The sequence below is a fragment of the Phoenix dactylifera genome, chromosome 14, assembly GCF_051530095.1.
Source record: "Phoenix dactylifera cultivar Ajwa chromosome 14, Ajwa_hap1_PhDact_Kaust_v1.1, whole genome shotgun sequence".
Taxonomy (NCBI): Eukaryota; Viridiplantae; Streptophyta; class Magnoliopsida; order Arecales; family Arecaceae; genus Phoenix; species Phoenix dactylifera.
In genome coordinates, this window is record NC_143203.1 from 2116418 (window position 1) to 2188506 (window position 72089).

A 72089-nucleotide genomic window follows, 5' to 3' on the forward strand; every position below is an offset into this window, starting at 1 on the left:
GTAACCTAAAACTTGGGATTAAAGCTCCCACTTTTCGCATCATCGCATGGATCAGAGTCGCAAACAAAACCATATAAGGTGCGATGAAAACGCCCAGATCATTTAATATAAAACTAAAAGGAGAAAAAGATCAAGAAAATGGATGAAGATTGAAGAACAAAAGGGTAAAGAAGCCTCCGATGCTGGCGGCGAGGAAAAGCGGCAGCCAGTAGGATGCGACGGAAGAAGCTTTTCTTGGCTGCAGCCGGTAGGTGGAGGGGAGGAAGAGGCCCGCGGTCGGCGGTGCTCCTTGTAAGTTGTAACCCCGGCGGCCGGCATGGCGGCACTTTGAAGGAGGAAGATGTTGTCTTGAGGTGAGAGAAATTGGGGGAGATTTTTGGAAATCACGTACTTGGTGGGAGATCCGAGGGGCTAGAAGGTGATATCGAGAGGACAGAGGCAGGGGAGGGCAAGAAATCGAACAAGAGGCGCTCAAATCCTCCCTCCTCAATCCCTCTCTTTTTTATTTTATTCAACCCTCCCTCCTCTCCGACTGCTCCCCTCCTCCCTCGTCCTCTTCCGCTGTCGCCGCTGCCGCCTCCTCCTCCTCCTCAGTCGCCCCTCTCCTCTTCTTCGCCATCTTCTCTGTCCTCTTCTACGCCTCCTCCTCCCTCCGCCGGTGCCACAAATGCTGCCGCGGCCGTTCCTCCTCCTACTCCGACGAGGATGAGGACGACGCAAGCTCCTCCTCTTCTTCTCCTCCTCCTCCTCCTCGCCCCCGCCGATCTCCCTCGTCCTCCTCCGCCACCGCCTTCTTCTCTCTTCTGAAATCGGACCGCATTTGGTCCATGGACCCCGTCGCCCGCGATGCTCGATGGCGCTCCCTCTACGGCCTCTCCTACCCTCTCTTCATGAACCTCCTTAACGAGCTCCAGCCCCTTCCCCTCCCCCTCCCTCTCCTCATCGACCACGCCCTCGACCTTGCCCTCTCCTGCCTCTCCCGCGGCCTCTCCTCCCTTGCCCTCAAAGGCTCAAGCTCTAGATCTTCGAGGAGGAATGAGGTTGGAGAAATCCTAATCTTAATCGCCAATAAGGAAAGGGCCCAACTCGACCCATATATTAGATAGGTTAAACGAATTAAACGGGTCATATATCTAAAATATGTATCTAGCCCAATTAATAAACAAGTTAAATGGGTTAACCTATTTACGATCCGAACCTGTTTAGGTCAAACCCAAATCTGTTTATGGTGGGTCGAACACGGATCGGGTCATATTTTGCCACCCCTTACTCTCCCACCGAAGCCAGAAGCCAGAGGAGAAAGAAAGAAAGAAACACTGTGTCACGACCCCCATTCTGCGGGCAGCTGCGACGGTCCTAGGGTGCGGGTAGGCATAAGACTACTAGCCACCACGTAGAACCCTACTTACTTATCATAATCATCAATAAATTTCTGAAAATTTTGGCATGATATATACACAAAATGATCACTTTTTCTATTTTTATATTTACCTGTCAGGATATATCAATACATACAACAACTCTACCTGTTACATAATAAATCTAGACAATATATATCAATACATCATCACAGGCATATAACTGATCTGTATAAAAATCTGGTTTCCATTCCATCCATGGTCAAACCCATATCCACAACAGGATCTCTGTCTATAACTGCACACTGTATACAACTGAGGGGTTTATAATACACCAAAATATAAACCTCAATTCTACATTATACTATGGAGCGACATAGCTAGCAGGCAACCTCTAATCCTGCTCTTCTTTATACATCACCTGGCCTGCAATAAAAACATCAAACTGGAAGTGAGTATATAAATACTCAGTGAGTGGTGGAGAGTACTATGCACATGAGACAGAACATAAATCATGGCTCGAGGTGAAATCTCAAGAGCATATGAATAGTGATCAATAACAAGATGTACATGAACTCAACATATGAAATATGGAGTAAATTATCACAATATCACTGTAGTCATAGTCAACTCATCTGGAGCATATATAGAATAATCAAATAAGCCTGTATGATAACATGAATATGCTCAACAGGTCATAATACTGAAATATATAAATCAGATGTCAATAGGCTGAATCATCAACATGACAACTATTGGGAGGTGGGTTTTACGCCCCAGGCGAACCACAACAACTCCCTACTGTCACATGCATATGCAGAAATATGACACCACATAATAATACAAATGCTGGCCAGTATCCAGAACAGAAATTCATAGAAAACTGTGAGACTCATCTCACATCTGAATACTAAATGGCACCTCACTGGAATTCTACATCCGCAGAAAGCCTACTGCACCTCGCGGAAATTCTACATCCGCGAAAAGCCTACTGCACCTCGCGGAAACTTACTATGCCCCGCGGAAAGCAAATATATGTCGTAGGACTGGCCGATCCTACGCTTAGGGCATATCCCCCCTAGAAAGGGACTGGGCTGCGTCCACCCAGGGGACAACTATGTGCACATAGGCCGATGTCTAACCCCATCGACTATAAGTGTCCCGTAAATACTGCCAAGCCATGCATAAATGATATAATGCATCCTCCCAATACTCAACTATAAAGGAGTATAATCAAGACTACCACTCACTCGACCACGACCCAATCATAAACTAACATCAGGGTTGGGAGCGAGGAGTCAAGGAAGTGCAATGCAACTCAATATACCACTGAAAAGACTCTACAAGTCTTTGAAATAGAGAAAATGAAATCAAGTTACAAAAGAAGTCATTTCACAACTCGGAACCAATTTGACTACTCTTTTCTCCCTTGTAATTCCTCTCAATGTTCCCTCAATTGCATGTACAAAATAATCAAGCATGGAGAAACAAGATTATAGAGGAATCTACTACAATATCAATCAATATGCTCAAGTGAAATCAATTCACACTTGGCGACATTCATGAAAATGAATTAAGAAGGCTCATGATGCAAAGTACATAACTCCCACTCACCTGCCAATCCGGCATGGTCCTGATACACCTCCAAAATCTATAGTAGACAGTGGGGGACTTCTTCCTCTTGTTCCCTAGCTTCTTGCCCAACTGTGACATGCATTAATTATTGGAAATTGTATCCTAAATGTCAATCGTCAGCATGTTGATGATTGAATTTTGTAAATGAATTGACAAATCAATAAAGTATTTATTGGCATTATTCATCATTTTACATCTTCAAATGAACTCTTATATGATGAAGTCCTTAGGATTTATTAATGATAAAGGAGGATTTATTTTTGAGTCCTTAAATCAGTTCGCGACCAAATGATATATTGTTACAAGGACGACAGCATTATCGAGATTAGGTCGTTGTGTGACATATACGTTGGTTGTCCTCTTAACCAAGGAGTGTGAAGACACTGGTATGTCATACAGGTGAAGTGTAGAAGTACATTTTACTGAACGTGACTAATTCTAGAATATTCTACTATCGAGAGATGTTCCGAGTGGATATGGGTATAAGTTTGGCCCTCTGATCAGAGACCGTAACATGTGACTAGCAAGCAACTCACTATACTTTGGTACCGGACTACTTGAATTTCTAATTCAGTGACAGAAGGTCACTGGGTGCAGTCAAGTACTTGCGTAGTCAGTTGTGAGTCAAGATGGAATTGACCCCTCCTGAAAACAGGAGATAATGTCTTGTGATTAATTTAGCAAAACCTTGGCCAGGGTAATCTCAGTGAGGAGTCATGGGATATCTAAAGTTAATCACATAATAGATGTACTAATTATAGGGTTGACAGTGAGCTCTATGTCATCCTGGCATTAGGAGTCAAAGGGATGAATTATACAGTAACCATAGTCCAGGGTTGCAGAATATTTGCTTCGCATATATTCGGCCTATCCGGACATCGGGTACCATTGCTAGATGGTTACATCGATTAGTGTAGGAAGTCGTTCCTATACTACCGGCTTAGGTTCGAACCTATGAGGTCACACGCATAGAAGTTTCCTGATTGATCAAGAAAGTTGATAAATGATTAAGAATCATTCAGGGATAATTTGGTCAATTTGATTGGCAAATTATCTTATAAAATAATTAAAGTAATTATTGGAGGATTAATTAGTAATTAAATTACTAATAAACTCAATTTGATTGAGTAATTGAGCTAAGGATGAGCCAAATTAAATTGGATTCAACTTTGGGCTCAATCAGAGTTTTGACCTGATTGGATTAGGTCAGAACCAAAAGGACTTAAGCTGATCAAATTAATTTTAAATTAATTTGTGCTTAATTGGAGATTGACCTAATTGGATTAGGTCCAACACAAAGTAATTAATTTAATTTGATTGAGTTTGGATGAGCCAAAAATTGAATTGGATTCAATTTGAGCTCAATCAGGATCTGACCTGATTAGATTGGGTTCAACCAAATTGCTTTGTTTTAATCCGGTTTGACCAAATTTGATTAGGTGCAACCCAAGAGGATTAGGCTCAGATGATGTGGCAATTAGTGGTGACATGGAATTGGATTTCATGAATTTTAAATAAACCAAAGTTATTGCATGGCGCATGGACCCATTGCTTGACACATAACGACATTGTTTATTGTTTGAATTTGAATTCAAACATTAAGCAATATATTAAATGATTTCATACATCAAATAACTTCCCAAGCTGGCGTGTGAACCTCTGAATCATTTAAATTCGAAGTTCAAATGAAATATATGTGACAAGAGGAAGAAACATTCTGCCGCATGGATTTCAAATTCCTCCCTTCTTGTGCATGTGTTTAAAATTTGAATTTAAATCAGATTTGGTTGAGATCTGATTTGGGTTGTTCCTATTCCATTGTATGCGCCAACTAAAGGAGGTTTTTTGAAGATAATTTTCGAATTTTGAATGAAAATTCGGAGGCCATTAAAAGGGGTCAAGCATGGGCGCCGGCAACATCATCCATTGCAGCCTTCTTCCTCACACGCCTCCTCCTCCTCTTCTTCTCCATTTTAGATAGGGTTTTCAGGGTGAATATCTAGAAGATTCAAGATCATATCTGAGTCCTCTACTTTCCTTACAAACCTTATCTCCATCTGCTTCAAGATGATTGATCAAGAGTTGATTGAATCCCAGCAAGCAGATTTCAGCTTTCAAGTGTTCTGCAGCTGCTAGCACTATTGCGGAAGAAGATCCTTCAAGGCTTCGCGTGTACTTCTCGTAGAGGCCACTCGTGTGCGTGGCTGCGAAGTCAAGAATTAGATCCATAACTTTCATCCATCATAAAAGGTATTAATCTAGTATTAATCATTTATTATGGTGTCAAGATCTAGGTTCGATTTTTCGAGGTTTTATCCGCTTTTGGGGCACCTCACGGAGATATCTCCAGAATCCATTCGATGGATATTCGGAGATTAATTAGATTAGAGTTCTTAAGTTTCAGATCTGATAGTTAATCATGCATAAAAGTTTTAACATAATTGTTTAAACGATTTCGGCATAATCCTATGTGTTCTTAATATGTTGATTTCTAGATTTGATCTTGTAAGCATGCATAAATTAAATTGTATGATTCATTTTTCTGCTGAATTTTTGAAACTTAAAAAGAACTACGTATGGCTTGATCTCCCTTGTGAAGGGGTACGTAGGTAACCCGATCAGGTTCAGCTATGGTTTTCAAAAAAAAAAAAATTCAGCATGCTAAACACCGAAGAACCTAGGATGCACTCTCAGTAGTATCAGAGCCAGGTTCATGCTTAAACTTTTATGTTTTAATTCTTGCAATTAAATCTGAAATCATTAACATGTTTAGATTAGATCTAAAGTACTTTTTATGATTGATTTAATTGCTGATTATGCATGATTAAATAGATCTAAAATTTTGGATGCATATGATGCATATTTGTGTTAGGATTAGTAACATGAATAAATCTAAAATCATAATATTGTTTAGATTAGATCTAAATAAAGTTTATGATTCATATGATCTCTGATTTTAATGAACAAATCAGATCTGAAAATAAAAATAAAAAAAAAACAAATACATAAGATGTATGTTGTTTGTATTAATTCATGTTGTTATGTATATGTGAAGCATGAACATAAAACATAATGACTTAAACATGAATTAAATCTGATTACATGTAATTAATTACAAAAACTCAGATCTGAAAATGTGTTTTAAGAACTGAAAGATTGAAATTAATATGTAATTAAAAAGAAATATGCAATGATCAAAACTTTCATAAGTCTAAACTTAATTAAGAATTAAGTGTTATGAAATAGAATTGTAACTCAATTAATTGACATTGCATAATTCTTTGGGCATATGGGTTAGCTTGAATCAAGTTTCTAGGATTAGGTTAGACCTAAGGTTAGAATCATACATGGACTAATAGAATTAATTGATCAAATCTAATTAAGTAGTAACTAGATTAGGTCAAGAAAATTCTAGGTCAATTTACAATAGTTGTAGATGGATCAAGTCCATGTCTTTGATTAGACCAAGATGGAACTTGATTTAGGCTCAGAGGTGTAGCCCGAGTTATTTAAGTAATCAAATCGAAATTGATTAACCAGTCGGTGTCTAAGGTAAGTTTGGCAGACTCGACCGGTGGTTTTTAATTGGAAGCTACTCGTACTGATTCGTCTTTGTCGAGTTAATGGCATATCCCTTCCACCGATCTCACTTACCTAGCCGACATGGTCAATCACATTTTGATTGGATCACTTAATGATTCGAGTTAGCTCATGCCTATAAGAAAAATCAGTTTGACTGATTTAGGTGCCTCCTTAACCGGTTTGAGTCTAATCTGATTTGGTGAAGTTAGTGGGAGAAATTAGACTAACCGGACCCTCTTATCTATCCCAATTATGAAATCCTCTAAAATTATTAGGTCTTTACAATGAAATGGTTATGGGGATAACTAGGTCAACGCCTCCTATTAAGTTGGGTGATAATGGGTCCAATATTTTGATAATTATTGGAGGCGCGACACGCCTGGTACTTATCAAGCATTGGAATTGTCATTCAATATATGATGAGTTAAGTATACCTTCAATAGGCGGTCAGGTGAGCTTAACCCTATCATTTAATGGTTGGACCTGACTAGGGTATTCGGTGGAGGCGCCACACACCTACCGAAAAATCTAGGGCAAAATCATCACTAGAAGTTGCTTGGTGAAGCAATTGGTTAAGAACCTACCAATAGGTGCATATGGGTTGGCCAAGCCACACTCGGGCCTATATGCGATCTATTGGGTTCTAGAGCCCACTAAAGAATTAGGAGTAATTTTTCGAATTAGAGGTAGAGGCTACCAATTTGTATAAAATAGTGGGAGTACCTTTAGACTAAAGTCCAAGTCTATTGAGTTTAGTCAATTCATATACTAATAGCCAAATTTTCTTTTTATGCAGAAATGGCCACTAATTTGTCACTTCACTCATTGTTGGATAATGACAAGTTGACTGGTCCAAATTTCAATAATTGGCATAGAAAACTGAAAATAGTGCTTGAGCATGAGAGGATCCTTTATGTGATAACGGATCAAGTACCTGAGCAGCTCGCTGCTAATGCATCAAGATCGGCCAGAGACACTTATCAGAAGTGGCTTGTGACCGGATCACTATTCGATGCATCATGTTGGCAGCAATAAGTGATGAGTTTAGTAGGCGTTTTGAGAATACGCAGCCGGAAGATATCATTCAAGTGTTGAATAAATCATTCGGCATTCCTGACGACGTTGAGAGGCACAAAACTAGTTGTGCCATCTTCAGCGCCCTAATAAAAGATGGGACCTCGGTAACTGATCATGTACTGTATATGATTGAGTTGATCGAGCGTCTAAGCTCTCTTGGCTTTTTCCTTCATGATCAATTGGGGAAGGATGCCATACTAAACTCATTGCCTGGATCATACCGCTCTTTTCTTACTCATTTTTGTATGACGAAACCTGTAGTGAATTATCACCAATTGTTGGGGTTACTACAGACGTTTGAGAATGATCACCAACTTTTTAAGAAGACGGTGAACTTAGTGGGAGGTTCAACCAAGGGTCGCCCCTTTAAGAAAAGGAAAAAAAAAAATAAAGTCCAAAAGAAACAGGTGCACCATGCTCAGCCTAGTCAGAAAAGGAATAAAAAGGCTGATCAGAGCAAAACGGAGTGCTTCTTCTGCAAGAAGCAAGGATATTGGAAGAGGAACTGTCCTCTTTACATTGCATCCCTTGATCCAAATCGGCCTAAGAAAAGTGGGCAATCAATTGCCAATCAAGATACTTATATGATAACACCTTGCAATTTTTCTATTTGTGATAATTCGACCTGGGTATTGGATACCAGTAGTCCTTTTAATATTTGCAATTCGTTGCAGGGGCTATAAGTCAGTAAGAGGTTTGAAGAAGGAGAAAGGTTCCTGAATATTGGAAATGGAAGACCAGTTCCAGTTCTAGCTTTAGGAATTCTTAAACTTGAATTCAGCTCTCATGTAAATGTCCTTAGTGATTGTCACTATTGTCCAAGTTTTCTATTGAATATCATTTCTGTAGGTCTTTTGGCCAAAAATGGTTATGAAATATCAATAAAAAAGGATTATTGCAATGTCATGTGGAATGGTGTTGTTGTAATGAATGGAATTCTGAGTAATGGCATTTACATTTTGTCACAGCCTGTTCATGTAATGTATAAATCCAATAAGCGCCCTAAAATAGATAATGTCACGGATGTCTACCTTTGGCATCATAAGCTAGATCATATTAATAAGAACAGGATGAACAGGTTAAGTAAAAAGGGAATCCTCGATGTTAATGATTGTGAATCATTGACAACCTGTGAATCATGCCTTCTTGGTAAAATGACCAAATCACCTTTTACCGAAAAAGGTGAACGAGCCAATGATTTATTGATCCTTGTACATTCTGATGTATGTGGGCCAATGAGTACAAATGCTAGAGATGGGTATTCATATTTCATTACGTTTACAGACGACTTTTCTAGGTATGGTTATGTCTATTTAATGAGACATAAATCTGAATCATTTGAAATGTTCAAATTATATCGTATTGAAGTAGAAAAACAAACTGGAAAGAGTATTAAAACTCTTCGATCAGATCGAGAAGGTGAATACCTCACCAGTGAGTTTTTGATATATCTAGGAGAAAATGGGATTCTCTCCCAATGGACTCCTCCTGGTACACCGCAATATAATGGTGTGTCAGAAAGAAAAAATCGTACTCTATTAGATATGGTTCGATCCATGATGGGATTTGCTGATCTGCCCATATTCTTTTGGGGATATGCACTTGAGTCAGCCTGTTATATACTTAATAAGGTTCCAAGTAAATCTGTGAATAAAACACCACATGAGATGTGGACTGGACGTAAGCCGATGCTCTCTCACCTTAGGGTTTGGGGGTGTCCGGCGTACGTCAAACGTTTGAAGACAGACAAACTTGAACCCAAGTCTGACAAATGTTTCTTTGTTGGTTACCCTAAAGAAACTAAAGGATATTACTTCTACTTTGCTGAAGAACAAAATTTGTTCGTAAGCAATAGAGCAATTTTCTTAGAAAAGAAATTTCTTGGTGAAAAATTAAATAGCTCTAATATTGAGCTTAGAGAAGTTCAATATGTAGAAGATCCGACACCATCTACTGAACCAGTTGAGTCAGATTTGATTAGATCAAATCCAGAACCCATATTAGATGCACCATTAAGGCGATCGGGTAGAGTACCACGTCAGCCGGACAGATACTATGGTTTCTTGGTCCGAAACGGGGATCCTATCGAACTTGATGAAAACGATGAGGATCCGATCACATATATGGATGCAATGCAGAGGTATGACTCTGATAAATGGCTTGGAGCCTTGCAATCCAAAATGGAATCCATGAAGGTCAATGATGTATGGACATTAGTTGACCCACTCGAAGGGATTAAACCCATAGGATGTAAGTGGATATTCAAAAGGAAACAGGGCGCAGACGGAAAGGTGGAGACCTATAAAGCCCATCTGGTTGTAAAAGGATATCGTCAGCGTTATGGTATTGACTATGATGAAACGTTTTCTCCTGTGGCAATGCTCAAATCCATTCGAATTATACTTGCAATAGCAGCACACTTAGATTATGAGATCTGGCAGATGGATGTTAAAACCGCTTTTCTAAATGGGGATTTAGAAGAGGAGGTGTATATGATGCAACCTGAAGGTTTTATATCTGCAGATGAGTCTAAGGTGTGCAAGCTTCAAAAATCAATTTATGGATTAAAGCAAGCTTCACGGAGTTGGAATATACGTTTTGATAAGGTAATCAAAACATATGGCTTCATTAAGAATGAAGAGGAACCTTGCATTTATAAATGGGCAAATGGTTCTATTATTATATTCCTTATTTTGTATGTGGATGACATTCTTTTAATCGGAAACGACATTCCTGCATTACAAGGAATAAAGGTTTGGCTATCATCTTAATTTGCCATGAAGGATTTGGGAGAAACATCTTACATCCTAGGGATGAACTGTTCGTCCTTTCCTGTCTAACTAAAAATATGCTAGACAGATCGTTGTTAGAACCGACGAACAAAAGTTAAATTTAATTTTCTCTTACCTGTTCTACCCAAAGAATAGTGGTCGTAAGAGGTCGATCCACAGGGAGGCGATTGGAGTTACTTAAAAAATTAAAACGTTCACTCGGATTAAAAACCGATTTTTGAATGCTAGAAGAAAAACATTATTTTGAGGATGTTGATGGATTCTCTAGTCTACCGGAGAATATTTTTTAATTGAAATTAACTATAAGACAGGTAGTCAGATTCAAAGAGTATTTATGTATTTAACTAATTAAAGAAAAGCTTTTAACATAAATTAAAATGGATGAAAACAGTGTTAGGAAAATTGTAGACTGGAATATAGATTGCATGAAAGAGGATTTAATGGATTGCAGAACAGAAATTAAAATTGCAGAATAAATATAACTTTCTACCCAAATAAACTCTCAAAAATTAAAACTCAAAACAAAACCTAAAATAAAACTAAAAATAAGAACAATATGCTTTCAAACTCAAAATGTACTTCTCAATAAAAACTTTCAATTAAAGTACAACTAAAACAGAAAAAAAAATACATTGCTCTCTTAAATAAAAAAAACTCAAATCGAAAAACTAAAACAAAATTTCAATGCTCTGTTTTCAATGAAGTTGAAAACAGAGCAATGTTTTTTTCTCTTTCTCCCACGTCCGCCTCTTCCCCTGTTTTTCTGGACAAACCGAAGGAGCCAAACTCCTTCTTCTTCCTTCGACCAGCCAGCCACCACCACCCCGAGCTCTCCCTCCTCCTCCTCCTTCTTCTCCTCTTATATAGACCCCATCAGCAAGCACGTGGAGAGGATCGTGATCGATGGGAGCTGATCATGGGTGAAGATCCGGCGCGGATGCAGGGATGAGCTGGATTACCGGCTGCTGGCAGTGGGATTCCTTGGATGCGGAAGGATGGGGTCTCGAATCCGGAATGGTTGCACGGCTGGACGCGGTGTGGAAGGAAGGAGGCGCGGGCTGAGGCGGAGGAGGAGCGATCTTGGCGTGATCCGTGGAGGAGATTGAAGACGGGCGTTGCTGGGATCACGGAAGAGGGGCTGGCCGCTGGGATTTTGATCGCGTAAGGAAGGAGATCACGGCTTGATGGGTGTTGGGAGAACGCTGGAACGGGAAGAGGGCAGACACGCGTGGGATCACGGACGGTGAACAGCTGGGGCACTGCGAATCCGGGCGCTGGGAGGAGCCGATCATGGACGCATTGCTCGGGGCTTGCTGAAAATCCGCTGCTGTGGCCGGAAGAGGGGGAGATGGGGATGCTGCTTGGATCACGGCCTGCATCACGGGAAGCTTGGATTTCGGGAGATGGATTCGGACGCTGGGATTTGGGCGCTGCTGGCACGGTGGCTGGCACGCGGTGGGCGTGGAGGATTTGGAAGGGTGTGAACTCCCTTCTTTGGTTGCTGGGAAGGAGGAGGACATGGATGATTTGATGCGGCTACGATCCGGGAAGAGCTAGGATGTGTTTTGCCCTCCTGAGATGGGAGCTGGGAGACACCAAGTTCCGTCCAATCAGATAAAATAAATAATGTGATATGAAATTTGGGTTGTAGACGGATTCGTCACGGGTCATCTGTTCTCACTGGAGGTCAATTGCAAATCTTTTAAGTCATGGGTCACCCAGCACCTCATAGTTATGATATGGCCATATTAGATTTGCCCCAAAATTATTTCCTAAAAACACAAAAGAAATGGACCTGATTCGGATCCGAACCCGACTCGGACCCGATCCGATCTTCAACCGGGTCGGATCTGGGAAGGGATTCTTCTTTAGTCAAATTTGTACTCAATGTGCATTTTATCTCTAATTTATGAAAATCTGTGCCAAACCCAAATATAATATTAATCCAGTGAATTTATCATTATCAGTTAGCAATAATACTAATTTAGGTGACATGTAGGTCGCACTTTTGTGCTCTCATCACACCCCGCAACTAGCTTATTGCTAGTCTCTAGCAATTTTAGTGTGAAAATGATAAAATGAGAGTGCAAAAGTGTAATTTATTATTAAAAAAATAGTAAGATAAATACTCATTTTCGTAGAGCATTACGATTGCACTTAGCACGTGCAATAAGCCTTTAAACCCCTAGGTTACCCTAGTGGACGAGTGTTGTCTCGTGAGGGTTTGCAGTGAAGTTATCCCAAAATGAAATTTATTTTATGAAATGAAAGTCTAATTTCAAGTACATAACTGATAAGAATTTCAAAAGCACACAAGGTTTTAATTACTAAGTAGCCCAAATTCTAGGTTAGTATGCAATTTAAGTTGAAGTCATTAAGTTTTCCGTTAGGGAGTTGTAAAACTTATTTATACTTGAGTGCTCAGTGAAGTTTGGACCATGCACAAGCTAAGGTTTTGGATCTCCAAAATATCGCTAATATTAGTAGTTTCCAAGAATTGGTCGAACAAGACCTATTTGCTGATTCAAAATCATCTTTTCTGCAGGATTTCGAGAGCTGTGGATGTTTACTTTAATACCTCATGGGCTTTATATGTAATATTCCAGTTTACTCGAATTTTTACAACGACGGCTTTCACACTATTGTCTTTTTTAAGGTCAATATACATTTTTTTGTTTTTCATTTTTTTTTCTTCTCTCTTTTTTTTTTTTTTTTTGAAAGAGAAATGATAATGTATATATTGTGCACTTTTACTCCTGTGATGATTCCTCCATGTAGCGAGCAATTAGTCGACAATTCTCACACCAGTTGGCATGAGGTGTCGGGCATCAAGACTCCCCTACGGACCTATGCTCGGGTTCCTCATCACAAGCCCGCTGACCTTTGACAATAGGTAGCCCTTTTCGATGTACCTGACTAAATCCTTTTTTTTTTCTTTTTTTCTTTTTTTCTTTTTTTTTTTTTTTTGGATCAGAAAAAGATGGTTCATCAGGATTCGAGATTGCTACCATATTCTCAACACAATGTCGAACCTATACCTTAGAAAGTGCAGGCCAGATGTGTTGTGAAATTCAAAGCACTAATTAGCTTACAACTCACTAAAAGGAACTTAATAAAAAGAACTCACTTTGCACTACTTCCAACTAGTCATTGGGCTCTTAGATTTTATATACCTTGTGTGTTGTAAATTTTTTTTTTTTTTTCAAAAATTTTACCTAAAAACTCTTTTTTTTTAATTTTTATAAAAACTCTTTTTTTTTAATTTTTATGAAATTTCAAATGCTTAAAAATACCTCCAAACCTAAATCTAACATTGTCCTCAATGTTAAAGAAAATTTAAAGCAGTAAGAGGACAGAGGAGAAGTTACCTGATATGGATGGGTAAAGTGACAATTAGGGCCAAAAACCCCCAAACCTGCATGTTAATAAATTTTTATTTATTTATTTATTTATTTTTTATATAATTTTTTTTAATAATATTTACATGTTGGGTTGCCTCCCAAGAGCGCTAAGTTTTATGTCTTCAGCCAGACAAAATGTAAATCTCCTTTTTTTTCAACCATTATCTAAGAATGGTTTTGGAAGAGTCCGATGAAGAACAGTCGGCTGATGACGATCTATGCTCATAAGGGGAACAGAACTAAGAGGCGCATGCTTGACCCTTTCCTCGGAATGGGCAAGGTAAGCTTCTAAAGGGTCCTTATTATAAGTTTGTAAGAAAGTCTCCTGAACCAGACTTTCAATCATGTCAACTTCATTGATTTCTTTGTCGTCTGGTGGTTGTTTACTTATGTTGAAGACATTAAGCTCGACTTTCATGTTGCCAAAAGATAACTTCAGCATCCCATTTCGACAGTTGATCACAGCATTTGCTGTGGCTAAGAAAGGTCTACCTAAAATTATAGGTGTGTGACTGTCTGGATGTATTGCAGGTTCAGTCTCAAGGATAACGAAGTCCACAGGATAGTAAAACTCATTTACTTTCACTATTACATCCTCTACAATCCCCTTGGGGTACTTCACTGTCCTATCTGCTAAGGAAAGGGTAATATTTGTATGCTTTAATTCCCCCAAACCTAATTTTTGGTACACATAGTAGGGAAGTAGGTTTACACTAGCTCCTAAATCTAATAGAGCTCTCTGGATGATCGTCTCTCCTATTTTTATTTCAATAGTTGAGCAACCAGGGTCTTTGAATTTCGGGGCAATCTGTTGTTGAATGAGAGATGAGGCTTGTGCAGCCATAACAGCTTGCCTAGGAATACTGGTTTTTCTTTTGACCGTGGTGAGGTCTTTCAAGAATTTTGTATAGGAGGAAATTTGTCTTATGGCATCGAGAAAAGGTATATTTATTTGAACAGTTTTAAAGACTTCCATGATTTCATCATAGTTAGATTGTTTCTTGGAGTCCTGAAGTCTACTGGGAAAGGGAACCTTGGGTTTGTATGTTTCTATGGGTTCTTCCCTCTTTTCCGGTTTGTCCTGTTCTTGACCCCTCTTCTGAATAGGGTTCTTATCGGATTCAGTTTTATTTTCTTTTTCATGTTCAGGAAGTTGGACTTTATTGTCCACTTGCTTGCCAGACCTTAAAGTGGTAATTGCCTGGACTTCATAGGTCGGATTTCCATTAGAATTGATTTGATACTGACCTATCTGACCTTGATTTTGTTGTCTACTAGGGTTAGGCACTGGTTGACTAGGTAGTTCACCTTTCTTCCTATCCCCTAGAGAGTTAGCTATTTGGCTCAGACTAACCTCAAGTTTTGCAATTGCTTGCGCATGGAATTGGTTAGTCTGGGCTTGGGCTGTATTGGTCTGTTGTTGTTGCTTGATAAAATCTTGTTGTTGTTTCATCATATTAGCCATCATGGTTTCTAATTGTGAAGGTTGCTGTGGGATAGGGGCATTATAAGGCGGTACAGATGGAACCAAAGGTTGGTTCATTTGTGGTGGACCTATCCTGGGGAAGTTGTTCTGAAAACCTGGTGGACCACCTTGATGCTGAATAGGTTCATTTTGCTTGTATGAGAAATTTGGGTGGAACCTATTATCAGGGTGATAAACTGGGCTGAACGAGTTGGGAGTGGGCTTCTTAAAGGCACTATATGAATTTAGAGCATTTGCTTGCTCGGCCTTTATGGTGGGCAGATTAGGGCAGCACTCCACTAGATGCTCAGGACTGTTACACAAAACACACAAACTATATGACTCGTGATCCACTTTCATGACGGGATTTGACTCTTTGTATGAACTCGAACTAGTGGAAACAGTGAAAGCATCAAACTTTTTACTTAAGTTGTTCATTCCAGTCACCAAATTGGACATGACATTTTTGAGTTCTGGGTCTGCTTTTATTTCATAATTACCTGGTTTTCTAGACCCGAACTCATCTCTATTTACTTCCTCACCATAGCTACTCCAATTTTGGGCATTTTCAGCTAAGTCAACAAGAAATTCATAGGCTTGATCCGGGGTTTGGTTCATGAACCTACCCTTGTGCATGGACTCAATCATGTTTCTATGTGCTGGAGGTAGTCCTTTATAAAAGAAGTGGACCAGATCAGCCTTATCAAGCCCATGGTGTGGGCATTTGACCAACAAGTCATGGAATCTTTCCCAAAGTTGGGAAAATTCCTCCTCAGATTTGCCTCTAAAAGTTCTTATGGCATCCTTAATTTTTTCAGTCTTTACCATAGGATAGAACTTAGCCATGAACTTCTTAGATAGTTGTTCCCATGATGTGATGGAATTTGAAGCAAGGGAATACAGCCATGCAGCAGCACGATCCTCTAAAGTCATGGGAAACAACCTTAATTTAATACCCTCTTCATCTAAGTTTTGGTTTCTAAACGTTTGACAGATTGTCAAAAATTTGTTCAGATGAATGTAGGGTTGTTCACTCTCGAACCCATGAAACTTGGGTAACATGTTTATTGTTGCAGCCCGAATTTCAAATTGGGTTGCATTATTTATTGGCAATACTATACATGTAGGTGGACTAGCGGATGCAGGAGCGAATAATTCATTCAGGGTTCTAATATGTTCACCCATTGTAGAGATCGACGGTTGGTTTACAGTTCGCAGGTTATGATGAAAAGTTCTGTCAATCTCAGGATCAAATGGGGTTAACTTATCCCTTAATGACCTTCTACCATGCATACATTTTCCACAAGTTAATTAGACTTAATTTTTTTAAATGAAATCCTAAAAGATAAGAAGAAGGGCTAGACCAAGATGACCACAATCAACACCACACAACAATTTGACCCTATTAGTCTTAGAGCTAAGTGAGGTTTAGTAGCTTCTTAAATCTAGTTGCACAGAGACTTATCAGGTTAAAAAAATTCCTGAAATTCTCTCTAGATTAGACAGCTCCTAATCTCCCTTTCAGATTAAGCTTGAGCTTACCAGTTAAGTGATCCAGTAACCAGTGACCAGGAAAGTCCCGGGGTGTGTGGTGGTGCCAGAAGGGATACACCGATACCACAATACCCGTAACAGTTCTCACTGTTGTAAAACTTTCCTAGACATCACCAATTACTAAATCCTCACTGGAGTGGCTTTCAGCCGTTTCTTTCCAAGAGCCTAATTGAGCTCGAAACCCTAAGGCCAACGTCTAATTTGATTTTAATTTAATTTGGCTTAGGATAAGTATGCAAGGTGGTGATTTTTGGGCTAAGGACAGGTAATGACTTCCCGACCTTATCTTTTTAATGGGTTTTGCCCTTAATTACTTTATGCAAATGCTTAATACTAAATGCAGCAAATAATCAATGTTTTTTTTTTTTAAAAGTTTATGCGATGTCATTAGGTTGTATTGATTAAATGAGCAATCAATAAATTTTTTTTTTATTATTTTTTATATAATTTTTTATTTTTTTTTATTATTTTTTTTATATAACAATAACTTGAATGTAAACTAAACACAATTCTTATGCGTCAGTCAATCTCCGAATGCCCGTTGAATAAGCTCTGGAGATTACTCCGTGAGGAGTCCCAATAGAGGTATGATCACCTCGGGGGATTGCGCCTTATCAATTACTAGCAAAAATAATATAGATTTTTTTTAAAAAAAAAATTTTAATTTTTTTTTATATATATTTTTTTAAAAATTTAAATTTAAATTTCAAATTTCGAATTTCAGAATTCAAATTTTGAATTATAATTTTTGAATTTTTGAATTTTGAAATATTTTTTATATTTTATTATTATTTTTTTTTTTTGAAATTTTTTTTTCGAATTTCAAATTTCAGAATTTAATAACTACGAAATATTTAACTGAAAATAATCAAAATAATAAAAATAAAAACTTACTACCGGAGTGCGTTCACTCCGGGCATCCAAAATCCAATTTGATCTTCGTGATCGTTCTTGCTTCTCGATTTGCCTCCCCGGCAACGGCGCCAAAATTCTGTTCGTCCTTTCCTGTCTAACTAAAAATATGCTAGACAGATCGTTGTTAGAACCGACGAACAAAAGTTAAATTTAATTTTCTCTTACCTGTTCTACCCGAAGAATAGTGGTCGTAAGAGGTCGATCCACAGGGAGGCGATTGGAGTTACTTAAAAAATTAAAATGTTCACTCGGATTAAAAACCGATTTTTGAATGCTAGAAGAAAAACATTATTTTGAGGATGTTGATGGATTCTCTAGTCTACCGGAGAATATTTTTTAATTGAAATTAACTATAAGACAGGTAGTCAGATTCAAAGAGTATTTATGTATTTAACTAATTAAAGAAAAGCTTTTAACATAAATTAAAATGGATGAAAACAGTGTTAGGAAAATTGTAGACTGGAATATAGATTGCATGAAAGAGGATTTAATGGATTGCAGAACAGAAATTAAAATTGCAGAATAAATATAACTTTCTACCCAAATAAACTCTCAAAAATTAAAACTCAAAACAAAACCTAAAATAAAACTAAAAATAAGAACAATATGCTTTCAAACTCAAAATGTACTTCTCAATAAAAACTTTCAACTAAAGTACAACTAAAACAGAAAAAAAAATACATTGCTCTCTTAAATAAAAAAAACTCAAACCGAAAAACTAAAACAAAATTTCAATGCTCTGTTTTCAATGAAGTTGAAAACAGAGCAATGTTTTTTTCTCTTTCTCCCACGTCCGCCTCTTCCCCTGTTTTTCTGGACAAACCGAAGGAGCCAAACTCCTTCTTCTTCCTTCGACCAGCCAGCCACCACCACCCCGAGCTCTCCCTCCTCCTCCTCCTTCTTCTCCTCTTATATAGACCCCATCAGCAAGCACGTGGAGAGGATCGTGATCGATGGGAGCTGATCATGGGTGAAGATCCGGCGCGGATGCAGGGATGAGCTGGATTACCGGCTGCTGGCAGTGGGATTCCTTGGATGCGGAAGGATGGGGTCTCGAATCCGGAATGGTTGCACGGCTGGACGCGGTGCGGAAGGAAGGAGGCGCGGGCTGAGGTGGAGGAGGAGCGATCTTGGCGTGATCCGTGGAGGAGATTGAAGACGGGCGTTGCTGGGATCATGGAAGAGGGGCTGGCCGCTGGGATTTTGATCGCGTAAGGAAGGAGATCACGGCTTGATGGGTGTTGGGAGAACGCTGGAACGGGAAGAGGGCAGACACGCGTGGGATCACGGACGGTGAACAGCTGGGGCACTGCGAATCCGGGCGCTGGGAGGAGCCGATCACGGACGCATTGCTCGGGGCTTGCTGAAAATCCGCTGCTGTGGCCGGAAGAGGGGGAGATGGGGATGCTGCTTGGATCACGGCCTGCATCACGGGAAGCTTGGATTTCGGGAGATGGATTCGGACGCTGGGATTTGGGCGCTGCAGGCACGGTGGCTCGCACGCGGTGGGCGTGGAGGATTTGGAAGGGTGTGAACTCCCTTCTTTGGTTGCTGGGAAGGAGGAGGACATGGATGATTTGATGCGGCTACGATCCGGGAAGAGCTAGGATGTGTTTTGCCCTCCTGAGATGGGAGCTGGGAGACACCAAGTTCCGTCCAATCAGATAAAATAAATAATGTGATATGAAATTTGGGTTGTAGACGGATTCGTCATGGGTCATCTGTTCTCACTGGAGGTCAATTGCAAATCTTTTAAGTCATGGGTCACCCAGCACCTCATAGTTATGATATGGCCATATTAGATTTGCCCCAAAATTATTTCCTAAAAGCACAAAAGAAATGGACCTGATTCGGATCCGAACCCGACTCGGACCCGATCCGATCTTCAACCGGGTCGGATCTGGGAAGGGATTCTTCTTTAGTCAAATTTGTACTCAATGTGCATTTTATCTCTAATTTATGAAAATCTGTGCCAAACCCAAATATAATATTAATCCAGTGAATTTATCATTATCAGTTAGCAATAATACTAATTTAGGTGACATGTAGGTCGCACTTTTGTGCTCTCATCAATGAAGATCTATAAAGATAGATCTAGAAGATTGCTTGGATTATCTCAATCCACATATATTGATACTATATTGAAGAGGTTCAGTATAATTAATTCCAAGAAATGCTATCTTCCGATGGGCCATGGAATTAACCTCTCTAAAAGGGATTGTCCGACAACCCCTCAAGAAAGAGAGAGTATGGATAGAATTCCATATGCTTCGGCAGTGGGATCTATAATGTATGCCATGACATGTACTAGACCAGACGTGGCATACTCACTAGGAGTAGTGAGCATATACCAGTCTGATCCAGGTAGCAACCACTAGAAGGTTGTAAAAACCATCCTTAAGTATTTGAGAAATACTAAAGACCAGTGGCTTGTCTATGGTGATTCTGACTTAAAACGTGAGGGATATACTGATTCAAGTTTTCAATCAGATCAAGATGATAGCAAGAGCGTGTCAGGATATATCTTCACTCTTAAGGGTGGGGCCATCTGCTGGAAGAGTTCCAAGCAGCATACAGTGGCAGATTCTGCATGTGAAGCAGAATACATCACAGCATCTGATGATGCCAAGGAAGCTGTATGGTTGCGAAAGTTCATCACCGAGCTTGGAGTGACAACCTCCATTGATGGTCCATTACCTATATTTTGTGACAATACTGGAGCCATAGCTCAAGCAAGAGAACCCAAAGCACATCAGCGGACCAAGCATATTCTACGTCGCTACCACCTGGTTCGAGAGATCGTCGAACGAGGTGATATTGATCTTCAGAAGATTGACACAAAAGAAAATCTGGCTGATCCATTTACCAAAGTCTTCGGCATCAAAGAGTTCAACGAACACAAGTCGAAGATGGGTATTAGATACTGTGCCGATTGGCTTTAGGCTAAGTGGGAGTTGTTGGAAATTGTATCCTAAATATCAATCTTTAGCATGTTGATGATTGAATTTTGTAAATGAAGTGACAAATCGATAAAGTATTTATTGGCATTATTCATCATTTTACATCTTCAAATGAACTCTTATATTATGAAGTCCTTAGGATTTATTAATGATAAAGGAGGATTTATTTTTGAGTCCTTAAACCAGTTCACGACCAAATGATATGTTGTTAAAAGGACGACAGCATTATGGAGATTAGGTCGTTGTGTGACATATACGTTGGTTGTCCTCTTAACCAAGGAGTGTGGAGACACTGGTATGTCATACCGGTGAAATGTAGAAGTACATTTCACTGAACGTGACCAATTTCGGAATGCTTTACTGTCGAGAGATGTTCCGAGTGGATATGGGTATAAGTTTGGCCCTCTGATCTGAGACGGCAACCTGTGACTAGCAAGCAACTCACTATACTTTGGTACCGGACTACCTAAATTTCTAATTCAGTGACGGAAAGTCACTGGGTGCAGTCAAGTACTTGCGTAGTCAGTTGTGAGTCAAGATGGAATTGACCCCTTCTGAAAATAGGAGATAATGTCTTGTGATTAATTTAGCAAAACCTTGGCCAGGGTAATCCCAATGAGGAGTCATGGGATATCTAAAGTTAATCACATAATGGATGTACTAATTATAGGGTTGACAGTGAGCTCTAAGTCATCCTGGCTTAGGAGTCAAAGGGATGAATTATACAGTAACTATAGTCCAGGGTTGCAGAATATTTGCTTCGCATATATTCGGCCTATCCGGACATCGGGTACCATTGCTAGATGGTTACATCGATTAGTGTAGGAAGTCGTTCCTATACTACCGGCTTAGGTTCGAACCTATGAGGTCACACGCATAGAAGTTTCCTGATTGATCAAGAAGGCTGATGAATGATTAAGAATCATTCAGGGATAATTTGGTCAATTTGATTGGCAAATTATCTTATAAAATAATTAAAGTAATTATTGAAGGATTAATTAGTAATTAAATTACTAATAAACTCAATTTGATTGAGTAATTGAGCTAAGGATGAGCCAAATTGAATTGGATTCAACTTTGGGCTCAATCAGGATTTTGACCTGATTGGATTAGGTCAGAACCAAAAGGACTTAAGCGGATCAAATTAATTTTAAATTAATTTGTGCTTAATTGGGGATTGACCTAATTGGATTAGGTCCAACATAACCTAATTGAATTTGATTGATTTTGGATGAGCCAAAAATTGAATTGGATTCAATTTGAGCTCAATCAGGGTCTGACCTGATTAGATTGGGTTCAACCAAATTGCTTAGTTTTAATCTGGGTTTGACCAAATTTGATTAGGTGCAACCCAAGGGGATTAGGCTCAGATGATGTGGAAATTAGTGGTGACATGGAATTGGATTTCATGAATTTTAAATAAACCAAAGTTATTGCATGGCGCATGGACCCATTGCTTGACACATGGCGGCATTGTTTGTTGTTTGAATTTGAATTCAAACATTAAGCAATATATTAAATGATTTCATACATCAAATAACTTTCCAAGCTGGCGTGTGAACCTCTGAATCATTTAAATTCGAAGTTCAAATGAAATATATGTGACAAGAGGAAGAAAAATTCTGCCGCATGGATTTCAAATTCCTCCCCTCTTGCGCATGTGTTTAAAATTTGAATTTAAATCAGATTTGGTTGAGATCTGATTTGGGTTGTTCCTATTCCATTGCATGCGCAACTAAAGGAGGTTTTTTGAAGATAATTTTTGAATTTTGAATGAAAATTCGGAGGTTATTAAAAGGGGTCAAACATGGGCGCCGGCAACATCATCCATTGCAGCCTTCTTCCTCACACGCCTCCTCCTCATCTTCTTCTCCATTTTAGATAGGGTTTTCAGCATGAATATCTAGAAGATTCAAGATCAGATCTGAGTCCTCTACTTTTCTGACAAACCTCATCTCCATCTGCTTCAAGACGATTGATCAAGAGTTGATTGAATCCCAGCAAGCAGATTTTAGCTTTCAAGTGTTCTGCAACTGCTAGCACTATTGCGGAAGAAGATCCTTCGGGGCTTTACGTGTACTTCTCGTAGAGGCCATTCGTGTGCGTGGTTGCGAAGTTAAGAATCAGATCCGCTGCATTTTTGAAACTTAAAAAGAACTACATGTGGCTTGATCCCCCTTGTGAAGGGGTACGTAGGCAACCCGATCAGGTTCAGCCATGGTTTTCAAAAAAAAAAAAATCAGCATGCTAAACACCGAAGAACCTAGGATGCACTTTCATTAATTATACATTCAGTCTTGTATCAAGGACTCATAATCTATGTATCAATCATAAGCATAGAAACTTTAATTGACTCAACTTACCTTTCTCTAAATCTTTTTTTTTCTTTTTTTATTAATTAACTCGCCATTTATGTGTATTAGGGAGTCTCTTGCATGAGTACAAGGTCTCCCTTAGCCTAATCTAGGCTTAATACCCTATTATGGCATGAAATTCCTTACTTTCCCATCCGGATGAACGGTAATCCGGACCGACAGCCGGTTACTTCATCCCGGATTTGATCTACTTTCCAAACTCCAAACTCTATGAAATTTATACCTGATATTCTACAGTTATAGGGGTTTCCAAAATGGTGACATGCATCACCATCGGAGGCCGATTGACCCCCAAAAAAATTTATTGAAGTCAAAACTTTGACACAGGTTTTCCGCAGTCTCGGAAAACCTTGCCGAAATCCGATTCTCTCTCTCTTAACTACCTCTAAAACCCCTATCTAACCTCTTTACAGCCTCAATTCCATTAGGGGACTAGGTAGGGATGGGGTACTTACCACTTTTTTCTCTCGTCTTCCCTCCTTCTTCTTCTTCTTCTTTTATTTCCTCTTCTTTTTCTTCCTTTCTTTCCGCCTGAGACCTCCTCTAACTTCTCTCTGTGTCTCCCTCTCTGCTTAATCCCACCGCCACAGCACCCCAAATCCCCCATTTAAATCACATCAAGCACTGTTCACCCTTTATTTAAAATTATTAAATTTTCATTTTGTCCCTAACACTTCAATGTATCTACTATTATGCCATTAACTTTTGATTCCTTCCAATTTTACCCCTTATATCAATTTTAAGGACTATTCTATCCTTCTTTATATAGAAAAAAAAGAAAAAAATTTGGGGTTATTACACACTACTTCTTGAAAGCAAAAGAGAGGTAGGTCCTGTCTCCTTCCCGTTCCTTCTATATGAAGTCTCCCCACCAAAGATGCCTCTGTTCCCACTTGAAGCTTCTCATATTCCTTCAACCTTTTTTCCCCTCCATAGCCTCATATTCTCCTTTGTTCAGCCCCTAAACCTCCATTTCTCCCCTCGCTTTCTATACCCAAATCCCAAAAACCCATACTCCGCAGGCCGGCCTGGCGGCCCTGAGTGAAGAACTGTATCTTTATTTTGAACTGCCAGACCAAAAGACCAAATTTTCAGAATGCAGGATTGTTGGGATCTTTTCGGAAGATTGTACAGACAGAAGGTTTATTACGATTCTACAGGTCCGTTTAAATTTCCAAGTTCAACTATCCTTTAGCAATCTGATGTTTCCTACTGTTGGGGGGAAAAATGGACCACCCCACAAATACAATTAAAACATCCAAATCCGACAGCAAGCCTGAGCTCATGCAAGCCAAGCTTAAAAGATCGAGCCGAGCTCATGCAGGCCGAGCCGAGCTCATGCAGGCCGGGCCGAGCTCATGCAGGCCGAGCTCATGCAGGCCGAGCTCAGAAGGCCGAGCTTAGAAGGTCGAGCTCATGCAGTCCGGGCCGAGCTCATGCAGACCGAGCTCAGAAGACCGAGCTCATGCAGGCCGAGCTCAGAAGGCCGAGCTCATGCAGGCCGAGATCAAAAGACCGAGCTCATGCAGGCCGAGCCCAGAAGACCGAGCTCATGCAGGCCGGGCCGAGCTCATGCAGATCGAGCTCAGAAGACCGAGCTCATGCAGGCCGAGCCGAGCTCATGCAGGCTGGGCCGAGCTCATGAAGACCAAGCTCAGAAGACCGAGCTCATGCAGGTCGAGCTCAGAAGGCCGAGCTCATACAGACCGAGCTCATGCAGGCCGAGCCCAGAAGACCGAGCTCATGCAGACCGAGCTCATGCAGACCGAGCTCATGCAGGCCGAGCTCATGCAGGCCGAGCTCATGCAGACCAAGCTCATGCAGGCCGAGCTCATGTAGGCCGAGCTCATGTAGGCAAAGCTCATGCCCACGTGCTGCGGCCACCCTGCAGCAGCCTCACCGCACCATGCTTTGCTTGTCGGCCACGCCACGACATATTAACCAGGAGCTATACCCTGCTACGACTGTCAACAATTAAATGCGCACGATCTCCACGGACCTCCAGCTTACTCGAAATCTTAGGCCATCCACGCCAACCCATTGACTCACTCCATCTCGTTCAGTCGCCCACGGCAACTCATTAATGTGCACAACCATGGCCAATCATGACGGTAACCTATTAATTCGCCCCGTCACATCTCAGGTAACCCCGCACTCCTCCTATAAAAGGGGAACCTCTTCCTCCTAAAAGGGAGCTTCGAGCTTCGGACTTTTATTGACAGTCCATCTCCCTCTCCAAACTCAAGCCCCCTTCTAACTTAAGCATCGGAGGGCCGGCACCGGAAACCCCGGCCACCGGCTTCTTGTAAGTCCCCCGGAGGACGCAGCCCGCCGGCGTACCGCCACCCGCCACTCTTGTCAGAGCTCCTCCTTCTCAGCCGAGCGGTCGCCCTCGGGTCCAATTTCCAGCAACAGTTGGCGCTAGAGGAAGGGCCCGAGTTATGACCATGAAGCTAAGGAGCAAAGGAGCCTCTAACGCCTCCCGGCGTCCTGCACTAAGTCCTGGGCACTCAGTCCAGAACCCACCACCAAGGCCTCCGGCGGATCCAGTCCCTCAAGTCCAGCCGGAGTAATTCGACGCGCTGGTGCAGCAAGCCCGAGCGCTAGCCACTGCAGTCCAAAGCCTGCAACAAGTGGAGGCCCCTCCTGTGCCGCCTCCATGGGTTTACATTAAGCGGAGGAAGAAACTTTCTTCCGAGCCATCTCGAATCAGACATGGCTCCCACTGCAACGACGTGGGACGTGGAGGGAACCAAGTAGCCCGAGTCTCACATCAACAAGTTGGAGGGGAAGAGAAATAAAAGCAGAGGATGAAGGCTACGTGTCCCCACTTCTTTCGTTCGAATCATCAAGGCCTGCAGCAAGTAAGAGACCAGCATGTACTCCCTTCTCATGGGTGTAAGTCCTCATAACGGCGCTCGGTCATCAGGCCAGGAGGACCCTTTTGGTAGCAGGACTAGATCCTGCACCGAAGGAACAAAACCATGCGGGGGCGTGGTACCTACGCAGACCCTCCCAGAGTAGACAATACCTCATGACGGAAGGCCGACTTTCGTTTTCCGCGACCTTAACGGCTGGTGCTTTCACTGAGAGCCGAGCTTATGCAGGCCGAGTCGAGCTCATGCAGGCGAGCTCAGAAGACCGAGCCGAGCTCATACAGGCCGAGCTCAGAAGACCGAGCCGAGCTCATGCAGGCCGAGCTCAGAAGCCGAGCTCCAAAGCCCGAGCTCAGACAGAAGCCTGAGCTCAGAAGCTCGAGCTCAGAAGATCGAGCTCAGAACGCCTCCTTCAGAAGGCCGGTGCTGAGCTAAGTTCTGAGGGACTTCGAAGTTCGGGAGTTATTAAAATGTCTCCAAAAGGTACAGGATGCCACTTTGGCTTTAAATAATTTCAATATTTTACCTATCTCCAGGTCGGAGAATGCAAAATACGACCTACGGATATCTCTATCTCCAACGTCGCCCCACTCCAGGTGGGGGTGCACGATCGCCAACGGACAAGGCCATCTCCGGTCTCCATCTCCATCAAAGACCCCGACCAAGCTCAGGATACCCCGCTGAGTCGACAGCAAGCCTAAGCTCCCTCGATCTCGGGAAGCATCGCGGGGTCGACAGCAAGCCCAGGCTCCCTCGACCTCATGCATGATCCTCTGACTAAGGTCGGGATGCCCCGCTGAGTCGACAGCGAGCCCAAGCTCCCTCGACCTCGGAAAGCATCGCGGGTTCGATAGCGAGCCCAAGCTCCTTCGGCCTCGTGCACGATCCCCCGACTAAGGTCGGGATGCCCTGCTGAGTTGACAGCGAGCCCAAGCTCTCTCGATCTCGGAAAGCGTCACGGGGTCGACAGCAAGCCCAAGCTCCCTCGGCCTCGTGCACGATCCCCCGACTAAGGTCGGGATGCCCCGCTGAGTCGACAGCGAGCCCAAGCTCCCACGACCTCGGAAAGCGTCGCGGGGTCGACAGCGAGCTCAAGCTCCCTCGGCCTCATGCATGATCCCCTGACTAAGGTCGGGATGCCCCGTTGAGTCGACAGCGAGCCCAAGCTCCCTCGACCTCGGGAAGACATTCGACGACACTTCGACGATATTCGACAATATTCGACGACATTCGACGACATTCGATGACACTCGATGACATTTCGACGACATTCGACGACACTTCGACGACATTCGACGCCTCCTACGACAACACGCCCCGATCTGGGTGGGGGCACCCTGCTGAGTCGACCACAAGCCAAAGAAGGCCGCTGAGTCGACCTGAAGCACTTAGCTCCAACTGCATGAGAGGTACACCCTACTTGGCACATACATTTCCATAGATATTTGGCTATATTATAGGATGATCGACGACTGGACTACTTCCTTCGCTCGAGCCAAAAAGCAGCTCGAACTCGGAAGTCGGGGGGTAGTGTTGGGGGGAAAAAATAGACCACCCCATAATACAATTAAAACACCCAAATCCGACAGCAAGCCTGAGCTCATGCAAGCCAAGCTCAGAAGACCGAGCCGAGCTCATGCAGGCCGGGCCGAGCTCATGCAGGCCGAGCTCAGAAGGCCGAGCTCAGAAGACCGAGCTCAGAAGTCCGAGCTCATGCAGGCCGAGCTCATGCAGGCCGAGCCCAGAAGACCGAGTTCATGCAGACCGAGCTCATGCAGGCCGGGCCGAGCTCATGCAGATCGAGCTCAGAAGACCGAGCTTATGCAGGGCGAGCCGAGCTCATGCAGGCCGGGCCGAGCTCATGAAAACCGAGCTCATGCAGGCCGAGCTCATGCAGGCCGAGCTCATGAAAACCGAGCTCATGCAGGCCGAGCTCAGAAGACCAAGCTCATGCAGACCGAGCTCATGCAGGCCAAGCCCAGAAGACCGAGCTCATGCAGGCCGAGCTCATGCAGGCCGAGCTCATGCAGGCCGAGTGCATGCAGACCGAGCCCATGCAGATCGAGCTCATGCAGACCGAGCTCATGCAGGCCGAGCTCATGCAGGCAAAGCTCATGCCCATGTGGTGCGGCCATCCTGCAGCAGCCTCACCGCACCATGCTTTGCTTGCCGGCCACGCCACGACATATCAACCAGGGGTCATACCCTGCTGCGACTGTCAACAATTAAATGCGCACGATCTCCACGGACCTCCAGCTTACTCGAAATCTCAGGCCATCCACGCCAACCCATTGACTCACTCCATCTCGTTCAGTCACTCACGGCAACTCATTAATGCGCACAACCATGCCCAATAATGACGGTGACCCATTAATTCGCCCCGTCACATCTCAGGTAATCATGCACTCCTCCTATAAAAGGGGAACCTCTTCCTCCTAAAAGGAGGCTTCGGGCTTCGGGCTTCGGGCTTCGGGCTTCGGGCTTCGGACTTTTATTGACAGTCCATCTCCCTCTCCAAACTCAAGCCCTCCTCTGACTTAAGCATCGGAGGGCCGACGCCGGAAACTCCGGCCACCGGCTTTTTGCAGGTCCCCCAGAGGACGCAGCCCGCCGGCATACCGCCACCGCCACTCTTGCTGGAGCTCCTCCTTCTCAGCCGAGCAGTCGCCCCTCGGTCCAATTTCCAGCAACACCTACATTTTGTCAGAATGATTTGTCTATTATCTGATGTTTATCGTTTTATTCCCCAGAGGAAATGGTGCCAGTGTTGCTCGGATTGTACCTTATGCAGCTTTGCATTATATGGCTTATGAGCAATATCGTCGATGGATTATACTTGGTTTTCCTGATGTTGGAAGAGGGCCTGTTCTTGATCTTGTATCAGGGTCACTTGCTGGAGGAACTGCAGTTGTTTGCACTTATCCTCTCGATTTGGTTCGCACCAAATTGGCTTATCAGGTGAACATCATTAGACTCCTACATCATTCCATTTTTGTGATTTAGCTTATCTCTTTCCACCACTTTTTCCATCTGTGGGTTTTGGATCTCTTCAGATATGGAAAATTTCGCCTTGATTCTTCTTACCAATACAAAATAATCTACCATCTCTTGGAAGTAATTCTAGATCCCTGGATCTTCTACTGATAAATAATAACCACCTCACATACTTCTGTCTGATTTTCAATGTTGTGTTGTGGACATGTTCTCATCTGGAATTAGTTTATCTAGAACTTGATTTGCAGGTTGTTGGACCATCAAGGGGCAAGTTCAGAGGACTATCTCAGTCCGAAGTCGGAACAGGTTTTGGAGGAATTCTTGATGGCATTTTCAAAACCTGCAGACAAAATGGATTGAGAGGCCTTTACCGGGGTGTAGGTATGTATTGATTTTTTTCTCCTTTTTCATTTTAAATTCATTTTAGTTTTCTTATACATCAATCGCTATACTGGCAGCAAACTCTTGTAAAATTCATCTGTCAAGTACCGACACTGGTGAGAATAGACTATCAGCAGTGGCACACTCGATCTGTTGCATTTTGAAAAGTTTTTTTAGTATATATGGATTCCATCAAAGTCGGTTAAAACCAAGACTTGCTTTTTTAAAAAATCTGTTTGAGAAAAAAAAAAAACAAAATTTATCATTGGAAATCTAGTGTTGAATCATTTGGTAGTAAAAGTAAACCATTTTAATCTGTAGTGCAGGTTACTTATGTGGGTGGCATCCTCACTAATATTTATGTGCATCACATAAATATTAGTTTGGTTTTTGACTGTTCTATGAAGGATTCAGAATGATTTTTTTATTCTTTTTGTTGGGAGGGGTTAGAGGTCTAGGGGTGGGGGGGAGATTTCATTTGTAAACTGGGACAGAGAAAATAGAAGGATGCTATGGGCATTGCGGAGCTGAATGAAATGAATTGTGGTTAGCCGACCCCAACTTGTTTGGGATTAAGGCTTAGTCAAGTTTGAGTTGAGAAAATAAATTGTGCTTTTCTTAGGAGCCACTATGATGTTTTCTTTTATTTTGTATTTTCGGTTGGGATTTGGGTTGGGGGTGGGGGTGGTTGCGTACTCCTTGAAGAGATTTGTAAGGGAGTCAAGCTTTGAGATTGGGATCCGGTTGGGGTGAGAAGATGTGGAATTAAAGCTAAAGATTGTCTAGCAATATGAATTGGGGAGGAGTAGGCCCTTATTTCCTTAAGCTATTGGCATGTCTTGTAATCCAAGTGCGCAGGTCAGTGATTTGGTGAATTTTGAAAGTATTTTACACTTAATTAAAAAATTTCCATCATTTTTTAAAAATAAAAAAAAAGACTTTCTTAGTGAGTTTGTCTTAAGCCTTTAATTGGGCCGCCTCTGGGTTGAACGGAACAGGGAGCAGGATACCGAGAGTTGGAGGGGTGATGAGATGATTGTCCCGGGACGGTGTGTTGAAACCGAAGACGGGGAGGAGCGTTTGGCCGTGAGGGTGGAAGGAGGGTTTGGTGAGAGGTTGCGATAAAGAGAAGTGATTGAGAGTAGTTAAGACACAGAAAGTGAGACTTGGCCTCTAGGGCGGATGAACGGGAGTATAGAACAGGACTTTTGCATCAGTTGTTCCTCGATGCATGTAAGAGAGCATGTAAGAAGGAAAATCAGAATTGATGTTGGTAAAATGATTTTGTGCTTATTTGAACCATACCAGAAAAGTCCCAAGTGGGATCTCGTACAAATTGTACGGATCTCCAAACTTTTTTTAAGGAAATATAATCATAGATTGATAAAGTCAAAAGTCAAAACCAACTATATTTTTTTTATTCGAAAAAGAGAAAAAGACAGTATTGTTTTCGATTCTTAGCGAAAGCAAGGAGATCCATTAATTGGCTCTCTGTTCTCCAAAACAGAATTAGGTTAAAAAGGAAAGTTCAACCCTCTTATCACTTTTTTGTAAGCCTCCTTGTCATTTATATGAAAAAAGTAAAATTAAAAACAATTTAATCTTGTAAAGAGTTTATAAATAATAATGCTTCCTTTTACATGCATGGTATATGACAAAATCTACTAATATATAATGAGAAAAGTTGGAGCTTCAGGCCACTAAAAATATTCTAGACAAACTAGGATGATGTTTGGCATCATTGTCAATTTTCAGTTTTTAACTTTTCAAAAATAAATTTAATTTTTTTTCCCGAAAACTAATCTTGAAATCTATTTTTATAATTCTAAAGATTTGGTAATAATAACAATGGCGATAGTGATGGTGACAATGGTAGTAGAGGATGATAGTGATAGTAGTGAGAGAGGTAATAGCAATGATGGTGCGGCAACGATGGTGGTGACAATAGAGGCTATTAGGTAGCAACATGACAATGGTAGCCATGATGGTAGCAGCGACAATGATGATACCCAAGTAATGGCAATGATGATACCTTTAATGATAGCAGCAATAGCAATTGCAACAACGGTGGCAGTGGCAAAGATAAAAAGAATCAATTTCAATTTTCAAAAACAACAAAAGTCATAATTCCTGATTTTCAATTTTTTCAAAATCTAGATAATAATTTTAAAAATCTGGAAACATAAACTCATCTGCCAAGTAATTTTTTAAGTTCAGATGTTTGTGTTTTTGAAAGCAAAAAACAGAAATTGAAAACCAACAGCCGGGCCTAAACTCTGCCCCTCCTAAACAAGGCACAAAATGCAAGTAATGGGTATTAATCTTTCGGGACTCGCATGTATCATGCTTGAACTGCCTGACCAAGGTAGCGTCCTAAAACCAACCTCTTTTAAGTTTACATCAGCCAATAAACAAAAGACATAACTACGAAGGTTGAAATAATATTTAATATTGATATTACTCCAACAAAAAAATAGACTAAGAGAGTTCAACAAAAATGAAAAGCAGAGATGCAGTATAACCTCCAGCCGCCATAGTCTAACCGGTTTATTTCACTAGAGCATCAAAAAATAACTGTCCAGCTTCATCTATTTAATCTCATGCTTTTTTAGCCTTGACCTTTGGCATGAAGAGAACCCTGAAAACCCGAGCAGCCAAAATGGCACCAATGAAAGGGCACATCCAGTAGACATAAAATTGTTCCCATGTATTGTGGCGGTTGCTGATATATGCCCAGCCAAATGCCTGTTAACAGAAAATAATTTTGTCAAATTTGAAAAACAAAAATATAAATAACAGTATTAGATTAAAAAAATGGCAGCCGTGCGCATGAGGAATATCGATGCTTGCCATGTCATGAAAAAGTCAGCAAGATGGTGATGGAATTGCTATTAATATACAAGCCAGATATCCTATCAAAATCAGAATAGTTCAATTACAAAAATTACGAAAATAAAAATAAAAAGTTAAAAAATAAAGAAAGCTGATAATATATCTTCCATAAAATTGCTTCTCCACTAAGTGCATAGCACCTTAAAGTGTACATAGTACACATGTTATTCATTGCACCATGGGCTTCTGACAAGAATACTACTACAGATGGCATCTAATGAGTTTGCCTATAGAGCCATTGCAAAATATCCATCTTAACCACAACATGCAAACGTTTTTTTCCATTGGTATACCATAGCACAACGAGATGTCTCTGCAACTTTTCGTCTTCTTTTTGTTGGTTTATAGGATAAGAAGAGAGCTGCATGGCATGTGAATGCTAAGGGCATAGATGCTATAAAGAGAATTAAAATAAGAACATAGAGTATTCTTCAAAGTTTTAAGAGATTGAGCACAATCTGCTACTATTAATCAGGATGATACCAGCATATACAACGAAAACCAAATAAATAAGCGTTGGCCCTTCGTAGAGAGCAGGGAGGATGACCAAGGAAGAGCTGAAAGGAAGAAGTGGGAAAATAATCAATATTTGGAGAAGCCTGATCATACGAGGAGAACAAGGAAAATAATGAACCCAAATATATGATCCAAGCATATAGTGACTAGTGTCAGGTTGGAGTGTTATAATCAATATATGAAATCCAGTTATCTACCTATGTTGCCAATAGGACTTAGCTCCAACAATTGCCACACCCCTCCTCTTAAAGGCTTGCTTATGGAAGAGATCTAGGATTTGAACCCTAATGGTGGCATTACCACTGTAAGACCTAGACAATTGTATTAACCACAGGCACCATCAAACACACTTGCAGTCATTGCAGTCCTTGAGTCAAGCTCTAAAGTATAACATAAAAGCATCCAGTTGCTGCAAATAAAAGGACTGGACTACCAAGCAAATGCAACTTAAAACCATCTAATGTTGGACTGAAACAACTAAGCAAATGAGTGGCTGCTGTTCTCTAGCAAAGAAACTTGCTACTTCCTTCCTACTCATCATGTCTGATCTTCTTTCTTGCACCTACAAAGAGAACTAATTACCTCTTCATCTTTCTTCTTAAAACATCCCCGTCAATTTTCCAACTGCACTAAATATGTTATAACATAAACCTCCAAAAGCACTTAGTAGATCCCACCTATGACCCATTACGAAAGGACCATCCACAAAATTCTCTGGTGAAAAAATCTAGAATTTACATGTACACTACTTTCTGATGAATCCAGCAAAAAACATATGCTAGAAAGAAGGTGACCAATATTTCTCAATATGGGCATATATCATATGTTCCTCGTTTAGTGAAACAATTGAGTATACAATTGGACACCAACCATCTAACTATCCTACTCCAGCTAAACAAAGCTACCAGAAAAATTTTTTAGAGAAATTGCATTAGCTTCACCATCAGTAAAATCTTCCCATCTATCTGAGCACTTATCATGTCTATTTGCATGGTAGATACAAATTTAAAAATGGTCAATTGTCATCATCAAGAAGTTCCGATTTTAGAAGCCACTCAATGACCATTCATCATGCCATTCATTATAGCTATTCACTGATCTCCCCAACTGAAATGGTGTCACAATGAAATTTTCATTTCAACAGAAAAGACCGGCCATTTTTTCCCTTGGATATTTATGTAAATATGTGCCGATCACAATTTTGTATTAGGTAAATCTTAAAGCCCACTAGGAAATGAGATTAAATATCATAAACCAAATATGCAGAAAATTCTTATATTATAAGAATACTCATAATTTAACTAAGGTTTTCACAAGTCTTCCATAAGAAAAACGATATAATAGCACAATGAGGTAAGCATGACAAAACAAGGAGTTCGCTTGATTTATCAACTCTAATTGCAAAGCAGCTACCCACCGAATATGCACATGGAAAAAGCTGGAGTATGGATTCTAACATGACTAGATACTATATGAATTCTAACATGACCAGAAACTATATGAATTCTGACATGAGCAAATACTATGTGCAATTCATGCATAAAGTATTACATATTTAGAACACCATATAATTTTATTCCCTCTTGCCAAAACATACTTGCCTAGATGATTGCAACTCATAAACAGCTAATAACTGCTTTGCCACTATCTGCAATTTCTTCCATAAAAGACGATTATCAATTCAGAAAATCAATGCTAGTATCTGTGCAAGTAAGCATCATTTTATATACCAGTCTATGCTAAGTATTCTAGCATCTAGTGGATCCCTCTAATCTTCATTCCCTCTGCTACACCATCCTTACCTAAATGGCTTCAACTCATTAGCTGTCCATCCTTAATGATTTCCAACTCATAAGATATTGAACATTTAAAAACGTTTGCCATCTTCTACGGTCTACAATGATCCATTCAAAAGAAACTTTTACATTCTGAAGTATAGTCAGTGCAAGTTGTCTCACTAGTATATATTTAGTACGCTGTACCATAAACAGTGTTTAACTTATTCATTACTTCTTCCTCCATGATATTCTTTCTTACACCTACATTACTTTTTTCGTTATTCCTTTCAACAATTATTTGACTATTCTCATACCTTCAAAAGTATTCACATATTAAGATCTTTATTGCAGTTTTGACTTTCGAGCTTCATCATATATCATCATGAATAACTCGATAATAATTGGCTTTCCATCAAGTTTGGATCTTTCACAATCCCCAAGCACTAAGGATCAACATTTTTTTGACATCAGAAGTAGATATTATGAGTTTAATCACTCGTAGTAGAGTTGGAGAAAAATTGTTCTGAAACCCCAAATGCTCGAGCTTCTTGCAAAACACAAGTTTGTTATGATATCCTAAAAGGGTTCACTGTCAAGTCAAGACAAGCATCATGACACCACTTCCAGACAAGGGTGGCAACAAGTTGGGTCTAGCTATATCCATAGCCAAATCCAAATTACATTACATGTGTTAGATCCATGCACTCAATTTACAGCCTATACCCATATACAATGTTAAGGCCTAGATTTTCGTTATTAATTGAGTTTTAGTTGGGCCCTTTGGATTGGCAAAGGGGTGAGGCTAAGAGGTGGGGGTTTAACAGGTAGAACAGAGACATTAGAGGTGTGTGGTTTTTGGTTTTTGGGGTGGGCAAGAGATGGGAGGGACGTTCTGTTAACAATCATCCTCTCCATCTCTCCAACAAAAGGATGCTCATCGACACTACCACCAGTGCCTCCATCCTGAAAAAAGGACGAACAAACATAAGAAATTCCAAAAGGGAAAGCGAGTTGAGAGTTATGTCTCAATTTAGATGCTATAGATGAGACATAGATGGTAAAATATATATCGTCCATATTTATTAAAAATGAGATTTTGAATTTCAGGAATATTAACAACCTTTCTTCCCAAAATGCACCAGACTCCACTTATTTAGCTTAATAAAGCCAACTAGCTATTGATTGGCTAATCCAACTAGATTATTTTTTATTTTACGAATTTACCTTAATAAGATAGAAACAATACCTTAACCACAATCGTCTAATATGAATACTCAAGTATATTATTTAAAAGATTAGAGTTTTAGATTCCTGCCCATCATTTTTCTAATCCTGATCTGATCAACTCTCTTAACACCTTTACAAATATCATAATGTGCCTATTAAGAAAAGGAAACAGAATAATCATATTACCCACCAAATATAGAAAATCTCATCCAGTGAGTTAAAATGCACTCCTATTCCCAAGTGCAGCCAATTGTGTGAACAGGTTCGCATGTAGACATGGGAGTGCAGAAGTGCACAAGACATGAGCGAGATTCATGAAGTGCAGAAACAATTATCACAAGCATGTGAATCTGTAACTCTGCATGTGACGTGCAATATGTGGACATCCACTTTTCCTCTTTTGCCTTGTGTATCTCTAAAGCTGCAACTTGGGCAGGTGGGTTGGGTTGACAGCCAAGCCTAAACCAACCCAACCTCTGTAACTCTCAAATTCATCCCAAATCAACATCGTTTTGGTTTGAAATTTATCCAACCCAAACCATATCAAGCTAAGTCAGGAAGACCTCAAGTTGGTTCTGTTTAGTCAAGTTAGGTCATGTCAAACGAGGATTTTAAGATAGAGGAAAGGCTTGGGAAACTTCTGTCAGGTTAATGTTGCTTGGGTTGAAATTTTAATAAAGAGGAAAAGGGGTGGATATCTTAACCCTCAACCAAAATTGATGGATGAACGGCATAAACAGTGACACATAACTCTATAATTCGACAGGATTTAAGTTGGGTTGCAGTCAAAATCGGGATGGGTTTAAGCTCAATCTTAACATAAAACAACTTGGAGTCAAGTTGGAATTTTTGAGCCTAATCCCAACCGAAGTTCATAGTCTCTCAACCCAATCCAACCAAAACAGGCAGGTTAGGCTTGTTGTTTTTGGGTTTGAGGCCAGCCTAAGTTGTGTATCTCTTCTAATCCCAACAATCTCATTTCTTCTTCCTCCTTGTTTGAAATATAACCCCTGAACCATTTCTCTCTCAAACCCTTTAGTACTGGCCCTCTTTCTTTATCCATTTCTTTATCTATCTGTCTACTTTTCCCATCAAAGTTAATATATCCTTTGCAATAATTCCATTTTCACTTATTTGCTTAATTACAAAGAAAAAAGGGTTATTGCATAATTCAGGAAGCTATTTAAACTTCTCTCTCCTTTCAATACAGCTGCTTAACCTTAAGTCCAAAGATATAACACTAGAGTTTTTGAACAAAAACATGATCTAAGACACTTTGATCTCTAACTTTGACAAGATGCCTAGGATCACTAAAGCCTTATTGAGAGAGGGTATTTCATTATTTCTTTTACAATAAAATCTTTTATTTTCAATTATTTAAAATGTCTTTCTATTATTCTATTACTGAAACAAGTTATCCACAAATTTTTCTTGAAATTAAACCGATCTTCTTTCTCTTTGATAATTAGGTCAAATGGAAACCCAACCAAATATTGAGTTAAGGGTAGATAAACCTAGGTTTCTTGTATCAAAACAACAAATTTTACCAACTCTACCAGTTGGCATCCTCTAAAATGAATTGATCGTAAAATAAGATAATTACAAATCTCAATTATATATAACACTAAGCCTTGGAGTCCAGCAGGCAATGGGACTCCAATATTAGAAGCAGAAAAGACCGCATTTCCTGAAAAAAAATATGGGGGCACGGCATCCCTTGCAGCTGTGGTTCCCCCATATGCCTTTTTGCTTCACATGTGAGGGATTCTAGTTTACTCTAATTTCATAGTTTTTAGTCCAATTCACATTGCACATGCCCAAATGCAACTATAACAAAAATATCTCATATAACAATAGATACATGTATAATGTGTGCATGTATGTATGTATGTATATATATGTATTTATGAATGAATGTATGTATGCATACACACACACATGTATATACATATATATGTATGTACTTACACACATATATGTATGTGCGTGTACACGCACATATATGGCTATCAAGTAATAGTACCACATTTGAGTCAACTTATATCCAAACTTAACTTGATAAGGATTTAGATTTAAATATAGGATCTAGATAGAATCCAATAGGTGTAGCTTATTTGGCTAATTTTGCAAATCCAAACCTGAAAAGTCAAAATCATATTGGATTAGCAGGCTATCAGCCCCTATTTTCACCTATACTGGACCTTATTTTCACCAATACCCCATTCTCACCCCTAGCTTCTATGGTTTAACCTGTAAACAAAGAATGTCACACCTATGTCTCATGCGTTAGAGAAACAAGATCGCTTCTAGCAAGCCCATAAAGAATTGTGAATATGGATTGTAATTTGAATAACTATAAACCATTTAAACACTCAAGAAACCATCATGCTTAATTCTTTTAGTAAATGATAGTAGCATTTTCATCAGACAGACATAATATGTTTTCAGTGACATCGGAATGAAATGGTTCTTATATGTGACAATCTAACTGAGCCTGGACAGGTAGAGCACCTAAAGGAAATACCTATCGGTTATAACCATCACACAGACATACTTTGTCTTCAATTAACTCTTGCTTTAACAGATGCTGGGTGAGAAATAAACACAAGTATACACAAAGCTATGCATATTTTAAAACCAAAGCAGTATAAGTGACTTTCTTATTTGTACATTTAGCTATTCCTCAATCCTAGACTAAATTGTATTATGCAATGATTTGTTTTGTGCCAAATATCGCAGGATAATCTGCAAAAAACAGTCTAGCTTCATAAGCTGAACATGAGACCAAAAAAAGGGAGTGGGGAAAAAGGAATCCACAAATGCTGCTAGAAGTTCAATGACATGCTTGAAATGTTGGAATGTGCAGCTGATGGTTAAAGGTGATAGAGCAAGCTAAATAGTTGAACTGAATAAGGATATACACTGATGTCCTACTGCTACCAGGAAGCTACACCACACCTTCCAAATAGTAAAAACAAGTTATAATGGCACCAAAGTAATTTGCAGATATCTAAGATGACAATGATGAAGAAGGTGATGATGATGACAGCAGAAATGCAGAATAAGGGAAGAAGCAGCTCACATTGGCAGGGTTCATGGATGGCCCCGTGTAACCAGCACCTGCAAGAACGAAGGCCACAGTTGTTACAGCGAGCAACCAAGTCTTCACGAACGCGCTGCTGGGACCCTTCATCACTATCCAGAGAACAGCCAAGGTGATGCAAAAGGTGAGGACCCCTTCCGCGGCTGCCCCCGTGTGCAGGCCCACTTTCAAAGAAGGCCCGCTCAGCGTGTGCTTATAATGAGGAGGCATCAACTCTGCGATAGCCAACACACCACCCACCGCCCCGGCCGCCTGACGATATCAGGAAGGATTAGATTAATCAGATGGCCAGAGAAACGAATGGCAAGGATGGAGAAGGGGAGAGGGAGAGGATGGGTGGATGGACCTGGGCTGGGAAGCGGAGAGCCATGGAGACAAGGTTGTCCTCCCCAAAGCCGGCGGCGTAGAAGGCGGCCGTCGCGGTAGGGTTAAAGCTGGCGCCGCCGATGTTATCGCAGATGGGATTGAAGACGAGCAGGAGGAGGAAGATGAGGGTGGTGGTGATGAGGAGGGAGTAGGCGACGCCCTGGACCTGCAGGGCCGACGTGATGACGGCGGTGAGGGCGCCCACGGTGGAGACGCAGAACATCCACAGGAACGTAATCACGGCATCGCCCACGGCTGCCCTTATCGCGCCCATTGCCCCCAGCCTTGCTTTTCTTTTCTCTCCCATTGTTGTCTTTCACCGTGGTGGAGGATTGGTTGAATTCCTTCTCGCCCCCTCGGTTTGGGGTGGAGGGAGGATCGGATGGCTTTCTCTGGATAGAGATGTCCGGCCCGTTGTTCTGGAGTTGCCGCCGACTCCAATCTCAGAATCTCACCGTGTGACGACTTAGGTGGAGTCTAGGGCTACGAGTAGAGGTGCAAATGGGCCGGATTGGATCAGATCACTTAGGCCCTGTTTGGGGGAGCTTTTGGAGGGCCAGAAAGCACTTTCTAGCCCTCCAAAAGTACTTTTAGATGAAAAACTGTGTTTGGTAAATTTTTCAAAAAGCTGTTTCAGCTTTTGCGGGAAGCTGAAAACAGCTTTTGAGAGGAAGCTCCAATTTGGAGCTTTTGGGAGGAAGCTGTTTCAGCTTTTTCGGAAAGCTGTATTTTTGACAAAAATGCCCATATTAAAATAACATAATTACATAGTTTGTCCCTTTATAAACCTAAAAATCTGCTGGAGCCAAGAACCCTAGCCGTCAGACTCCCTTCCGTAAGAAAAGGTATTTTTCTTTTCAATTTTTGTATGCATCTCTTGAACCACATTTTAGAAGAAAAAAATTTTAATCCTTTTCGATACCTTCCAAAATCAATCTATTGTTTTTTTTTTTATCATCAACCTCGCGGCCCACGCTAAGGTCCTCCTCGAGCGTGGACCACGAAGAAGAGCCCCTGGACCGCGGAAAATTATTTTATGGAAAATTATTATGGGAAATTATTTTATACTAATAATTGTAATATTTTATACCTTTATTTTTGTGTTATACTATAAATATAATATCATATTATATTATATCATAATACATTAATATGCTATGTTAAATAATTTAATATTATGTTATATTATGGAAAATTAATTTATACTAATAATTATAATATTTTATACCTTTATTTTTGTATTATACTATAAATATAATATCATATTATATTATATCATAATACATTAATATGTTATGTTAAATAATTTAATATTATGTTATATTATGGAAAATTAATTTATACTAATAATTATAATATTTTATACCTTTATTATTGTATTATACTATAAATATTGTATTATATTACATTACATTATAATACATTAATATGTTATTTTAAATAATTTAATATTATGTTATATTATGAGAAATTAATTTATACTAACAATTATAATATTTTATACTTTTATTATTGTATTATACTATAAATATAATATATATTACATTATATCATAATACATTAATATGTTATGTTAAATAATTTAATATTATATTATATTACCAAATATTAATTTACTCTAATAATTATATTACTATTGTGCTATATTAACATAATATTATTTTATATTACAATAATATTATACTATATCGTATATTTATGTATTAATTTATGTTATGTTTTATTATGTTCCGTTGTATAATACTATGCAATGTCCTCTATGGTAATTTTGTTATACAAAAGTACTTTCTCAGTTTGTTTACCAAACACAAAACAAAGTACCACAGCACTTTACGAATGTAGTTACCAAACAGCAAACAGCTTTTTATAACAGCTCTACTTCAGACAGCTCTACTTCCAACAGCTCTACTTCTAACAGCTCTACTGCCAACAGCTCCCCCAAACAGGGCCTTATTCAACCCAATCTATTTTTTTATTCGGATTTTAATTTTGGACCCAAATCCGATCCTAATAAAGATCGGGTCAGGTCGAATCGGGTTAGCTACAATTTTTGACCCATCAGGTTATTCGGGTCGAATCGGATTCATGGGTAACTCGGATCTGACCCAAAAAATTTGGGTCTGGATCGAGTCTGGTTGGGTCGAATCTGAATCAAATTAGATTTCTGCATTCTATCTAACATTACCAAAAATATCTTTATTTTGGCAATTTGAACAAAGCATTAAGAGGTCATTGTCTGGCGCAATGGTAACAGGCTTGGATTGACAAACATGATTGCACGTTTTGAGTCGTCAGACAACCACTTTATAAAAAATGCTAGATAAAAAAACTAAAGGTCAAGTCTGTCCCCTGGCTTCATGCTAGATAAGATCTCTCCTTCAAGTAATTAATCGAGTCGGGCAAAGTAGGCGTCAATCTTTTTGAGAGGTTTTATTAAAAGGTCCCCACTATCCATCTGCAGCTTTTTTTGGAAAAACCCATCCTTATCCCTACCCTTTTGTCTTCTACTGCAGGCTGCCACTGTTGGCGCTGTGCGGAAGCGTGTGGATCCCTGATATCTGCTAATCTAGGGCATCCCCTAGGGCGTCAGGCCGCGTGGGGAAAAAAGGAAGAAGAGATGGAGAATCACAATCACAAACTAGGGTTTTCGTGGAGAAGAAAAGGAAGAGAAGAGAGAACGTGGGAGAAAGTTTTCTGGCGGCTCTTATTTCTCTAGGAAATAATACAAGTGATAACTCTAAAACTGATTACATCAAGCCTTTATATAGGCACCTAATTTTAATCTAATCATACACCAACTCAATCTCCACCTAAGCCACATTAGAAAGCACTCAACCCAAGTCTATGACTTACATGCTCTCCCCCTTTAAGCCTAAACCTAGCCCAAGAATGACTTAGATCCTTTGAGACTTGAAAAACCTTGACTTGGCCCTTTTCACGCCTGAAAATCCCGTGAAAACAGTGCTCGGGTCGACTCCTGCTGTCCTGGGGTCGACCCCTGAAGCTGTTCCAGAAAACAGCTCTCGGACTTTTTCCTGTCGCTCTTAAGGAGTCGACCCTTGAAGTCTTGGGGTCGACCCCTGCACTGTGCCATGTCTTCACAGCGTGCCGGAGTCAACTTCAAGTCTCCAGGAGTCGACTCCAATACTGTTCACAGCCCAGAAACTTGTTATTTTCCATTGGATGCGCCACACTTGAGCCTATAATCTCCACCTTGGCGCTCCAAAGCTTCCGCAAGCTTCTCCTGGTCCATCAACTGTTGGGGTATGTGGAGACCTTTGATGATGAAGAGAATTGAAGGAGAATTAATTCTGCATAGTTCAGTCTGGCGGACTGTCGGAGTCGACTCGAGCTACAGTCGAGTCGACTCGGGAACAGTCGAGTCGACTCGAGGCCTGTCGAGTCGACCCGAGAGGAGAAAAGCCGCAAAAACCATGTTTCTGTCTGGACTGTCAGAGTCGACTCGAGCTACAGTCGAGACGACTCGGAGCATCGTCGAGTCGACTCGAGCCACAGTCGAGTCGACTCGAGATCGTGCCAGTTATACTGGAAGTTGTCCAGACGTGCCAGAGTCGACTCGGACTTCAGCCGAGTCGACTCGGGCTCGCGGGAAATCATACGGATGAGTTTTCTTTTGGTGTTTTGTCGGCGTTTCGACGGCTATGATCATCTGAAGGTCTTGTGACTATATATAGGACTCATGAGAGCCCTAGGGTGAAGAAGATTGGCCGTATATTTGAGAGAGACTCTTGTTTGTGAGGCTAGGGTTCTAGAGAAGAAGAGGATTGGAATCCTACTTCTTGTGCAAAGGGAATTCTGTGTGAATCTCTTGTAGATCGATCGCTTGTGATCGTTCGGGTGTGTGCTATCTCTGTAATCAGTTCATCCTAATTGAGATTTGGAGCGGTGGAGGACGTAGGCTATTTGTAGCCGAACCTCGTTACATCTTTGTGTTTGCTTTGCTATTTTCTTCCTTCTTCTTCCTTTTGATCTTTGATAATCCGTTGCGGTGCTCAAGTGTTTTACCCTACTGATACCACGGGGTAATCTTTTGCCCTTCGTAGGCGGAGCGAAGAGGTGATCCTTGAGTCCGGAGTCGAGGGAGCGAGAGAGTGTTTATCCGTTTGCTTCTCTCTTGCTTGTCCGACGTCGGTGGCGGCGCCGGTGTGAGTGGGTTCCGGCGTGGGCGCCGACAACAAGTGGTATCAGAGCTATTGGTTTTCTGCGATGGCGGATGAAGGAAAGGTGCGAATTGAGAAGTTCAATGGAACGAACTTCGGGTTCTGGAAGATGCAAATAGAGGATTACCTTTACCAGAAGGATCTCTATTTACCTCTTGGAGGTAGAGCAAAGAAACCAGAGAAGATGTCCGATGAAGACTGGGAGGTCCTCGATCGGAAGACGCTCGGCACCATTAGATTGTCACTTGCATCCCAAGTGGCATTCAACATCAAAAACGAGAAGACGACGATGGAGTTGATGGCAACATTGTCGCGGATGTACGAGAAACCCTCAGCATCAAACAAGGTATTTCTCATGAAGAGGTTGTTTAATCTTCGTATGAAAAATGGCGGCAGCATAGCAGAATACCTCAACGAATTCAATGGACTCACGGCCCAGTTGGAGTCATTGGAGATTAGTTTTGACGATGAGATTCGGGCATTGCTAATCCTCTCCGGATTGCCTGATAGCTGGGAGGGCCTGGTGATGGCAGTTAGCAACTCTTCGGCGACGGGGAAGTTGATCTTTGATGACGTTGTGGGAGTGCTTCTAAGTGAAGAAGCAAGAAGGAAATCTTCTGGAGTTACGGAGTCGTCTGGAAGTGTACTAAACACCTCTGACCGGGGAAGACAAAAGAAGGACGGTCGATTTCGAAGCGACTCGAAGTCGAGATCCAGCAGGTCTCGAGCACCTCAGAACAAGGAAGTGAAGTGCTGGAACTGCGGGAAGACGGGGCACTTTAGGAGGGACTGCAAATCTCCTAAAGGGAAGCAAGGCGACCACACCGAAGGAGTCAGCAAGGATCTGGCAAATCTTGCTGAAGACGGTGACATGGATGCCCGCGTTCTATCTTTATCTACCTGTGACGAGTCTTGGGTGATAGACTCGGGCGCGTCTTTCCATGCTACATCCCAACGGAAGCTTCTTGGAGGATATGAGAAGGGAGACTTCGGCAAAGTCTACCTAGGGGATGGAGAGCCTTGCACCATACAAGGAAGGGGAAGCGCGGAAGTGAAGTTGACTTCTGGATCTTCACTTGAGCTTGAGGACATACGGCACGTGCCTCAACTGCAGAGGAATCTGATTTCTGTTGGACAGTTGGCGAGCCAGGGGTACAACACTACTTTCACAGCCGATAAGTGGAAGATATCCAGGGGTTCGTTGACTGTGGCTAGTGGCAAGAAGGTTGGGACACTTTATGTCACCAACGGCACGGAGAACTCTATTGGAGTTGCTGCAGCTGATGTGGACACCAAGTTATGGCATTGTAGACTTGGGCACATGAGTTATCAGGGACTGGAGGTGATGCACTAGTTGGGAAAGCTGCAGGGTCTCAGGAGTGTTGAGATGGACTTCTGTGAGGATTGTGTTCTCGGAAAGCAGAAGCGTGTTTCATTCAACAAAGAAGGTAAACCTCGGAAGCAAGAAAAGCTAGATCTCGTGCACACGGACGTGTGGGGGCCTGCACCAGTTTCTTCCATTGGTGGATCTCAGTACTATGTTACTTTTATTGATGATGCTACCAGGAAGCTTTGGGTGTTCTTCTTGAAGCACAAGTCAGAGGTATTTGGGGTCTTCAGGAGATGGCAGGCGATGGTAGAACTCGAGACAGGAAAGAGGTTGAAATGCCTGAGATCGGACAACGGTGGTGAGTATTGCAGCAGGGAGTTTGAGGACTACTGTGCAGATGCTGGGATCGTCAGGCAGAGGACAGTTCCAGGGACACCACAACAAAATGGAGTTGCTGAAAGGATGAACAGAATAATTAATGAGCGTGCCAGGAGCATGAGGATACATGCTGGATTGCCACAGCAGTTTTGGGCGGAAGCAGTTAACACTGCTGCCTACTTGATCAACAGAGGGCCATCAAAGAAACTTAAATTTGGGATTCCTGAGGAAGCATGGACAGCGAAGAAGATTGATTTGGCGCACTTACGAGTATTCGGTTGTACCGGTTATGTCCATGTTGATTCCAGTCAAAGAAGCAAACTAGACGCCAAATCAAAGAAGTGTATTTTCGTTGGATACGGAGGTCAACAGTTTGGGTATCGGCTTTGGGATCCCGAACACAGGAAGATCATTCGTAGTAATGATGTGGTATTCAATGAGAAAATACAACAGAGCTATGAACCAGAAACAAAACCTGTTGAGCCGTATTTTGTGGATCCTGAAGAGGAGTCTACAAATTCTGGTCAGAAGACTCAGTCAGAGCAAGAATCTGAAGCATTGGCACCCCCTCCACAACTAAGAAGGTCCACTCGTAGTACTCATGGGAAGCCTCCTCAAAGGTATGATGGGACTCTTAGTTATTTGTTGCTCACAGATAATGGCGAACCTGAATGCTTCATGGAGGCATTGGAGGTTGATGCCAGGAAGGAGTGGGAGTCGGCCATGGATGATGAGATGAAGTCATTGGAGCAGAATCAAACGTGGGATTTGGTGGATCTGCCCAAGGGGAAGAAAGCACTGTCAAACAAATGGGTTTACAGGCTGAAGGAAGAGCAGGATGGGAAGAAGCGGTACAAGGCCAGGCTGGTTGTAAAAGGATTTCAGCAGAGAGCAGGTATCGACTTCACAGAGATCTTTTCTCCTGTAGTCAAGATGAGTTCTATTCGAGCGGTGCTGAGCATGGTGGCAGTAGAGGATTTTCACTTAGAGCAGCTTGATGTGAAGACGGCCTTTCTCCACGGAGATCTCGATGAGGAGATATATATGCAGCAGCCGGAGGGATACATTGCAGCTGGCACGGGTGACTTAGTCTGCAAACTAAAGAAAAGCCTCTATGGTTTGAAACAGGCACCCAGACAATGGTATCTCAAGTTCGATAGCTACATGCTTGAGATAGGATACAGGAGATGTCAGGAGGATCACTGTTGCTACTTCCGGGACTTCGGTACATCTTACATTATCTTGCTATTGTATGTTGATGACATGTTAGTTGCAGGAGCTAGCATGCATGAGATTGCAAAATTGAAGCTGAAGCTGTCAAGAAAATTTGCAATGAAGGATCTAGGAGCAGCAAAATAGATCCTTGGGATGCGGATCAGCAGAGATAGGTCTAAACATATCCTCAGACTATCTCAGGCGGAGTACATCAGCCGAGTACTCAGGAGATTCTGCATGGAGGGTGCCAAACCTGTTGGCACACCGCTGGGTGCCCATTTTAAGCTCTCAAAAGGGCAAAGTCCGAAGATGCGGGTGGAGGAGCTCAATATGTCAAAAATCCCGTATGCATCGGCAGTGGGGAGCTTGATGTACGCTATGGTGTGTACGAGACCAGACATTGCTCAAGCAGTGGGAGTTGTGAGTCGCTTCATGAGCTGCCCAGGCTTGGAGCATTGGCGCGCGGTCAAATGGATACTGAGGTATCTGAAGGGCACTGAGCACATGTCATTGTGCTATGGAGGTTCTGAGATCCGGTTACAGGGCTATGTGGACTCAGACATGGCAGGGGACTTGGACGGCAGGAGGAGCACGACAGGGTACTTGTTCACCTTAGGCAGTGGAGCCGTCAGTTGGATTTCCAGGTTGCAACCAGTTGTTGCATTGTCGACTACGGAGGCGGAGTATGTGGCAGCCACAGAGGCTTGCAAGGAACTAATATGGCTTCAAGGCTTGATGAAGGAGCTTGGGAAGGAACAGAAGGATTGCATGTTATATTCAGATAGTCAAAGTGCAATTCATCTGGCAAAGAATTCAGCTTTCCATTCAAGGACGAAGCATATTGACATACGGTACCACTTCGTGAGGTCATTGCTCGAGCAGGGACTCGTCAAGTTGGAAAAGATTCATACAAGTCAGAATCCTGCAGATATGTTGACGAAGGTCGTCACGGTGGAGAAGCTGAGGAGTTGTTCAGCTTCTGCTGGTCTTCATGCTTGAAGACATTGAGGAGGCATTGTACCAATTTCACTAGGATGATCCAATTTCAGTGGGAGCACAGAGGAGAACCAAGTAACAAGAGGATATACCCAAGGTCTCCAAGTGGGAGATTGTTGGGGTATGTGGAGACCTTTGATGATGAAGAGAATTGAAGGAGAATTAATTCTGCATAGTTCAGTCTGGCGGACTGTCGGAGTCGACTCGAGCTACAGTCGAGTCGACTCGGGAACAGTCGAGTCGACTCGAGGCCTGTCGAGTCGACCCGAGAGGAGAAAAGCCGCAAAAACCATGTTTCTGTCTGGACTGTCAGAGTCGACTCGAGCTACAGTCGAGACGACTCGGAGCATCGTCGAGTCGACTCGAGCCACAGTCGAGTCGACTCGAGATCGTGCCAGTTATACTGGAAGTTGTCCAGACGTGCCAGAGTCGACTCGGACTTCAGCCGAGTCGACTCGGGCTCGCGGGAAATCATACGGATGAGTTTTCTTTTGGTGTTTTGTCGGCGTTTCGACGGCTATGATCATCTGAAGGTCTTGTGACTATATATAGGACTCATGAGAGCCCTAGGGTGAAGAAGATTGGCCGTATATTTGAGAGAGACTCTTGTTTGTGAGGCTAGGATTCTAGAGAAGAAGAGGATTGGAATCCTACTTCTTGTGCAAAGGGAATTCTGTGTGAATCTCTTGTAGATCGATCGCTTGTGATCGTTCGGGTGTGTGCTATCTCTGTAATCAGTTCATCCTAATTGAGATTTGGAGCGGTGGAGGACGTAGGCTATTTGAAGCCGAACCTCGTTACATCTTTGTGTTTGCTTTGCTATTTTCTTCCTTCTTCTTCCTTTTGATCTTTGATAATCCGTTGCAGTGCTCAAGTGTTTTACCCTACTGATACCACGGGGTAATCTTTTGCCCTTCGTAGGCGGAGCGAAGAGGTGATCCTTGAGTCCGGAGTCGAGGGAGCGAGAGAGTGTTTATCCGTTTGCTTCTCTCTTGCTTGTCCGACGTCGGTGGCGGCGCCGGTGTGAGTGGGTTCCGGCGTGGGCGCCGACAACATCAACCCCATCAGCGCCACACACCTGAGGAAGCCATCCCTTGGAAGAAACTTGGTCAGTGCATCTACCAAGTTCTCCTTCGTATGAACTTTGGCAAGCTCCACTTCATGTTCTTCCACCAACTTCTTAATCCTGTGGTACCTGATGTCAATGTGTTTGGTCCTTGCATGATAGACCGAGTTCTGAACCAAACACAATGCACTCTGGCTATCACAATGCACCCTGACAGCCCCCTGTGCAAATCCCATTTCGAATGCCAATCCTTTCAGCCATAGAGCTTCCTTGGCAGCTTCTGTGATGCCAATATACTCCGCTTCCGTTGTAGACAATGCCGTGATTGGTTGCAAGCTTGATCTCTATGACACTGGACCTCTGTTCAAGCAAAACACATAACCTATGGTAGAACGCTGTGTGTCCATGTCTCCTCCGTAATCAGCATCCACAAAACCAATCATCCGGCTCTGGTTCTCCTTGGTCATGTTGGAATTCTTCTCCTGGCTACCTTCCAGTCCATAGCAAATGCCAACTCCAACTGTGCCCACCAAGTATCTGAAAACACCTTTCAGTGCTCTCCAATGCTCCTTGCCAGGGTTAGCCATGAACCTACTGACTTGGCTAACTGCATGTGCAAGATCTGGTCTACAGCAAACCATAGCATACATCATTCTCCCAACTCCTGAAGCATATGGAATTCTCTTCATATCCTCAGCCTCCACCTCAGTCTGTGGTGACATTATCTTCAAAAGACTGACATAACCAGCTATTGGTAATGCCGCTGGTTTCGCTCCATTCATGCCATATCTCTGCAAGACCTTTCTGATGTAACCTCCCTGAGATAAATGCAGCACCTTCTTGGTTCTGTCCCTGAGAATCTCCATGCCTAGAATCTTCGTGGCTGGATCCAACTCCTTCATCCCAAATTCCCGAGATAAGGTTACCTTCAAGTCTTCCACAATTCCTCTTCTCTTGCAAGCAATCAGCATGTCATCAACATACAAGAGCAGATATAATCTAGACTCATCCTCAAGAGTCTTCACATAGACACAAGGGTCATACTCACATCTGGTCATGCCAATGCTCCTAACATATGTGTCGAACCACAAGTACCATTGCCTTGATGATTACTTCAACCCATAGAGTGATCTCTGCAGCAAACAGACCTTTCCTTCTGACCCTCTATCACCAAACCCCTTTGGCTGCTCCATATAAATCTTCTCCTCTAAATTCCCATGGAGGAAGGCTGTTTTAACATCCATTTGCTCCAACTCCAAATTCTGGATGGCAACAATGCTCAACAGCATCCGAATAGAAGTATGTCGAATAACTGGAGAGAATACTTTATTATAATCAATGCCCTCCTTCTGGGAGTATCCCTTAGCCTCTAACCTGGCCTTGTATCTGATGCCTTCTCTATCTAAAAGTCCTTCCTTGCATGGAACACCCACTTGCATCCAATGGGCTTCTTTCCACTTGGCAACTGCACCAACCGCCAAGTCTGATTTTTCTGGAGAGACTGCATCTCCTCTGCCATAGCTTGGACCCACCTATCGCTATCCTGGCGTGCCAATGCCTCCTCATAGGTCTTCGGATCTCCGTTCACAGCAACCAATGCATAAGACATGGTTTCGCCAAAACCATACCTCTCCGGCTGCTTCACAATCCGCTTAGACTTGTGCAGTGCGACTCCGATGCTTTTGCTGGGATCTTGTTCCTCTCTTTGCACATCTCGTCTCTGAGTTAGCATCTCGCTCCTCTCCACATATGGAGGCACCTCTGACTGGTGCTCCACCTGAATTTCATGTCCTTCTAGTGCACCTGCAAAAGGTAAAACTAAATAAGAAGTTAGCTGTCCAACCCTGTCCGGTTGGTTCTCCCCCCGCTCTTCTTTCATCCTTTGCATCTTTAGGACTGAATTCTCATCAAAGACCATCCCTACTGATAGTAGACTTCTTCTCCAAGGGATCCCACAGTCGATAACCCTTGACTCCACGCGGATATCCTATGAACACCATCTTTCGTGACTTGGCATCCAACTTGCTCTGCTCACTGGGATCAATGTGCACAAATGCCGTGCACCCAAATACTCTAAGATGGCCAACCTCCACCTTCTTTTCAGACCATAGCTCCTCTGGAATCCTCCCATCTAGCTTTGTATGAGGAGATCGATTCATCAAGTAGCAGGCTGTGTCTACTGTATCCACCCAAAACACCTTGGGAAGCCCTGCCTGCAATCTCATACATCTAGCTTTCTTCATGAGAGTCATGTTCATCCTTTCGGCCACCCCATTCTGTTGAGGAGTCTCCTCACTGAAAATTACCTTTTGATCTCACAATCTTCGCAAAATTTCAAAAACTCCTTACTTGTGAATTCGCCACCACTGTCGGACCGCACACACTTCACGCAGCATTCCTTCTCTTTCTCTACCTTTGCCCTCCAGGCTTTGAACTTAGAGAAGACATCTGACTTTTCTCTCAAAAAGTACACCCAAACTCTTCTTGAAAAGTCATCAATAAGGGTTAGAAAATCCTTGCCCCATTCCTGGCTATGACTAGGTCTGGTCCCCAAACATCCGTGTGCACTAGCTCCAGAGGACCACTATTGCATGTAGTAGTGGTAGTAAACTTCACCCTGTGTTGCTTCCCTAACTGGCAAGGCTCACACACCTCTGAAACTCCTCCATCCAGATCTGATATCAGTCCATCTTTGCTCAGCATCTTCATACCACGATCTCCCATGTGGCCCAAGTGGTAATGCCACAAACGATATGCTTCCTGCTGGCCCTGTGCCACTGCCGCTGTTTTGGATCCTCCACACACCACGGATCCTTCCATCTTGTACAAATTATTCTCCAACCTCCTCCCCTTCATCACAACTATGGCTCCTGTGGATATATTCAAAATACCACTCCTGGAATGGCAACTAAAGCTATAACCGTTCTTCTCCAAGTAGCCAAGTGACACTAGATTCTTTTTCAGATCTGGGACATGCTTTACATTGGTAAGAGTTCGCACCATCCCATCAAACATCCTCACCTTGGTGGTCCCAATGCCGGACACCTTGCAAGGATGATCATCTCCTAATGTCATACTCCCCTCATCAATTTTGGTGTATGTAGCAAACCAAGACCGATTTGGTGTGTAGTGATGAGAGCAGGTTGAATCCATTGTCCAGATATCCGTGTTGTTCCTGTGATCATCCGAAACTACCAAAAGGTCATCCTCCACCGTGAGATCAGCCACGGCACTGACTGAATCCTTGCCATTCTTCTCTCCCTGAAGCTTCTTCCAAAGCGGACAATTCCGCTTCAAGTGTCCTGCTTCATTGCACTTGTAGCATCTGAACTCTTTCTTGCCTTTCTTGAACTTTGATTGTCCCCTTTACTTGCTCCATTCCTTCCCTCTCCTAGGCCTCTCTCCGACAGTACGACCTTCCTGAGGAACTCCATCCTTTGTCAATCTTTCTCTTTGCTCATTGGACCTTAGCACAGAAATTATGTCTTCATAATTCAGCGTCTCCTTCCCATACAGCAAAGTAGTAACCAAAGGATCATAAGAACCTGGCAGTGAGCAAAGCAAGAGTAAAGATCTATCCTCCTCTTCCATCTTCACCCCAAGGGTCTGCAAGTCATTGTAAACTGGTCAAACCTCTGAATATGAAGAACAATATCTCCACTTTCATGCATCCGAAGGATGTACAATTGTTTCTTCAACATTAACTTGTTGCACATATTCTTCCCCATATATATGGTATGCAACTTTGTCTATAATCCCTTGGGTGTCTTCTCCTCTAGGACGCTGTACAAGGCTGAATCCGCCAAGCATCCTCTGATAGCAGCGCAAGCCCTTTTCTCGAAAGAAAACCATTCTTTATCTGTCATACCCTCCGGCCTGTCCTCCAAGGCCGAATCCAGATAGTTCTGCACCGAGAGATCCTCCACCCAGACTTTCCACATAGAGAAGCTTCCCTTTCCATTAAACTTCTCAAACTCCACCTTCATGTTATTGTTCATGGTTGGCCAAACCACAATCACAAATAAACACAAATCTGATTTGAGAAATCCCCTTGAAGGGAGATAAGCGGACTGCTTTCCTCTTGATGTCTTTCCTTCGTTTCTTCTTTCCTACGCCAAAATCTCGCTCTGATACCAATTGTTGGCACTGTGCGGAAGTGTGTGGATCCCTGATATCCGCTAACTTAGGGCGTCCCCTAGGGCGTCAGGCCGCGTGGGGAAAGAAGGAAGAAGAGATGGAGAATCACAATCACAAACTAGGGTTTTCGTGGAGAAGAAGAGGAAGAGAAGAGAGAACGTGGCAGAAAGTTTTCAGGCGGCTCTTATTTCTTCAGAAAATAATACAAGTGATAACCCTAAAACTGATTACATCAAGCCTTTATATAGGTACCCAATTTTAGTCTAATCATACACCAACTCAATCTCCCCCTAAGCCACATTAGAAAGCACTCAACCCAAGTCCATGACTTACATGCTCTCCCTCTTTGAGCCTAAACCTAGCCCAAGAATGACTTAGACCCTTTGAGACTTGAAAAACCTTGACTTGGCCCGCTTCACGCCTGAAAATCCTATGAAAACAGTGCTCGGGTCGACTCCTGCAGTCCTGGGGTCGACCCTTGCTGTCTTGGGGTCAATCCCTGAAGCTGTCTTAGAAAACAGCTCTCGAACTTTTTCCTATCGCTCTTAAGGAGTCAACCCCTGAAGTCCTGGGGTCGACCCCTGCACTGTGCCATATCTTCACAGCATGCCGGAGTCGACTCCAAGTCTCTAGGAGTCGACTCCAATACTGTTCACAGCCCAGAAACTTGTTGTTTTTCTTTGGATGCGCCACACTTGAGCCTACAACACCCCCCCAACCTCTTTCTGTACACCCTTCGCAAGAAGAACGAGACACACTGTAAATAGACAACAGATAGAGTAAGAGCGAGCAAACTCCTAAGGAGAAAGGAACTCGAAGAGAAGAGACAGTGAGAGAGAAAGAGAAGAGGAGGAGGAGGCATGGGAATGGGATGGCGAAGAGCATTCTGCACATTGATCTATCGAGATCCAGATATAGTGGCGGTGGAGAGAAGCCTTGACCCTAGTGAAAGTGAATCCTAGGTTCTTTGGTGTTTAGCATGCTGAATTTTTTTTTTTTTTTGAAAACCATGGTTGAACCTGATCGGGTTGCCTACGTACCCCTTCATAAGGGGAATCAAGCCACACGTAGTTCTTTTAAAATTTCAAAAATACAGCGGAAAAATGAATCAAACAATTTAATTCATGCATACTTACAAGATCAAATCTAGAAATCAGCACATTAAGAACACATAGGATTATGCCGGAATCGTTTAAACAATTATGCTAAAACTTTTATGCATGATTAACTATCAGATCTGAAATTTAAAAACTCTATTCCAATTAATCTCCGAATATCCATCGAATGGATTCTGGAGATATCTCCGTGAGGAGCCCCAAAAGAGGGTAAAACCTCGGAGAATCGGACCTAGACCTTGACACCATAATAAATGATTAATGCTAGATTAATACCTTTTATGATGGATGAAAGTTATGAATCTGATTTTTGACTTCGCAGCCACGCACATGAATGGCCTCTACGAGAAGTACACGCGAAGTCCTGAAGGATCTTCTTCCGCAACAGTGCTAGCAGTTGCAGAACACTTGAAAGCTGAAATCTGCCCGTCGGGATTCAATCAACTCTTGATCAATCGTCTTGAAGCAGATGGAGATGAGGTTTGTAAGAAAAGTAGAGGACTCAGATCTGATCTTGAATCTTCTAGATATTCACCCTAAAAACCCTATCTAAAATGGAGAAGAAGAGAAAGAGGAGGCGGGTGAGGAAGAAGGCTGCAATGGATGTGTTTTTGGTGCCCATGTTTGACCCCTTTTAATGACCTCCGAATTTTCATTCAAAATTCAAAATTTATTTTCAGAAAAACTCTTTTAGTTGGCACATGCAAAGGAATAGGAACAACCCAAATCAGATCTCAACCAAATCTGATTTAAATTCAAATTTTAAACACATGTGCAAGAGGGAAGGAATTTGAAATCCATGCGGCAAGGTAAAACACTTCATAATTTCGAAATCACCTCTTGAAATTCGAATTTAATCCATTCAAAAACTCATACGCCACCTTGGCTGATGGTTTGAGTGATTAAAATCATTTACCACATTGCTTAATGTTTGAATTTAAATTCAAATAACAAACAATGTCGCCATGTGTCAAGCAATGGGTCCATGTGCCATGTAATAATTTTGGTTTATTTAAAATTCATGAAATCCAATTCCATGTCACCAATAATTGCCACATCATCTGAGCCTAATCCCCTTGGGTTGCACCTAATCAAATTTGGTCAAACCCGAATTAAAACAAAGCAATTTGGTTGAACCCAATCTAATCAGGTCAGACCCTGATTGAGCTCAAATTGAATCCAATTCAATTTTGGCTCATGCAAACTCAATTGAATTAATTACTTTGTGTTGGACCTAATCCAATTAGGTCAATCCCCAATTAAGAACAAATTAATTTAAAATTAATTTGATCAGCTTAAGTCCTTTTTGGTTCTAACCTAATCCAATCAGGTCAAAATCCTGATTGAGCCCAAACTTGAATCCAATTCAATTTGGCTCATCCTTAGCACAATTACTCAATCAAATTGAGTTTATTAGTAATTTAATTACTAATTAATCCTTCAATAATTACTTTAATTATTTTATAAGATAATTTGCCAATCAAATTGACCAAATTATCCCTGAATGATTCTTAATCATTCATCAGCTTTCTTGATCAATCAGGAATCTTCTATGCGTGTGACCTCATAGGTTCGAACCTAAGCCGGTAGTATAGGAACAATTTCCTACACTAATTGATGTGACCATCTAGCAATGGTACCCAACGTCCGGATAGGCCGAATATATGCGAAGCAAATATTATGGAACCCTGAACTATGGTTACTGTATAATTCAATCCCTTTAACTCCTAATGCCAGGATGACTTAGAGCTCACTGTCAACCCTATAATTAGTACATCCATTATGTGATTTGTTAGATGTATGCCCTAGAAGCCAATTTGGCTGACACATTGTTGATTCTAGGGACATAATTTTATACTTGACTATTTATTATTGAATAAATAAAAGGCATCTTTTCATTCATATTGTTTATGTGTCTATGAATCGTCCAAGAAATTAATAAGATGATGATACATATTCTCAAGAGTTGAGAATTTGAGCCATGTATCATTGGTGATTAATTTCTAAATGCTCCTGATCAATGGATCATCACGAGGACGGTGATCGATCCGATCAGTGCACAGATCACTTTCCTTCTGGATGGACGAGACTTGAGTCCACAGTGTAGGGACACTGAAGTGATAGTGCAGGTGCTTGTTAGAGAACAAGGGTACTGAGCGTGACCAAGACAAGAAGTCACTTGGATGTCTATCCACTCGTCAGTGACTTGCTTGATGTTGCAGTAGTGTGACTGGTCCTTTGACCTGCGGTGCTTCGGCTACTCACAGTGAGGTTATTGTAGTTTGACTGCACACATACATGGTCTCTAGCCATATGGGTCCATGCAGTGTAGATTGGCTGCAGTAGGTTCACTGTAGGAGTAGGGTATGCACCTATAAGGAATCTATCGACCTTGATAGAAGAGGAGTGATCCTATGTGATTTGTTAGACTGAGTTCTAAGACCTTGGCCAGGGCAGTAAAGTGGAGAAAGAGTTTTCCACTATCGAACTCGACTCGAATAAATCTTGACATATGACAGACGATGGGGTTTGACGAGTTGTCCATGACCTCCGTCCTGTAGGGATCCACGATAGTAGGACTGTATCACATGTTAACTGCACCTAGAGGTTCATCATTCCATTCTGCTGGGTGGCCACTACATGCTGCTAGGTGTCACTGGTGGATGGTGGGACTCATAGGGATTATCTTGATGATCGATAAACCCTAATGAGTTGAGTTGGAATCGTTCCAACCCATTGAAAGGAGTTTTCAATGATATAGTGATAGAGATCACAATATATCTCACTACCAGTCAGAATAGAACCTATGGGGTCACACACACTAGAAGTATTGACCGATCCGATGGTTGAAATCGTGATTAGGAATCACAAGAAATCAATTTGATTGATAAGAAGTTAAAGAAGGAACAAAGGGAATTAATTAATTGGACTTAAACACAAATCCTACTTCGGGTAGGATTCCTAGAGTCCTAATTGGATTAGGACTGGGAATCCTAGTTGGAGTAGGACTGGGATTCCTATTTAGAATAGGATTCCTACAATCCTAATGAGATTAGGAATTTTGAATCAAAATCGGATTCCTACTTGGAGTAGGATTCCTAGAAATCCTAATTGGATTAGGACTACGGATTCAAATAGAGTCCTAATTGGATTAGGACTAAAATTAAACAAATCCTAATTGGATTAGGATTCCTTAAGTCTAAATTAATTAATAATCTAATGAATCAACATGACTCCTAATTGGATTAGGATTGAAGAGTTCAATTAAGTCATGATTCATTCAAGTCCTAATTGGATTAGGACTAGCGTAGATTGAACCCAAATTTGGCTAATCCTAATTAGATTAGGATTAAACCATGAGAGAGGCACCTAATCCTCTTTGGAAGAGGATTGGGTTAACCAAGTAAGAGGGGCATCAGCCCCTCTTCACTTAGTTGGTGCGACATGAAGAGAGAAGGGGGCCAGCGCCCCCTCTTGGAAAGTAGTCAAGGGCTCCTAACTTGTAGGAGCCCTTCATCCTTATTAAAGGAGGACTAGGGCCGGCGCCCTAGATGAACCTTTCTCCTCTTCATCACGTGGCCACCCCCTCTCCATCTCTCCTTGGTTCAGCCGCCATCAGCAAAGGGAAAAGAAGAGGAGGCGTCTCCCTCCTCTTGGTCTTCTTCCTTGGCTTCAGCGCGTGTGAAGAGAAGAAGGCTGCGAAGGGATTTAATCTTCTTCCTCTTCTTCATCCTTCTTCTTCCTCCTCTCAAGTGCAATCAAGAGTTGATTGAAAGAGAGGACATCAGCCATCAAAGCTATCTCTGCAAGGGAGCTAGCACCCCGGTGAGATAGAGAGCTTGGATCGGATCCTGCTTCGTGTGGATACCCGTAGAGGCCGGACGTTTGAACGGCTTCAAGCGAACCCTCTTCCAAAACCACGAATTCAGATTTGCGGTGATCATCTACCCGCGCAAGGTGAAGATTTGATCTTCTTAATAGTTTTAAAAGTTTTAATTCTTACCTAATTACGAAAGGTCTCGAAACAACGTTCATGCGATGAACGTCGAACCCGTGCATGCCGATTCCGCTGCCATCTGAAAAATTTTTGAAATATCAGCGGCATGGGCGGGTTCCCAACAGTGGTATCAGAGCCAGGCTTCGTAGATTAAGGTAGAAATTAAATATCTAAAGGCTTATTAGATCTGAAAATTGAATGATCATGCATGCTGAAAAATTCTGCATGCAGATTTTTTCAGGGGTGCTGATTTTTTACATGCTGATTTTTATGTGATAAAAAGATGATTCTAATTGCATTGTTAATGGGATTACAAAGTTTAGAATCATGATTAGCATGATCAGCGACCTATGTCATGATATAATTAGTTAGTTTTCAGATCTGAAAATTATAATTGTTGCATACGGTGATGATCATAGGATTCAAACCCTTTTGGTATCAAATGTAATGACCTGCGATGTGATCTGCGATGTCATGTAATTTTTCAGATGCTTGCATGCATCTTATTTGATGTTTTGAGAGGCCTGCGTGCCTCCTAAAAGGAGATGTAATTTATTTTTATTTTTATTTTACATCTGGTTGTATTTCTGTGATGTGATGTACATCAACGATCAAGTTGAAGCAAAGGCATGAGATGAACGGTGATCCAAGCGGTTGATGGCGATGGGATCAAGGGTTGATCAAGGATCGAATCAAGGAGGCTTGGAACCAATTCAAGAGTTGAAGACCACTTGATCGATTGATGTGCATGTGCTTGTAATACGACCTAATTAGAATCCATGATCATCACCTAGTTAAAGTTTAGCTTTAATTTGATGCTGCGATTATAACTGCCTGTGATGTGCCGTTTGCATGTGATGTGAATGCGAGTCGGGTAGATAGGTTTACATGTGATGTAGCAAACCCAATTGAGACCTAAATCAAAACCTCCTCAATCAAGTCGAGAGTGAACCGACATGAGCAAGTCATATTAGATTAATTGATCTAATTGGTGTCTAGGAAAGCATGAAAGGTGGTTACTTAATTAGGACCTTACTCTCTGAGTAAGGGGAGCCTCCCACCTGCTTACCTGGCCAATTGTTCGATTACCTCTTATGAAGGGCTCAAGTTGCAAACACTAAGACCTGATTAACCAATATTAAGTCAATAGGTCTTCCACTGTAGTAGAGCTGCTAAGGCCTTTCTGATGTTGATTTGTCTCGGCTGGACACAGTGGTCAAGTTGCATCGGGGGGCTGGACCTCTCTATAAACATGAAATGTTGTAAGGTAAAGGTGGGGTTGGGCACCAATAACTGTTAGGTGAGGACCCAATGACGACTTTATTCCTACGGTTATACGGTGGGTCTGACTTAACTAAGAAATGGGACCAATAACTGTTAGGTGAGGTCTTCATGGCTTAGAGACCAAGTTACACTGCAACATGCTTGAGAAGCATTGTACAAGAGTTGTACACTCATCCATCTATGTGTCACCAATAACTGTTAGGTGAGGTGGCATGTAAATCGGTGGGACCGCAGTACCCACTAGAAACCCTAGTCGTGTGGGATTTCCGTTTTCCTACCAGGGGAGTGTAAGGAATTCGAGAAAATAGTGGGAGTCACATTTGTTCTAAAAGACCTTAGAACAGATTAGGATCAAGTACAAAAGTCTAACTAGAATCTTTACTCTCTGCAGATACAATGTCGGCTTCAAACCCTCTGACCCGTATTCTTGAGACCAACCGACTGACCGGAACCAATTACAAAGACTGGCTTAGAAATCTCAAAATAGTTTTGGACTGTGAGAAGATAGGCTACATACTCGATTCAGATATCCCCACACTACCAGCACGTCCTACTGATGTCCAGCGTGAGTTGCATAAAAAGTGGTTGGATGATGACATTAGAGTAAAATGCTATATGATGGCATCTATGTCTAATGAACTCCAATGCCAGCATAAAAATATAAAGACTGCTAGGGACATACTGGCACACCTGCAAGAGTTGTATGGTGAGCAGAGTCGCACAGCTCGTTTTGAAGTGTCCAAGAGGCTTTTCAAAGCGAAGATGCGCGAAGGGCAGTCTGTCCATGATCACGGTCTGACCATGATCAAGGACCTAGAGGAGCTTGAGAAGCTCGGTATGGACATGCACAAGGAATTGCAAGTGGATTTGATCCTACAGTCACTTCCTGATTCATTTGGTCAGTTTATAGTAAACCACCACATGAATAAGATTGAATGCACTAAGACTGAACTCATAAATATGTTGGTAACTGCTGAGGGAGCCTTGAAAGGTTCAAGGGGCAATGTCCTTGCTGCTGAGTTGACTTCTGGTTCCAAGAGAAAGTCTACTTGGAAGAAAAAGAAGCCTGCTAAGAAGCAGAAGAAAGATAAAAAGCCAAAGAAGGAAGTTCAAAAGAAAAAGGCTAACGACAAAGGAAAATGTTTCCACTGCAATGTCGAAGGCCACTGGAAAAGAAACTGTCCTTCATACCTCGAGAGCCTGAAGAACAAGAAAGGTGACACACCTTCAGAAGGTATAGACTTGCTCATTATTGAAACTAATCTAACGGTTTCTTCTACTTCTAGTTGGGTTATAGATTCTGGTTCTAGTGCTCATTTGTGCACTACCATGCAGGGTCTAAAGGAAAGTAGAAGGCTGGCGGAAGGTGCGGTAACCCTTCGGGTTGGCAATGGGGCAAAAGTTGCTGCTGTGGCTGTGGGCACCTACCATCTGCGACTACCGTCTGGATTTAGTTTAATACTTAGAGACTGCTATTATGTACCTGTTGCTAGCAGAAATTTGATTTCTGTTTCATGTCTAGCACAGGAAGGTCATGTTTTTACATTTGACAAAGACTGCTGTTCTATTTATTTGAGAAATAAAATAGTCGCATGTGGTTTTATGATTGACAGTCTCTATCATTTACATATGGATGTATCTGTGAATGTTACCGAGCAAGATGTGAGTGCCAAAGGATCCAAAAGATCCAGAGATGAGATAAACCAAAGATATTTGTGGCACCTCAGGCTTGGCCATATTGGAGAGGACAGAATGAACAAAATGGATAAAGATGGGCTTTTAGGCTCATTGACTTCCGAGTCATATCCAGTTTGCGAGTCCTGTCTTCAAGGAAAAATGGCTAGACTGCCCTTTGTAGGACATGGGGAGAGGACCACTGAAATACTTACCCTAGTACATACAGATGTATGTGGCCCATTCGATGTGCTAGCCAGGGGACGTTATTCTTACTTCATTACCTTTACCGATGATTATTCACGGTATGGGTATGTGTATCTTATGAGACACAAGTCTGAATCTTTTGAAAAGTTCGAAGAGTTCAAGAATGAAGTAGAAAAACAAACTAGAAAACCTCTTAAGGCTCTTCGATCAGATCGAGGAGGAGAATACCTTAGTAGAGAATTCCGGAACTATCTCAAAGAAAACGGCATAGTCTCACAATGGACACCTCCGGGTACACCTCAACTCAACGGGGTGTCAGAGAGGAGGAATCGGACCCTATTGGATATGGTCAGGTCCATGATGAGCTTCACTGATTTACCTATGTTCCTTTGGGGAGATGCCTTACTCACAGCGATTTATTTATTGAATAGAGTTCCCTCTAAATCCGTTCCTACCACACCGTGTGAGATATGGCATGGTAAGAAACCAAGTCTGGGTCATCTCAAGATTTGGGGATGTCCGGCCCACTTCGAGCGACTACAGGCGGACAAACTAGAGGCTAGGACCATAAGTGCTCGTTTTATAGGATATCCTAAAGAGTCATTAGGATACAATTTTTACGTCTCAGAGGATCACAATGTGTTTGTGAGCCGTCATGCCATCTTCTTGGAAAATCAGTTATCCTTGATAGAGGCAGTGGGAGGAAAATTGAGCTTGAAGAGAAAGTCTCTGAAAAGCAACGAGTCATGGATCCTATAGAACCCATTCATAAAGAGCCAGTACACGATGTCCCTCAACCACCTCGTAGATCAAGTAGGGTCTCCCATCCTCCCGATAGATACTTAGGTATACTAGAAGAGGATACCGAGGAAATATTCCTAGTGGGAGATAGGGATCACATACAGGATCCCAAAACCTGCAACGAGGCGATATCTGATATCGATTCCGAGAAATGGCTGGAAGCTATGAAGTCAGAGTTAGACTCCATGCGTTCCAACCAAGTCTGGACCTTAGTAGATCCACTATTGTACCTATTGGATGCAAATGGATCTACAAAAGGAAGATAGGTTCGGATGGAGAGGTAGAGACCTATAAAGCAAGGCTTGTGGCGAAAGGGTATAGTCAGCACGAAGGCATTGACTATCAGGAGACCTTTTCACCTGTAGCCATGCTAAAATCCATCCGAACATTGCTTGCCATTGCAGCATTTCATGATTATGAAATCTGGCAGATGGATGTGAAAACTGCTTTCCTGAATGGATATCTTGATGAAGATATCTATATGGAACAACCTTTGGGTTTCACTTCCAGTGATGGAGATCACAAGGTCTGCAAGCTGCAAAGGTCCATCTATGGACTAAAGCAAGCATCTCGGAGTTGGAACACTCGTTTCGATGATGCAATCAAAACGTTTGATTTTATCAAAAACGAAGAGGAACCGTGTGTTCACAAAAAGGGTTAGTGGGAGTGCTGTCGTTTTTCTCGTACTGTACGTAGATGACATTCTCCTGATTGGGAATGATATTCCCATGCTAACCTTGGTCAAGGTCTGGTTGTCAAAAGAATTCTCCATGAAAGACCTTGGGGAAGCATCCTATATTTTGGAAATAAAGGTCTATAGAGATAGATCTAAAAGAATGCTTGGCCTTTCACAGAAGATGTACATAGAGGAGGTGCTGAAGAGATTCAACACATGAGCAAGATTCCCTATGCATCGGCAATGGGAAGCCTCATGTATGCCATGCTGTGTACACAACCTGATATAGCTCTTGCTGTGAGTGTCACAAGCAGATATCAGTCGGATCCAGGCAAGAAGCACTGGATAGCTGTGAAAGAACAGTCTTAAGTACTTGAGAAGAACTAAGGACATGTTCTTGGTCTTTGGGAGAAGATCAGAGTTGAAGGTAGAAGGATGCACACATATTGATGATAGAAAGTCTACATCAGAATATGTGCAATTGTGGTTCAGTAAATTGGAAGAGTTCCAAACAACCGATCATTATAGATTCTACCTTAGAAGCTGAAAGTTAAGCCGTATCTAAGGGTGCAGTGGAAACCTTCTGATTAAAAGTTAATTGCAGAGTTAGGTGTAATGTCATTAGATGTCATAACACTTTACTGCGATAACATTGGCACCATAGCACTAGCTATGGAGCCATGGTCTCATCAGAAATCCAAGCACATAGAGCGGCACTTCCATTTCATACGCGACTATGATGTAGAGGTGCAGAGAGTAGACTCCGCGGATAACGTGGCAGACCCTTTCACTAAGCAGCTGAGTCAGCAAAAGACTGAAGCCCACCTTGAGAAGATGGGCCTAAGATATATGACCAATTGGCTTTAGTGCAAGTGGGAGATTGTTAGATGTATGCCCTAGAAGCCAATTTGGCTGACACATTGTTGATTCTAGGGACATAATTTTATACTTGACTATTTATTATTGAATAAATAAAAGGCATCTTTTCATTCATATTGTTTATGTGTCTATGAATCGTCCAAGAAATTAATAAGATGATGATACATATTCTCAAGAGTTGAGAATTTGAGCCATGTATCATTGGTGATTAATTTCTAAATGCTCCTGATCAATGGATCATCACGAGGACGGTGATCGATCCGATCAGTGCACAGATCACTTTCCTTCTGGATGGACGAGACTTGAGTCCACAGTGTAGGGACACTGAAGTGATAGTGCAGGTGCTTGTTAGAGAACAAGGGTACTGAGCGTGACCAAGACAAGAAGTCACTTGGATGTCTATCCACTCGTCAGTGACTTGCTTGATGTTGCAGTAGTGTGACTGGTCCTTTGACCTGCGGTGCTTCGGCTACTCACAGTAAGGTTATTGTAGTTTGACTGCACACATACATGGTCTCTAGCCATATGGGTCCATGCAGTGTAGATTGGCTGCAGTAGGTTCACTGTAGGAGTAGGGTATGCACCTATAAGGAATCTATCGACCTTGATAGAAGAGGAGTGATCCTATGTGATTTGTTAGACTGAGTTCTAAGACCTTGGCCAGGGCAGTAAAGTGGAGAAAGAGTTTTCCACTATCGAACTCGAGTCGAATAAATCTTGACATATGACAGACGATGGGGTTTGACGAGTTGTCCATGACCTCCGTCCTGTAGGGATCCACGATAGTAGGACTGTATCACATGTTAACTGCACCTAGAGGTTCATCATTCCATTCTGCTGGGTGGCCACTACATGCTGCTAGGTGTCACTGGTGGATGGTGGGACTCATAGGGATTATCTTGATGATCGATAAACCCTAATGAGTTGAGTTGGAATCGTTCCAACCCATTGAAAGGAGTTTTCAATGATATAGTGATAGAGATCACAATATATCTCACTACCAGTCAGAATAGAACCTATGGGGTCACACACACTAGAAGTATTGACCGATCCGATGGTTGAAATCGTGATTAGGAATCACAAGAAATCAATTTGATTGATAAGAAGTTAAAGAAGGAACAAAGGGAATTAATTAATTGGACTTAAACACAAATCCTACTTCGGGTAGGATTCCTAGAGTCCTAATTGGATTAGGACTGGGAATCCTAGTTGGAGTAGGACTGGGATTCCTATTTAGAATAGGATTCCTACAATCCTAATGAGATTAGGAATTTTGAATCAAAATCGGATTCCTACTTGGAGTAGGATTCCTAGAAATCCTAATTGGATTAGGACTACGGATTCAAATAGAGTCCTAATTGGATTAGGACTAAAATTAAACAAATCCTAATTGGATTAGGATTCCTTAAGTCTAAATTAATTAATAATCTAATGAATCAACATGACTCCTAATTGGATTAGGATTGAAGAGTTCAATTAAGTCATGATTCATTCAAGTCCTAATTGGATTAGGACTAGCGTAGATTGAACCCAAATTTGGCTAATCCTAATTAGATTAGGATTAAACCATGAGAGAGGCACCTAATCCTCTTTGGAAGAGGATTGGGTTAACCAAGTAAGAGGGGCATCAGCCCCTCTTCACTTAGTTGGTGCGACATGAAGAGAGAAGGGGGCCGGCGCCCCCTCTTGGAAAGTAGTCAAGGGCTCCTAACTTGTAGGAGCCCTTCATCCTTATTAAAGGAGGACTAGGGCCGGCGCCCTAGATGAACCTTTCTCCTCTTCATCACGTGGCCACCCCCTCTCCATCTCTCCTTGGTTCAGCCGCCATCAGCAAAGGGAAAAGAAGAGGAGGCGTCTCCCTCCTCTTGGTCTTCTTCCTTGGCTTCAGCGCGTGTGAAGAGAAGAAGGCTGCGAAGGGATTTAATCTTCTTCCTCTTCTTCATCCTTCTTCTTCCTCCTCTCAAGTGCAATCAAGAGTTGATTGAAAGAGAGGACATCAGCCATCAAAGCTATCTCTGCAAGGGAGCTAGCACCCCGGTGAGATAGAGAGCTTGGATCGGATCCTGCTTCGTGTGGATACCCGTAGAGGCCGGACGTTTGAACGGCTTCAAGCGAACCCTCTTCCAAAACCACGAATTCAGATTTGCGGTGATCATCTACCCGCGCAAGGTAAAGATTTGATCTTCTTAATAGTTTTAAAAGTTTTAATTCTTACCTAATTACGAAAGGTCTCGAAACAACGTTCATGCGATGAACGTCGAACCCGTGCATGCCGATTCCGTTGCCATCTGAAAAATTTTTGAAATATCAGCGGCATGGGCGGGTTCCCAACATGATTAACTTTAGATATCCCATGACTCCTCACTGGGATTACCCTGGCCAGGGTTTTGCTAAATTAATCACAAGACATTATCTCCTGTTTTCAGGAGGGGTCAATTCTATCTTGACTCACAACTGACTACGCAAGTACTTGACTGCACCCAGTGACCTTCCGTCACTGAATTAGAAATTCAGGTAGTCCGGTACCAAAGTACAGTGAGTTGCTTGCTAGTCACAGGTTGCGGTCTCAGGTCAGAGGGCCAAACTTATACCCATATCCACTCGGAACATCTCTCGACAGTAGAGCATTCCGGAATTGGTCACGTTCAGTGAAATGTACTCCTACACTTCACCTGTATGGCATACCAGTGTCTCCACACTCCTTGGTTAAGAGGACAACCAACGTATATGTCACACAACGACCTAATCTCGATAATGCTGTCGTCCTAGTAACAACATATCATTTGGTCGCGAACAAGTTTAAGGACTCAAAGATAAATCCTCCTTTATCATAATATAAGTCCTAAGGACTTCATCATATAAGAGTTCATTTGAAGATGAAATGATGAATAATGCCAAATAACACTTTATTAATTTGTCAATTCATTTACAAAATTCAATCATCAATATGCTGACGATTGACATTTAGGATACAAATCCCAACACCCAGCCCCTGGAGCTGCGCGATGTTAAGCTTCTTCTTCGGCAACGGCAGCAATCCATCGACGCTAAGGTTGCACAGCCTCCGGTGCCGCACCTAGTCGACGCATCCGGAGAGCCCGAAGATGCAATGCAAGACTACGATGGTGGTAAGCTTGTGCACATCGCCACCACCAACTAGCCCGAAGCGAAGCCCCACTTTATTCCGCCGAGGTTCCTCCAACATGTCTTCACCTAGATCCCCTTCCACATTCGCCATCTTCAAGGCCGTCTTTCACATCTTCCGGGTATGCATTTCGTTTGCACGACTTTGTTGCCTCTCTCTCTCCCCGTATATGTTTTTTTCCTTCGTTCTAGATGAAAATACATATTTTCCTCGCATGCTAGCCCTCACTCCTCAATCCTCATGGAAAACCGATTATTAGAGGCTCGGAGCGATTTCCCCTGCGGGTTGCAGCTGCGGCTTGCGGGCCTAAATGGGTAATTCGGGTTTGGGTCGGGCTGGATCGGGTCGTTGGGTAAACGATCCAAAATTGACCCAAAAAAAATGGGTGGGGTCCAAGTCGAGTCAAGATTCAATAAACCCAGACCCAACCTGAAAAATAGAACGCACCAATTTTAGAACCCGACCTACGGATCCTCTAAAACGGGTTGGATCGGGTCTAACCGGGTTGGGTCATGGGGTCAACCCAACCCATTTGTAGCCTTAGCTAGGAGCATCAAAGGAGACACCAGTTGGTCCAACAACAAATTCATGCAAATACTTATTGATGAGATTAGATACTAAAACACTACAAAACTCTCACCTAGCCGAAATGTTGCTCGAGCCTGGACCACCACTTGGTAGCCTGATACTGAACTAAATTGCTAATGATAGGATGATCATGTGACCAATATTTCTTGTGGTTTTTTTTAGCAACATTAGCATCGTTAGAGATTCCAGTTGGGTCAATTTGGAATTATTTTGAAATCAAACCAATTTAAATTGGTTTTCTAAAACCACAATCTACAAAAACTAATGCAAACTGATCCATTTACTGAATGAATAGAACTGGACTAAGTGGCTTTGATGGAGGACCACTGCAGGGAGAAGAGAGAAGAAAGAGGAAGAAGAAAAGAGGATAGAGGAGAAGAAGAGAAGAGGAGGAAGAGGAGAAAAGTGTTGGGAACCCGCCCATGCCGCTGATATTTTAAAAAAATTCAGATGGCAGCGGAATCGGCATAAGCGGGATCGACGTTCATCGCATGAATGTTGTTTCATGAACCGTTCGTAGTTAGGCAAGAATTAAAAAACTTTTTAAACTTTAGGAAGATCAGATCTTCACCTTGTGCTGGTAGATGATCACCGCAAATCTGAGTTCGTGGTTTTAGGAAGAGGGTTCGCTTGAAGCCGTTCAAGTGTCCGGCCTCTACGGGTATCCACACGAAGCAGAGATCCGATCAAAGCTCTCTAGTCTTCCCGGGGTGCTAGCTCCCTTGCAAAGACTTCTTTTGATGGCTAATCTCCTCTCTTTCTTTCAACTCTTGAATGTGCTTGAAAGGAGGAAGAAGAAGGAGGGATAGTGGAAGAAGAACGAATCCCCTGCAGCCTTTCTTTTCTTCCCTGCGTTGGAACCAAGGAAGGAGGCCAAGGAGAGGTGCACGCCTCTTCTTCTTTTCCCTTTGCTGATGGCGGCTGAACCAAGGAAGGGAGAGGGGTGGCCACGGCTTGGAGGAGGAGGAAATCAATGCTAGGGCGCCAGCCCCTTGCTCCCCCTTTTAAAGCCATCTAGGGCTCCTACAATCTAGGAGCCCTAGAGTTATTTCCTAAGAGGGGGCGCCGGCCCCCTCTCTTCACCCTTCTCCACATGGAAAAGGGAGGGGCATATGCCCCTCCTCATGGTAAACCCTAATCCACATTAAGTAGGGTTTGGAATGCCCTAATGTGGTCAAGCCCTAATCCAATTAGGCTTAGCCCAAGGGTGAACCAATTAGGATCCAATCTAGGTAAGTCCTAATCCAATTAGAACTTAAATCAATTTTGACTCAATTGAACTCTTCAATCCTAATCCAATTAGGAGTCTTATTGATTCATTAGATTAATAATTAATTGTGACTTAAGAAACCCTAATCCAAATTAGGTCATATTTAATTTTAGTCCTAATCCAATCAGGACTCTATTTGAATCCGAAGTCCTAATCCAATTAGGATTTCTCGGAATCCTATTCTAAGTAGGAATCCAAAGATGAATTCAAAATCCTAATCTAATTAGGATTGTAGGAATCCTACTCCAAGTAGGAATCCCAGTCCTACTCCAAATAGGATTCCCAGTCCTAATCCAATTAGAACTCTAGGAATCCTACTTCAAGTAGGATTTGTGATTTAAGTCCAATTAATCAATTCCCATTCCTTCTTCAACTTCTTATCAATCGAATTGATTACTCGTGATTCATAATCACTTTTCAACCATCGGATCGGTCAATACTTCTAGTGTGTGTGACCCCATAGGTTCTATTCTAACTGGTAGTGAGATATATTGCGATCTCTATCACAATATCATTGAAAACTCCTTTCAATGGGTTGGAACGATTCCAACTCTACTCATTAGGGTTTATCGATCATCGAGATAATCCCTGTGAGTCCCACCATCCACCAGTGACACCTAGCAGCATGTAGTGGCTACCCAGTAGAATAGAAAGATGAACCTCTAGGTGCAGTTATCATGTGATACAGTCCTTCTATCGTGGATCCCTACAGGACGGAGGTCATGGACAACTCGTCAAACCCCATCGTCTGTCATATGTGAAGATTTATTCGACTTAAGTTCGAGAGTGGAAAACTCTTTCTCCACTGTGCATACTGCCCCAGCCGAGGTCTTACGAACTCAGTCTTATAAATCACATAAGATCTCTCCTTATCTATCAAGGTCGATAGATTCCTTATAGGTGCATACCCTACTCCTACAGTGAACTTACTGCAGCCAATCTACACTGCATGGACCCATATGGCTAGAGACCATGTATGTGTGCAGTCAAACTACAATAACCTCACTGTGAGTAGCCGAAGCACCGCAGGTCAAAGGACCAGTCACACTACTGCAACATCAAGCAAGTCACTGACGAGTGGATAGACATCCAAGTGACTTCTTGTCTTGGTCACGCTCAGTACCCTTGTTCTCTAACAAGCACCTGCACTATCACTCCAGTGTCCCTACACTGTGGACTCAAGTCTCGTCCATCCAGAAGAAAAGTGATCTGTGCACTGATCGGATCGATCACCGTCCTCGTGATGATCCATTGATCAGGAGCATTTAGAAATTAATCACCAATGATACATGGCTCAAATTCTCAACTCTTGAGAATATGCATCATCATCTTATTAATTTCTTGGACGATTCATAGACATATAAATAATATGAATGAAAAGATGCCTTTTATTTATTTAATAATAAATAGTCAAGTACAAAATTATGTCCCTAGAATTAATAATGTGTCAGCCAGATTGGCTTCTAGGGCATACATCTAACAATCTCCCACTTGCACTAAAGCCAATCAGTCATATATCTAAGCCCCATCTTCTCAAGGTGGGCTTCAGTCTTTTGCTGACTTAGCTGCTTAGTGAACGGGTCTGCCACGTTATCCGCGGAGTCTACTCTCTGCACCTCTACATATTTCTTCTCAACATAGTCGCGTATGAGATGGAAGCGCCGCTCTATGTGCTTGGACTTCTGATGAGACCTTGGCTCCATAGCTAGTGCTATGGTGCCAATGTTATCGCAGTAAAGTGTTATGGCATCTAATGACATTACACCTAACTCTGCAATTAACTTTTAACCAGAAGGTTTCCACTGCACCCTTAGATACGGCTTAACATTCAGCTTCTAAGGTAGAATCTATAATGATCGGTTATTTGGAACTCTTCCAATTTACTGAACCACCATTGCACGTATTCGGATGTAGACCTTCTATCATCAATATGTGTGCATCCTTCTACCTTCAACTCTGATGATCCTCCAAAAACCAAGAATAAATCTTTAGTTCTTCTCAAGTACTTAAGAATATTCTTCACAGCTGTCCAGTGTTCTTCACCTGGATTCGACTGATATCTGCTTGTGACACTCACAGCAAGAGCTATATCAGGTCGTGTACATAGCATGGCATACATGAGGCTCCCTATTGCCGATGCATAGGGTATCTTGCTCATGCGTTGAATCTCTTCAGATGTGTTGGGGCACATTTTCTTGGAGAGATGAATTCCATGCCTTAGGGGTAAGAGACCCCTCTTGGAGTTTTCCATGCTGAACCTTTTCAGCACTTCCTCTATATACATCTTCTGTGAAAGGCCAAGCATCCTTTTAGATCTATCTCTATAGACCTTTATTCCCAAAATATAGGATGCTTCCCCAAGGTCTTTCATGAAAAATTCTTTTGACAACCAGACCTTGACCGAGGTTAGCATGGGAATATCATTCCCTATCAGTAGGATGTCGTCCACGTACAGTACGAGAAATACGACAGCGCTCCTACTAACCTTTTTGTAAACACACGGTTCCTCTTCATTTTTGATGAAATCAAACGTTTTGATTGCGTCATCGAAACGAGTGTTCCAACTCCGAGATGCTTGCTTTAGTCCATAGATGGATCTTTGCAGCTTGCAGACCTTATGATCTCCATCACTGGAAGTGAAACCCAAAGGTTGTTCCATATAGATATCTTCATCAAGATATCCATTCAGGAAAGCAGTTTTCACATCCATCTGCCAGATTTCATAATCATGAAATGCTGCAATGGCAAGCAATGTTCGGATGGATTTTAGCATGGCTACAGGTAAAAAGGTCTCCTGATAGTCAATGCCTTCGCGCTGACTATACCCTTTCGCCACAAGCCTTGCCTTATAGGTCTCTACCTCTCCATCCGAACCTATTTTCCTTTTGTAGATCCATTTGCATCCAATAGGTACAATACCTTCTGGTGGATCTACTAAGGTCCAGACTTGGTTGGAATACATGGAGCCTAACTCTGACTTCATGGCTTCCAGCCATTTCTCGGAATCGATATCAGATATCGCCTCGTTGTAGGTTTTGGGATCCTGTATGTGATCCCTATCTCCCACTAGGAACATTTCCTCGGTATCCTCTTCTAGTATACCTAAATATCTGTCGGGAGGATGGGAGACCCTACTAGATCTACGAGGTGGTCGAGGGACATCATGTACTGGCTCTGCATGAATGGGTTCAATAGGATCCATGACTCGTTGCTTTTCAGAGACTTTCTCTTCAAGCTCAATTTTCCTCCCACTGCCTCTATCAAGGATAAACTGATTTTCCAAGAAGATGGCATGACGGCTCACAAACACATTGTGATCCTCTGAGACGTAAAAATTGTATCCTAATGACTCTTTAGGATATCCTATAAAACGAGCACTTATGGTCCTAGCCTCTAGTTTGTCCGTCTGTAGTCTCTTGACGTGGGCCGGACATCCCCAAATCTTGAGATGACCAAGACTTGGTTTCTTACCATTTCATATCTCATACGGTGTGGTAGGAACTGATTTAGAGGGAACTCTATTCAATAAATAAATCGCTGTGAGTAAGGCATCTCCCCAAAGAAACATAGGTAAATCAGTGAAGCTCATCATGGACCTGACCATATCCAATAGGGTCCGATTCCTCCTCTCTGACACCCCGTTGAGTTGAGGTGTACCCGGAGGTGTCCACTGTGAGACTATGCCATTTTCTTTGAGATAGTCCCGGAATTCCCCACTAAGGTATTCTCCTCCTCGATCTGATCGAAGAGCCTTAAGAGGTTTTCCAGTTTGTTTTTCTACTTCATTCTTGAACTCTTTGAACTTTTCAAAAGATTCAGACTTGTGTCTCATAAGATACACATACCCATACCGTGAATAATCATCGGTAAAGGTAATGAAGTACGAATAACGTCCCCTGGCTA

The 72089-nt window shown here is 42.0% G+C and overlaps 2 protein-coding genes across 2 annotated transcripts; one reads left to right on the plus strand and one right to left on the minus strand.

Moving 5' to 3' along the window:
• Nucleotides 1-827: 827 nt before the first annotated feature.
• On the plus strand, nucleotides 828-29948 carry LOC149751290 (mitochondrial carrier protein CoAc2-like). The gene is made up of 5 exons (XM_089927283.1): nucleotides 828-1040; nucleotides 24189-24274; nucleotides 28741-28948; nucleotides 29233-29365; nucleotides 29917-29948. Exons 1-5 carry the CDS (start codon nucleotides 828-830, stop codon nucleotides 29946-29948), a joined length of 672 nt encoding a protein of 223 aa, XP_089783409.1.
• A 1740-nt stretch (nucleotides 29949-31688) lies between these two features.
• LOC103696742 (aquaporin SIP1-2-like) lies at nucleotides 31689-39708 on the minus strand. Its single transcript, XM_008778455.5, has 3 exons — nucleotides 39228-39708; nucleotides 38861-39133; nucleotides 31689-32110 (listed from the first exon to the last, which is right to left on the minus strand). The coding sequence occupies exons 1-3, from the start codon at nucleotides 39552-39554 to the stop codon at nucleotides 31964-31966; spliced, it is 747 nt and encodes a 248-aa protein (XP_008776677.4). The 5' UTR covers nucleotides 39555-39708; the 3' UTR covers nucleotides 31689-31963.
• Between the last annotated feature and the right edge of the window lie 32381 nt (nucleotides 39709-72089).

Bases quoted from the DNA above. Each gene is read 5' to 3' on its own strand.
- LOC103696742 (XM_008778455.5), bottom strand. From the start codon at position 39,554: ATGGGAGAGAAAAGAAAAGCAAGGCTGGGGGCAATGGGCGCGATAAGG. The intron at 39,134-39,227 runs GTCCATCCACCC...TGATATCGTCAG, and splicing joins CTCTCCGCTTCCCAGCCCAG to GCGGCCGGGGCGGTGGGTGG. The intron at 32,111-38,860 runs GTGAGCTGCTTC...TTCTGTTAACAG, and splicing joins CATCCATGAACCCTGCCAAT to GCATTTGGCTGGGCATATAT.
- LOC149751290 (XM_089927283.1), top strand. From the start codon at position 828: ATGGACCCCGTCGCCCGCGATGCTCGATGGCGCTCCCTCTACGGCCTC. The intron at 1,041-24,188 runs GTTGGAGAAATC...TTGAACTGCCAG, and splicing joins GATCTTCGAGGAGGAATGAG to ACCAAAAGACCAAATTTTCA. The intron at 28,949-29,232 runs GTGAACATCATT...CTTGATTTGCAG, and splicing joins GCACCAAATTGGCTTATCAG to GTTGTTGGACCATCAAGGGG.